This window comes from Castor canadensis, chromosome 8 (genome assembly GCF_047511655.1).
Source record: "Castor canadensis chromosome 8, mCasCan1.hap1v2, whole genome shotgun sequence".
In the NCBI taxonomy this organism is placed as follows: domain Eukaryota; kingdom Metazoa; phylum Chordata; class Mammalia; order Rodentia; family Castoridae; genus Castor; species Castor canadensis.
In genome coordinates this window covers 56,491,925-56,564,013 of record NC_133393.1, presented here as the reverse complement: position 1 = coordinate 56,564,013, position 72,089 = coordinate 56,491,925, and the positions used below count along the sequence as shown (strand labels likewise).

Sequence of the window (72,089 nt, the reverse complement as noted above, 5' to 3'; positions counted from 1 at the left end):
GCCAGAAAACACATGAAAAAATGCTCACCATCTCTAGCAATAAAGGAAATGCAAATTAAAACCACACTAAGATTCCACCTCACCCCTGTTAGAACAGCCATCATCAGCAACACCACCAACAACAGGTGTTGGCGAGGATGTGGGGAAAAAGGAACCCTCTTACACTGTTGGTGGGAATGTAGACTAGTACAACCACTCTGGAAAAAAATTTGGAGGCTACTTAAAAAGCTGGACATCGATCTACCATTTGATCCAGCAATACCACTCTTGGGGATATACCTAAAAGACTGTTACTCCAGAGGCACCTGCACATCCATGTTTATTGCGGCACTATTCACAATAGCCAAGTTATGGAAACAGCCAAGATGCCCCACCACTGACGAATGGATTAAGAAAATGTGGTATCTATACACAATGGAATTTTATGCAGCCATGAAGAAGAACGAAATGTTATCATTCGCTGGTAAATGGATGGAATTGGAGAACATCATTCTGAGTGAGGTTAGCCTGGCTCAAAAAACCAAAAATCGTATGTTCTCCCTCATATGTGGACATTAGATCAAGGGCAAACACAACAATGGGATTGGACTATGAGCACATGATAAAAGCGAGAGCACACAAGGGAGGGGTGAGGATAGGTAAGACACCTAAAAAACTAGCTAGCATTTGTTGCCCTTAACGCAGAGAAACTAAAGCAGATACCTTAAAGCAACTGAGGCCAATAGGAAAAGGGGACCAGGTACTAGAGAAAAGGTTAGATCAAAAAGAATTAACCTAGAAGGTAACACCCACGCACAGGAAATCAATGTGAGTCAATGCCCTGTATAGCTATCTTTATCTCAACCAGCAAAACCCCTTGTTCCTTCCTATTATTGCTTATACTCTCTCTACAACAAAATTAGAGATAAGGGCAAAATAGTTTCTGCTGGGTATTGAGGGGGGGAGCGGGAGGGGGTGGAGTGGGTGGTAAGGGAGGGGGTGGGGGCAGGGGGGAGAAATAAACCAAGCCTTGTATGCACATATGAATAATAAAAGAAAAATGAAAAAAAAAAAAAGAAAAAGATTTTTCAAGCTCTGCAGCCATAGTAGGATTCAAAGGCAGCATTTGTTCCCGTTTCTAAAACAGCATGCAGACTATTACTCGGGCATACTGACATATTTCCCCGAGTGGGATTTAAACCTGGACTGCGTCCAAGATGCTGCCAGAGCCTCGCTCAGCTGTTCTTAATTAATCACCATATCTGCTCTTCACATGTTGATTATACCTTTAAGAAATGATGATAGTAAATTTTCTTTTCTTGGTAAAAATTAAATAGTAAAAGTGTACCATAATAAGTCCTCTTTTCCAAAATGACTGAAAGTCTAAGTAAATGTGATACATTAAATGAAATAATTTGTTACAAAGTCTGAAGAAATCGAAAAATATATTCCATAAGAGCATGTATAGAAAGTGCATAAATTTGTATGTTCTTTTACTCCTTTTATTCATAAACACACATATATAAAGACTCATAGTAGAATATTTTAAAATCTGAATTTAAAATTTCTGGCTGGCAGCCACAATCCCATTACTCAAATATAGCACTAAATATTTTTGTGTGTTCTCTTCTAGAATTTTCTATATGTACTACCTATATGTATACAGATAATGCTTTCCCCAAGTCAGGATAATAATATTCATCTTTTACTTTAAAAAACTAATATTACAAAATAAGTACTGTCTTTATCATTCAAAAGTTTTGCAAGATAAAGCTCATACATTGGTTTAAGGATAGACTCATTTTTAGCTTTCTCCAGTGCTTTAATAAAAGTTTTGTACATAAAAAAAAAATTATTCTTGTGGGCTTCATTGGGTCCTTTGGCACAGTTTATCTTCATTTTGTTGGAGTCTGGATCTGAGTTTCTGTTCTCTTCATTCCCCTCTGGTTCCTGTACTAATTTTTTGCTGTGGGGAAACTGGTTTCCTTGTTTTTTCTGTCTTCCCGTCATTGTCCTTGGTGTTGTTACTGTCCCTGTACTGTGTGTAATTAAGTCAAATACTGGCTTTTAAAAAATGTTTATCTCTTTTAAATATTACCAATTTTTTTCTCTTTATTTTTGGTTCTCACTTTCCTGTCTCTTATTTATAAACTATTCTACTGGTGGTTTATTCTAGCTCTTTCTTATATTATTCTTAACCTTTCTATCCCTTGGTACAATCTAACAACAGCCCCCTTCTCAACAATAATCAAAATATATTCTTGCACACTAGTATTTTTTTTAACCTGCAGCTCTCACATTTCACTTCCCTTCTCCCCATATTCTTCCTTTCTTGCTTCTTCCCACAACTCTCTTTCTTTTACTTACTTAAGTTTTAATTCCTGTGCAAATAAATTTTATTTTTCAATCCCCCCAATATACTATGTAAGAATGCTAGTTCCCCTCATACATAGGTGATTAGTTTTGTAGATAATGCTGCCAATGGTATATTACTTCATATAACTATCTCATTTGGTATTGAACAGGGGAATTTGTTATTTTTGAGTTATACCTCCAGGCCACTCATGAGAAATGGCAAAGCAACCTGTCAGAACATACAGAATAATTCAACAAATTGACTACAGATGAGTAAATCTTAATGTGGAAGCACAAAAAAATATGAAAAAGTGAGGGAATATGACACCTGAGAAAGGCCAACAATAGCAGAACAAAGGATCTGAATGAGCAAAAAAGAATGATGCTAAGAATGATTGAGACAGAAGACATGTATAAACACCTAATGATATGAAAAAGAACATGAACAAACAGGTAAATGAATATAAAGAGAGTTAAAACATTAAGTACAGAGAACATCTATAGAATACTAAAAGCTGCAAGGGAGAAGTGCCAAGAAATCTATTTATAAGCAAACCCATCGAAATAACAGCAGATTTCTGAACAGAAATTTTAAAAGTAAGGAGGCAATGGAATGATGCATTTTAAGTGCCAAAAGACAATAACTGAACACAGATTACTCTATCTAGCAAAGCTATCATTGATAACTGAAGGAGAGAGGGAGGATTCCAAGATGGCAACTAGAGGGAGGAAGCAGAAAGCATGCTTCCTAAAAGTAAAATCTTGGAGGGAGCTGGAGATACACCTTGCAGGACAAACCACCAAGAAGATGCAAAACTCTGACACCTCCACAACCCCAGCCCGCACATAACATCCCTACTCCACATTAAATGGAGAAACCAGGGGGGCTCTGGCACCAGCAGATGCCAGTGCCTAACCTGCTTGGGAGAAGCAGACCACCAGGTGAGGTGAGCGGCACATGGTACTCCCACAAACAACCCTGGGCCAGATCAGCATAGCCCCCTGGACAGACTGACCCCCACCCAGGAAAAAAAAGAGAAAAAAACAAACTGAATAATAAACAAGCAGCTAAAAAAAGACATGTAGCAAAGAGGGTGGGGTGCCCTGAGCTCTGGAGAGTAGGGGAGGGGCACTCCCTCATGGAACTGTAAATAAATAAGCCAACCAGAGAAGGCAGGAGTGGTGCCACCTCCCCCAGTGTGCTTGGAGAGGAGAAGGCATCCAACAGTGGCTAAAGTGTGGCATGCTGCACTGGAGTGTGGGGAAGGGGCACCTCCCCATGTGAACTCTAAATAAAAAAAAAGACTGCAATTGCAAAAGGCAGGTAGGGCTGTATACTGGAGAAAACAAAAGGGACATGCATCCAGGAGAACACTAAATAAACAAAGCATGCAGCAGCAGATGGCTGACAGTAGGAGAGAGGTGAGCTGCAGCCTCAGATAGACATTCACAAAGCTGTCTCCAGACTCCCTTTTTTTCCCTCTTCCTTTGAATAGACAATGACAGAACTAGGACTGGATGCTGAAGGACTAACTGAAACTGTATTGCATTTGAATTTCAGATTTTTTTTTTGTGTTTTTTTGTTTTTTGTTTTTTCCCCTTTGATGAGAAAATGACAGAACTACTTCTCAGACATTGAAAAGTCTTCAGGACTGGAGAATGAAGGACAAACACTAAAATTATTAAGACTGAAACTTTATTGCATGTGAACTTGGGGATTTTTTGTTATTATTATTATCCTGTCTCTGTCTCTCTAATGCCTGTTTAGCTTACCATTGATTAGTACACTATCTCTCCCTGTTTATTTCTTTGGCTCTGTTTTTTGTTTGTTTGTTTGTTTGGGGTTTTTTGTTTGTTTTGTTTTTTCCCTTTTTCTTTACCTTCTTTTCTTTCCCTCTCCTCTCACCCTTCCATTCTAGATATCACCATTGTTATTATTACAAGCTAGAAAATACTGAATTACACACAGTACAGGGACAGTAACAATAGCAAGGGCAATCATGGGAAGAGGGAAACCATTTTCTTTCCAATAACAAATTAGTATAGGAACCAGAGGGAAATGAAGAAAACAGATACTCAGATCCAAACTCCAACAAAATGAAGATAAACTATGCCAAAGAACCCAATGAAGCCCACAGAACATGCTGAAAGAAGAAATCCTGCAGTAATCAATGAGAATTTTATAGAGATGATACTGGATATGGTCAACCAAAATGTACAGGAGACACTCAAGAAATTCCAAGACAACAAAAATAGAGAATTTGAGAAAGCACAAAAACAAATAAAAGAAACTATAGAAGCACTGCATAAACACCAAAGTGAAACAAAGAACATGATAAATAAAGAGATAAATTAATTCAGGATGAAAATAGAGAATATTAAAAAGGAAGAAACTCAGGATATGGAAAACCTCAGAAAAAAGAATGAAACAGAAATGCAAAACAAAATGGAAGGTCAATCCAGTAGACTAGAACAGCAGAAGACAGAATCTCAGAACTTGAGGATGAAATGATAATTAAAGGAAAAACTGAAGAACTATCAGTTAAACAACTCAAGACCTATGAAAAGAAAATGCAAGAATTCACTGACTCCATCAAAAAACCAAACCTGAGAATCATGGGCATTGAAGAAGGAGAAAAGGTACAAGAAAAAGGAATGCATAATATATTCAACAAAATAATTACAAAAAATTTCCCAATTCTAGAGAAAACTATGCCCATACCAGTACAAAAGGCCTCCAGAACTACAAACAGATCTGACCAAAATAGAACTACCCCATGACATATTATCTTTAAAACAACAAGCAGACTTCTCAACAGAAACGTTAAAAGCAAGAAGAGCTTGGGGTGAGGTCTTCCGGGCACTGAATGAAAATAACTAAGATACTCTACCCAGCAAAACTATCATTCAAAATAGATGGAGCAATAAAAGTCTTCCATGATAAGCAGAAACTAAAACAATATATGACCACAAAGCCATCACTACAAAAGATTCTTCAAGGGATCCTGCACACAGAAAGTGAAACCCAACATAACCATAAAAAGGCAGGCAGCACCAAACTAAAAGAAAAGAAAAAGCAAGAAAGTAGAGAGTAACATCTACTTAGATACACAAAATCAAACCCTCAAAAAACTAGGACAACTAAATGACAGGAATCACCACATACCTATCAATACTAACACTTAATGTTAATGGACTTATTTCTCCCATCAAAAGGCACTGTTTGACAAACTGGATTAAAAAGGAAGATCCAACAATTTGTTGCTTACAAGAGACCCATCTCATGGATAGAAATAAGCATAGGCTTAGGATGAAAGACTGGAAGATTTACCAAGCCAATGGCTCTCCAAAACAGACAGGAGTAGCAATACTTATCTCTGACAAAGTAGACCTCAAACCTACATTGATCAAATGAGATAAAGGACATTCCATACTAATAAAAGGGGAAATAGACCAAAAGAAAATAACAATTATCAACCTATACGCACCCAATGTCAACGCACCCAATTTCATCAAACATACCCTGAAGGACCTAAAAGCATATATTAATTCCAACACAGTGGTTGTGGGAGACTTTAACATCCCACGGTCATCAATAGATAAGTCATCCAAACAAACAATCAATAAAGAAATCCTAGATCTAAAACATACCGTAGATCAAATGGACTTATTTCCATTTCCAGAACATTTCATCCAACTTCTACACAATATACATTCTTCTCAGCAGCCCATGTAACCTTCTCCAAAATAGATCATATCCTAGGGCACAAAGCAAACCTCAGCAAATATAAGAAAATAGAAATTATACCATGCATTAATCTGATCACAATGCAATAAAACTAGAACTCAACAACAAAAATAAAGACAAAAAACATGCAAACAGCTGGAAACTGAATAACTCATTACTTAATGAACAATGGGTCATTGATGAAATAGAAGAGGAAATTAAAAGGTTTCTGGAAGTCAATAAAAATGAAAACACAACCTACCTATGGGACACAGCAAAGGCAGTCCTGAGAGGAAAGTTTATAGCCATGAGTGCATATATTAAAAAGATTGAAAGATCCCAAATCAATGACCTAATGATACATCTCAAACTCCTAGAAAAACAAGAACAAGCAAATCCCAAAACAAATAGGAGAGAAATAATAAAAATAAGAGCTGAAATCAATGAAATAGAAACCAAAAAAAAAATACACAGAATTAATGAAACAAAAAGCTGGTTCTTTGAAAAATAAACAAGATTGACAGATCCCGTGGCAAACCTGACTAAAATGAGAGAAAAAACCCAAATTAATAAAATCAGGAATGCAAAAGAGGAGATAACAGCAAACACCATGGAAGTCCAGAAAATCATCAGAGACTACTTTGAGAACCTATATTCAAATACATTTGAAAATCTTGAAGAAATGGACAGATTTCTAGATACTTATGATCATCCAAAACTGAACCAAGAGGACATTAATCACCTGAATAGATCTATGACACAAAATGAAATTGAAGCAGCAATCAAGAGTCTCCCCAAAAAGAAAAGTCCAGTACCTGATGGATTCTCTGCTGAATTCTATCAGACCTTTAAAGAACAACTGATACCAACCCTCCTTAAACTGTTCCATGAAATAGAAAGGGAAGGAAAACTGCTTAACTCATTTTATGAAGCCAGTATTACACTTATCCCAAAACCAGGCAAAGACACCTCCAAAAAGGAGAACTATAACACAATCTCCTTAATGAACATTGATGCAAAACTCCTCAATAAAATAATGGCAAAGTGAATTCAACAACACATCAAAAAGATCATTCACCATGACCAAGAAGGCTTCATCCCAGGAATGCAGGGGTGGTTCAACATGTGAAAATCAATAAACATAATAAACCACATTAACAGAAGCAAAGACAAAAACCACTTGATCATCTCAATAGATGCAGAAAAAGCCTTTGATAAGATCCATCACCATTCCATGATAAAAGCTCTAAGAAAACTAGGAATAGAAGGAAAGTACCTCAACATTGTAAAAGCTGTATATGACAAACCTACAGCCAGCATTATTCTTAATGGAGAAAAACTGAAAACTATTTCCTCTAAAATCAGGAACCAGACAAGGATGCCCACTATCTCCAGTCCTATTCAACATAGTACTGGAATTCCTAGCCCGAGCAATTAGGCAAGAAGAAGGAATAAAAGGAATACAAATAGGTAAAGAAACTGTCAAAATATCCCTATTTGCAGACGACATGATCCTATACCTTAAAGACTCAAAAAACTCTACTCAAAAGCTCCTAGACACGATCAACATCTATAGCAAGGTAGCAGGATATAAAACCAACATAGAAAAATCATTAACATTTCTGTACACTAATAATGAACAAACTGAGAAAGGGTATATGAAAACAATCCCATTTACAATAGCCTCAAAAAAATCAAATACCTAGGTGTAAACCTAAGAAAAGATGTGAATGACCTCTACAAGGAAAACTATAAATTTCTGAAGAAAGAGATTGAGGAAGACTATAGAAAGTGGAGAGATCACCCATGCTCATGGACTGGTAGAATCAACATGGTAAAAATGTCTATACTCCCCAAAGTAATCTACATGTTTAATGCAATTCGCATCAAAATCCCAATGACATTTATTCATCAAAGAGATTGAAAAATCTACCATTAAATTTATATGGAAACACATGAGGCCATGAATAGCCAAGGCAATATTCAGTAAAAAGAACAAGACTGGAGGTATCACAATACCTGACTTCAAACTATATTACAAAGCAATAGCAATAAAAACAGCATGGTACTGGCACAAAAACAGACATGAAGACCAGTGGAACAAAATAGAGGACCGGGATATGAAGCCACACAACTATGAGCAACTTATCTTTGACAAAGGTGCTAAAAATATATGATAGAGAAAAGACAGCCTCTTCAACAAAAACTGCTGGGAAAACTGGTTAGCAGTCTGCAAAAAACTGAAACTAGATTCATGTTTCTCACCCTAAACCAATACTAACTCAAAATGGATCAAGGATCTTAATATCAGACCCCAATCTCTAAAGTTGATACAGGAAAGAGTAGGAAATACTTTGGAATTAATAGGTATAGGCAAGGACTTTCTCAATGGAGCCCCAGCAGCTCAGCAACTAAGAGATAGCATAGATAAATGGGACTTCATAAAATTAAAAAGCTTCTGCTCAACAAAAGAAATGGTCTCTAAACTGAAGAGAACACCAACAGAGTGAGAGAAAATATTTGCCAGCTACACGTCAGACAAAGGACTGATAACCAAATATATCGGGAACTCAAAAAACTAAATTCTCCCAAAATTAATGAACCAATAAAGAAATGGGCAAGTGAACTAAACAGAACTTTCTCAAAAGAAGAAATTCAAATGGCTAAAAAACACATGAAAAAATGCTCACTATCTCTAGCAATAAAGGAAATGCAAATTAAAACCACACTAAGATTCCACCTCACCCCTGTTAGAATAGCCATCATTGGCAACACCATTAACAATAGGTGTTGGCGAGGATGTGGGGAAAATGGAATCCTTTTACACTGTTGGTGGGAATGTAAACTAGTACAACTACTCTGGAAAAAAATTTGGAGGCTTCTTAAAAATCTAAACATAGATCTACCATATGATCAAGCAATACCACTCTTGGGGATATACCCAAAAAAATGTGACACAGGTTACTCTAGAGGCACCTGCACACTCATGTTTATTGCTGCACTATTCACAATAGCCACGTTATGGAAACAGCCAAGATGCCCCACTACTGACGAATGGATTAAGAAAATGTGGTATTATGTCACTAACCTCCGAGTACATTGGTTTCCTAATGTGTAAAGGAGTCAAAATATAGTATCTATTAGAAAGGGTTGTGGACCAAAGTGAATAAAAGTGTACTTAGAAAAGTGCTCAAAAAAAAAAAAAAGAAAATGTGGTATTTATACACAGTGGAATTTTATGCAACCATGAAGAAAAATGAAATATTATCATTTGCAAGTAAATGGATGGAACTGGAGAACATCATTCTGAGTGAGGTTAGCCTGGCCCAAAAGACCAAAAATCATATGTTCTCTCTCATATGCGGACATTAGATCAAGGGCAAACACAACAAGGGGATTTGATCACATGATAAAGCGAGAGCACACAAGGGAGGTATGAGGATAGGTGAGATACCCAAAAGACTAGATAGCTTTTGTTGCCCTCAGTGAAGAGAAACTAATGCAGATACTTTAAAGTGACAGAGGCCAATAGGAGAAGGGGACCAGGAACTAGAGAAAAGGTTAGTTCAAGAAGAATTAATTTAGAAGGTAACACACCTGTGTAGGAAAACAATGCGAGTCAATTCCTTGTATAGCTATCCTTATCTCAATTAGCAAAAATCCTTGGTCCTTCCTATTATTGCTTATACTCTCTCTTCAGCAAAATTAGAGATAAGGGCAAAATAGTTTCTGCTTGGTAGCAAGGAAGTAAGGGGAAGGGAGGGGATGGGAGTGTAAGGGAGGGTGCGGGGAAAGGGGGGAGAAATGACTCAAATGTATGTACATATGAATAAAAGAAAAAAATAACTGAAGGAGAAATAACAACCTTCCATAATAAAAGAAACCTAAAGAAATTTATGAATATTAAATGAGAGCTGGAAAAGATATTCAAAGAATCCTACATACACAGAAAAGGAAAATAAATGTTGCCAAGAAAATATAGGAACAAAAAAAACTCATCAGATGAATAGATAAGCAAATAAAGAGTGTGAAAGAATCAAACAGCAAAATAGCAACAAAACAGCATAAATTACTAGATACCACTGAATATTAATACTGAGATTAATGGTCTCAATTCTCTAATCAAAAGACAAAAAAATGACAAGTTGGATTAAAAAGCAACACCCAACCATACGTTGCCTACATGAAATACAACTCACTGACAAACACAAATATTGGCTTAAGGATGAAGGGGTCGAAAAAGATTTTCCAAGTAAATAGACCCAGAAATAAATCAGAAGTATCTATACTTATATCTGATAAAGTAGACCACCAACGTTACACACAAGAGACAGCATTAATAAGGGGAACAATCCATTGAGAGAAAATCACAATTGTTTACATGTATGTGTCCAATGTTGATGCAACCAATGTCATTAAAGGTATACCACTAGAGTTAAAAGCAGAGATATACACCAACATAATAGTTCGAGACTTTAGTGTCCCACTGTCACTAATAAATAAGATATCCAGACAGAAATAAAAAAATAACACTACAGAACAGATGGAGAGCATACAAACAAAATCAAGGACAAAAAAAACATATAATCATCTCAATTGATACAGGAGAAGCTTTTGACAAAAGTCAAGATTCTTTTATGATAAAAAGCTTAAGAAACTAGGAATAGAAGAAAATCACCTCAATGTAATAAAGGCTAAATATTGCCATCCTGTGGCCAACATCATGTTAATGGGGAAAATCTGAAATCCTTTCTTCTAAACTGAGGAATGAGACAATGATATGCACTCTTCCTAATCTTATTCAATAGAGTACTTGAATTCCTAGCCAGAGCAGTAATGCAAGAGAAAGAAATGAGGGGTCCAAATATTGAAGGAAAATGTCAAATTATCCCTGTGTGCAGATGATATGATTCTAATACCTCTATGAAAACTCATAGAACTGATAAACATTTTCAACAAAATGGCAGGATATAAAATCAACATACAAAAATCAGTAGCTTTTCTATATACCAACAACAAAAAGGCTGAGAAAGAAATTTTTTTAAAAAGCAATTCTCAATAGCCTCAAAAAATGAGATACCTACATATAAACAATCCAGGTGAAGGAACTCCACAATGAAAACTACAAAATCTTGAAGAAAGAAATTGAAGACACCAGAAGATGGAAATACCTAGATGTTCATGGATTGGCAGATTAGTCTTAATGAGTGTGGGTATACAACCAAAGACAATCTGCATTTTCAATGAAATGACCATCAAAATTCCAATGCCATTCTTTGCAGAAACATAAAAGTCCTTCCTAAAAATTCATATGGAGCATAAAATACCCTAAATAGCAAAAATAATTCTGAGTAAAAAGAACAGATCTAGAAGTATCACAATATCAGACCTCTGTAGTATACAGAGCTATAGTAATCAAAATAGTATGTTACTAGCACAAAAACAGAAATGAAGACAAATGGAAGAGAATAGAAACCAAGAAATAAAACCACACAGCCTTAGCCACCAGCCAGCTGATCTTTGACAAAGGAGCCAAACATTTACTGAAGAAAAGGAAGCCTCTTCAACAAATAGTGCTGAAGAAACTGATTTTATACGTGTAGAAATCTGAAACTAGAACCCTATCTCTCACTATGTACAAAAGTCAAATCCAAGTGGATCATACATCTTAATGTAAGACCTGAAGTGTTGAAATGACTACAGGAAAAAACAGGGAAAACACTGGAAGATACAGGGATACTTATTTTTCTAAATAGGACTCCAATTTCCTCCAAATAAGAGCATGAATTGACTAACAGGATGGCATCAAATTATAAAGTTTATGCACATCCAAAAAAACAATTAACAGAATCAGGAGATAATACACAGAATGGTAAGGGAAAAAACCTTCACCAGTTATTCAACATAAGAAGGATTAATATTCTGAATATACAAAGATCTAGAAAAAGAACAAATAATCCTATTAATAAACGGGCAAAATGAAAAGACAGCTCTTATAAAAAGAAATACAAATGACTAATAAATATGTGAAGCAATGTTTTCCATTCTTAGCCATAAAGGACATGCAAACCAAAACTATACTGAGATTCCATCTCATGGTAGTCAGATTGGCAGTCATCAAACTAACAGCAACAAACACTGACAAGGACGAGGGGGGCTCTCATGCAATATTGGTGAGAGTGTAATCTGCATGCAATCGCTATAGAAATCAGTATAGACATTTCTCAAGAAAGGTTTACCAGACCTACCTTATGATTCAGCTAACAAGATTGGGCATATAGCCAAAGGAGTGTAAATCAATATACAAGAGAAATACCTGCACATTCATTTGTAGTCCATATCTCTTCACAATAGCCATACTGTGGAATCAGCCAAGGTATTTAACATCTGGTGAATGAGTAAAGAAAATATTATATATACATGCCTGTATGTATGCATGTATCTCTATATATCCATATATGCACACATACACATTTATGTTATGGCATATTACTCAGCCATAAAGAAAAATTAAATTATGCTATTTTCAGGAAAATAGGTTGAACTGGAGATCATGTTGTATAAGTTAGCTGAGCTCAAAAAACCAAATACCACATGTTCTTATTCACTTGTGGAAACTAGATCTAAAATGATGGATGACTATGATAATGATAAAAATAATGGGACATGAATGTGAAAGGGGAACACTCTTGGGGGGAATCAATAGGTGGGAGAGGAGGAAAGGAAAGGATACCAAAGGGTGAATAGCATTGACATATACAATACAGACAAGTATATATATATATATATATATATATATAAACATATATATATATATAAACATATATATATATGTGTGTGTGTGTATGTGTGTTTGTATGAATATATATATGCATATATGTATATATGAGTGAAAGAGAATTATATACATGCACAAAGAGATGATAGATAGATAGAGAGATGATAGATGATAGATTATGCATCTACAAAGGCAGCACAGTGAAACTCACCAGACACTGCTTGAAAAAGGTGGGAAGGAAGCCAGTTGCTGGTGGCTCACACTTATAACCCTGGCTACATGGGACCTGAGATGGAGAGAGTCACAGTCCCAGGCCAGCCCCATGAAAATGGCAGCAAGACTCCACCTCAACCAATAGCCAGACATGGTGGTGTGTGCCTGACATCACACATTATGGGGGAGGCTGAGATCAGAAGGTTCATGCTTCCAGGCCAGCCCAGGCAAAAAGTTTGTGGGATTTGATTTCAATGGAAAACAGCTCAGCCTGGTGGCACACGCCCATCCTTCCAGCTAAGTGGGAAGTGAAAAAGAACAGGCCCACTTCCCACTGGGTCCATGCCAGCCTGGTTCAAAAATGAGATCCTATTTCCACAGTCACCGGAACCATGGTAAGAATAAGGTTGAGATTAATTGATAGTGAGAAATTGGTGCTAATTTTGGTCCAGTAAAGAGAATCATTTTAGAAGTAAGTGAAATATTTCTGGTTCTCAGATGTAAACTGGGACTAGACCTAATTTAATAACTAGTACTAATGATGTCATGGATGATGTCAGTAGGTTTTGTTTATATGAAAGTGACCATTGTCCTGAATCAAGTGCATTAAGTATAATAATTATAGATAATATTACAGATGCAATTGCATATTGCATATTTTATAAGAAAATATTTAGTAACAGCTTCTGTGGATAGTGGGCTTCTTTTATTGAAAAGGTGAGTAATAATATCTGACACTCTCATTGCTGACCCTACTGACATGAGTGGTCAGCAAGAGCTAAGTATGCTATTTATGGTGCCTGATAAACTTGTTAAGATAATTTTAAAGGTAAGGGGGTTACTAAGTGTGGGAAGAGTAAAAACAAACATTTTTGGGATATGGGCCTGCTAGCTTATTTGGCTGACCTTACCATAGAATTTTGTGGATAAAGATAGCATGGAGATTTTTTATTCTTAAGATTAGGTTCAAGTCCTATAATTCTAGAAATAAGAAGATTGAAATCTCTATTCTATACTATTAATGTAACTATTTTATCATCATATTTCTGTTTATATGGAAATTTCTGATATGATAATAGGCAGAGACAGAATATACATAAAGACAAAGATAAGAAGTGCTTTTTGATACTACATGTGTAAGTTAATCATAGAAAAATACAACAGTTAGGCAAAGAGCTCTGATAGTGAGTTGGATGTGAATAATTCCGGTGCTCGAGAATTATGGAATTCCTATTCCTAGGAATATGTTAGTAGTTAGTGCTTTTATTATAATGTTTATGTACTCTGCTATAAAATTAGTGCAAATGCACTGGCAACAAATTCAGTGCTAAATTCTGATGATTTCAGATACAGCTTCCTTCCAGTGAAATGTGGCTTGGTTAGTTTTTGCTGGTGTTGAGGTAGATTACAAGAGAGCTGGAGGTTGTGATGATGTATTAAGTCGCAAGGACTCTTGAGCAAAGTTAAGTGTGGAGAGGGTGGGGATCCACTTAGTAATAGAATGACTAAAAGAACACTAGCTAGGATTCCTTCCTAAGAAATCCTTCATAAGTTTGTGCTACAGTTCAACATGCCTCAACTGAAGCATAGTATGAATTGGATGCCCACCCTGATCAAAGGATAGAGTAAATGCATAGGCTGGATGAATGCCTATATTTATATTGATAAGGGTTTGAAGTATGGGCAGGGGAACTCATATACTTAATGCTAGAGTTAGTTTGTGGGGAGCTGCAATAGCAAACAGAAAGAGGCTCTTCAATGAATAATTTTTATGCCAACAATAAGTTGAGGTAGTCTATAAGGATCAAGAATGTTTGGGACTCCTTGAAGCTGTATATATCCCAATAAATTTCAGTCAATTAGGATTAAGAATGCTATAGCAAGGAGAATTGAGATTATTAGTGTAAGATATTAACTGCAAATATAGTTGTTAAGAAGATGACTTGAATCTCTGAAAATAAAGTTTTAAGTCTTACGCAATTTCCGGGCACTACCACTTTAACAAGCCCTGTTCTTGGGAATCACATACTAGATTGATATTATATATTATATTATTTATTAGATTGTAGGCACTTTATGAAGTTGGCCTCATATGTCTTGTTCTTTCATGCTGAGAGAAATTATAAAGAGGCAGATACTGACCTTGGCTTCTGTAGTCTGACTCAGATCACATAGTACTTTAATAATAGAACTAAACATGAGTAGCAGTTATACGGTTAGGTTCTTCTGTTCCAACATCGAGATAGTTAACCACACTGTTAATGTGGACTCTAAAACAGGATTGTGCTCATATACCTAGGGTAATTTGGTCTGTGATTCAAGTCTTTGTGTCAATTAATGATCCTATTACTTCGATCAGATAATGAGAACCTTCTCCTTGTGTAAACATCATTAAATATTTATTATTGTGGATTAGGAATATTCTCACCATTTTTTGCATTCTTACCTCTTCACAGACTGAATGAAAGTAAGAGACAGATAAACCCTCTTTGAGTCATTCACCCAAATATCTATATTTTAAGGAACAAATGATCATGCAACTTTTGCCCAGTCAAAATAACATGTTCACTAAAGCAGATACCTTAAAGCAACTGAGGCCAATAGGAAAAGGGGAACAGGTACCAGAGAAAAGGTTAGATCAAAAAGAATTAACCTAGAAGGTAACACCCACGCACAGGAAATCAGTGTGAGTCAATGCCCTGTATAGCTATCCTTATCTCAACCAGCAAAAACTCTTGTTCCTTCCTATTATTGCTTATACTCTCTCTACAACAAAATTAGAAATAAGGGCAAAATAGTTTCTGCTGGGTATTGGGGGGGGAGAGGGAGGGGGCAGAGTGGGTGGTAAGGGAGGGGGTGGGGGCAGTGGGGAGAAATGAACCAATCCTTGTATGCACATATGAATAATAAAAGAAAAATGAAAAAAAAAATAACATGTTCATTGAACATGTCACTGGTAAGTCAATGCCTTTAGTGCTGGAAATGGTAGACGTGATGGTTTTGTTTGTTGAGTACCTTTTACTTTTTCAAATCTTTTTGGTTTGTATTCTTGAGTTTTATGTGTTTAATTTAAAATTTACTTGATTGAATGTTTGGTCTGATATGAACTTCAAGGAGAAAATATTTCTTGTTACTAATATTAACATTGTCACTTATATAGAATTACTAGATTCATCCAGTTTTATGGAACTCATATTGTTGAGTGTGATCACTTTCTTTGATCACTGTTCTTAAGCCAACCATGGGTATAAATGAACTTACTCTATTTAAGTTTGTATTCTAATCCAAGGAACTGTCCCTCTTTAAATAAACAAATTTCAATATGAGTTACATTTCTCAAGGAAAATTTAAGGTAGCTCTAAAGTTCCAGTTTGGATGACCAGTTATCCTGACATTAGGTTGGCTTAATGCCACCCCACTGCTTTGCTATGTAGATGGGTTCATTTTAAAAATTGTGTTCAGGTAGCTCGTCTTATTTTGGGATATTTAACAAAGTACTCTTTGTTAAGTTTATTTTAGTTAATTCTTTATGTAAAGGGTAAAAAGTTAAATCTTTGTTTTATTGTACTTTTCAGTTATTCTTTCATCTTTCCACTGCAGTACTACCTCTGTTGCAGGAAAATGAAGTGTGGTTGGCAACAGCTGCATCCATTACCAGGCTGGATGGCAGAGAGAATCAATGGAACTGTTTGAGAAAGGATGACCCATGAAGCAAACAGTAAATCAAGACCAATAACAATTCCTTATTTCTCAATTGTGATTTACAAGTGTTTAGAACATTTATGAACATTGTATGACTAAGGGAGTTTGTTTTGTATTTACCATGACTTTTCTCTATTTTTTCTTTAGTATAATAAGATCTTTACTGCTCTTTTAACTTCAAAGGTTTTGACATTTTCATTCTATTGATATTATTTTACAGGTTAATTCAAAATTTTTTAAAAAATTAATTTTTAACATGCATAGTTGATTAAAACTATAACAAGAACATTGACAGCCTTATTCTGAATAATTCAGGGATTTTGGAACTTTTAATTCTGATTTTTCTTTTCACGTATCCATGTTTCATTTTAATAGCACTGTAGTTCTAACAGCATTAAATCTTCTAGATAAACTGCTTCTGTCATTGTTAATATTATGTTCTCATCAAATTCCTATACAACTTTACCCCATAAATTTGTCATTTTCCCTACTTACCCTTGCTTTCAGCATCCCATTCCTGCCCTGAGTGCTCAGTTTTCTTTCTCCTGCAGTGTTTCCTCTAGTAGACGCTCCTGTTACACATGTGAGTCTTCACTTCCTCAGCCTTTGTTTGAAAGTGGCTATTACTCCCATCATCCTTGAATCATGGATTAGCCTAATACAGAATTCTGGGATGATGACTCCTCTTCATTTATTCTTTTAAGATATCAATCTACTGTGTTAGGGCTTCTCTTGTCACTAGTGAGAAATCAGTTTTACTGTATTTGTAGATAATCTATTTTCCTGAGGTCTCTTTTGTGGTGTTTCTTTTGACTTTAATGTTCTATAGTTTCATTATATATGACTAAGAGCAAAATTTTAAAATCACATCATTTCAGAACTCATTATTCTTGTCTTTTATTAATCCTGGAGAGTCTACTATCATTTGGAATATTATTTTCTTTACTTTCTTCAAACTATAGATATCATTATATGCATTTGTGCTGCTGGGAATTGAACTCAGGGCCTTGCCCTTGCTAGGCAAGTGGTCAGTCACCTCAATCTTGCCTCCAGACTATTTGACTTTTTTAATCTTTCTTTTGTTAACTTCATCTCCCTTCTCCAATTGACTAAACTTTCACTTGTATTTAATTTTTGTCTTGTGCAGTGAAATTTCAATTGTAATGACTAATCAAATTATTAAATTCATTGCTGCTTCTTTTTCATGGCTCTCTGTTCTTTCCTTACAATGTATTCTTCTTTTATCTCTTTAACCATTTTAAAGATAATTACGTCAAAGCCTTTTCTGACAGGTTCTCACTATGTAGCCCACACTGGCCTTGAACTCTCTATGTAGCCAAGATTAACTTCAAACTTCAAACCCTGCTTTCTCAGCCTACCTGGGATGAGAGGTAACACAAATAAAGCATCAGTAGACTAATTGGCTAAATTATAGAACATACTGTCTGTTTAAAATGTGAAAAAATCATAGTATTCTCTGAATAAAATGATAATAGAAATATTACTGATTAAATATTGTGTAATTGTGAATAGAAAGGAAAAGCATCATTTGCGAATCAGTTTAGGAAAGCTGTGCTGAGCCTGGAGTATGGCAGTATGCCCTGTATGAGATAGAAGTGTGAAATAGATGATTGGTGCTTGGGTTCCTCTGATCTGCCTTTCAGCAGCATTTTTATTTCAGCATTCTCTTTTCCAGAGACCCAAGTGCTTCTTCTGTAACTGCCAAACTATCAGGAATTACAGGACAATGATGAGACAGACACTACTGTAAGAAGAAATATGAGGGAAGCCTATAATACCCAGTAGGTTTTAATACCAGCCAAACTTGGGCGAACAATTACCTCTGTGAAACTGAATTTCCTCATATACAAAACGTGAAAAGGGTGTACCTTGAAAAAGATAATGGGTACAAAGCATCCAAAATATAACAGTTGTTTCAAGTATTAGTTGCAGAGACAAGGACAGTGTACATGAAATAGGGCAGAGTCAGGAAGACACTGTCATGATGTGCTGAGCTGTGGATTAGCCTCTTAATTCTACAGAATAAAGAAATGGAGGTTGGGCAGCCTGAACAAGGTGAGTTTTCAGTTCTGCCTAGCAATCAGGTGGCAGAAAGTATCAAGGGGCTGCTCATGGAAAGACTCTCATGAGAGAACGTGTGGAGTCTGAAATGGGTTCATGAGTGGACACAGGGAGATTGAAATGATTTGCATGAAAGATATGGTGACTAGTGCTGGGATCACATCCTGGAGGTCACAAAATTGAGGCACAGGAATGGAACATATGTGAGTCTACTCATCAAGCAGGCTTAATCTCCTGATGACCTTCAAAAATTGTATATTCCAAGTTATTTTTGTTTTGTGTGATGTACTGTTTATCTGAATCCACTTCAGTTTCCTTTTCTCTTTTTCCATGATTACACTGCCATCTTCACCTTTACTGCACACTGCTTACTTCAAATTGCAATGAGAGGATTGGGTCAAAAAGCAAATGGAACTCATCTTGCAAACTCTTCCTACAAATTGTGGTTTAACTGTAACTCAGATTTGGAACAACCTGTAAAGGAAAGGAAAATGAAGTGTGGGTGGGGACAGCTGCATCCATTACCAGGCTGGTTGGCGGAGAGAACCAATGGAACCATTTGAGAAAGGATGAACCATGAAACAAACAGTAAATCAAGACTTATTCCTTATTCCTCAGTCGTGATCTGCAAATGTTTAGAATACTCCCACGTAGCAACTTATGTAATTATCAGGAGCAGCCTATGAGGTTTTTCAGTAGAATGTTGTGCTTACTTTACATATGAGAGAGCAGAAATGAAAAGAAAAGAAGGGCCTACCCAGAGTTACACAACAAGAAAACGGGGGAGACAAATGGAAACGCAGGCCATTATTTCACCAGTCAAACATCTCTCTGTGTTGACTTTGCCAACTCCCCAGTCTCCTTGCCTTGCTCCAGTGATAGATTAGAGCAATCTGATTAGGAATTCAATACAGGAGAACTACTCTGGAGACTCTGGAGACCTCAGACGTAGAGGGACTCACAGCCCCATGTCTTCAATCTCTCCCATGACTATTATTGTTTCTCACACTTCCTTAGGGCCCCTTTTCTTTCAGCCATTCCTCAAGCAATGGCTTTTCCTGCTATTTGGCCATTGTCTCTGTTCTTGTCTTTCTCCTCATGGCTCACATAGGCCATACAATTCTCCTCTAAAACTTTTATCTTCAATTCTGAATTCACATCTCCACCCTCACCAGTCTCTCAATAGAAAGATTGCTTTCAGGTTCATCTCTTGACTCACTAGATCCCACTTCCCTTTGTCTCAGGGGAGAGATAAAGGACTGTCCTTAGGTCTCTACTGTCCTAAATTTAAATTTTGCATCTCAGTGAATCCTTTGCCTCAGTATTTAAAATGCTCAAATTTCTCCCATGAAAAAATTAAAACTGAAATGCTTCTCACCAAATTTTCTTTAAGTACTTGATCCTCTGCAACTATAGCCTGTTTTTCTTCCTTCCATCTCATGTAAGATTTTTGGAGTGTTTTGTGGACTTTGTTTCCATGTGCCACCTCCTATCCACTCTTATCTACCCATTCCAATCTGGCCTCTGTCTGCATCAACCTGCCATATTAGCTTAGCTCTTACTAGGTGCCTCAGTTCCTTGTTATCTCTAAATCCAGTGACATATTCTGCACTCAGCTTATGAGACTTTTTAATACTGCATAATGCCCTGTTTTGGGTCATCAAAGACCAGGCCATGGCAGGCGATCACCTGAATTCCCAAGGCACCTCTCTTCCCATTTACTAACATTCACCATTGAAAGTAAGTATTGAGCTGTCCTGAAGGTACAGGATGAATGGATAAGCAAAGGGACAGAGAAAGAAACCACTTCAACATAGGGGAAGAAATCTTTTGGAGCTCTCTGCCTAGTCCCTGGGCACATGCATACAGTACACATGCACACATGTTCTTAAATTTGTGCATATTTTCATATTTCAAGGGGCTAGTGATCTTAAAAGAGCAGGATGCTGCATTGACTTTGCTGGAAATGCTATGGTTCCTTCCCCATGTTGTACTAATTTTGAGTGGATGGCAAGAAACAAAGTGTGATGCTTGGGGAGTGAATGCAAGGTTGGTGTCCTTGTCCAATCAGCCTTCCACAATATTTCTTTCCTCCCCAAGTGGTGGAAAATGAAATCAGACCTGACCCCTGAAGAGATCTCTGCTTAGGGGGGGAGACTGGGCCATATAGCATCTAAGGTCCTTTCCAGATTACAGATTCTTTGGATTCACTACTAGTTCTCTTGGTACAACCTCTTCTCACTTGGTTCCCATTTCTAAGCACACATTTGTCTGACTGGATAAAGTCACATATCCACAGATGGAAGAACAGATGGAGAGATGAATGACAGGGCTGCAGTCGCTTCATGTGCCTCCTTTCATTTCAAGCCATGTTTGTTGAGTTGTCTCTCCAGTCTCTCCCAGACATGACAATCTGGGGGCTGAGGACAGCTGGAAATTTGTTTTTTCTGGGTTAGACTGGGCTTCAGCATGTTTCTTCCAGTGATGACTGCAAAAGGAATGAAGATTAATGGCTAAAGAGACAGCTGAGCTGTTGATGAAATAATCCGGTCCAGTAACAGAATAATCTGTAACGGCATCAGAGTCTGCAGAACGGCTGTCTTCCCTGGCCTCCTATGGATTCTCAAGGACAGTGGGAATGGAGCCCTGGAGATGGCTGGAGGTAGAATCTCCTATATGCATTCTGCATTTCCCATTGATCCTGATGAATGATGACACAGAGGGCAGAGAAGCCTTCTCTAGTCATCACTTGAGGCTCTGGCAATGGAATAGATCTATGAAAATGGACATGGTGCACTTGAATCAGGGGTCAATGGAAAACAACAAATCCTGCTTCCAGATGTACTTCTCTCCTTTTCTGCTGTTTAAGGGCCAGATTAGGAGGTGAGGAGGATCTCCATGGTAGAATGTAACTGCCATTCTTTCTCTTGCCTGGCTTTCCACAGGCAGAAGAGAAGTTGGGCAAGAAGGTCTAAATGGACACTTGGAAGGGCTCCAAGGAAGGGGACAGAGGCCTTGGATACCAACCCAACAGATAGGAGGCAGCCTGCAGGAGCACCTCCCAACCCCTTACATGTTCCAAGCTCCAGCCTCATGGAGGATATGAGGCCTTTTTTCTCACACTTGCAAACATAGACAACTGACAGCTCCTTTGGAGCTGGGAAGGGAGAGCCAGGTAATGTCTTCCCAGTGAAGATAATACTGATGCATGACTGTTTCCTTGAACCAAGTTTTGGATCTACATGAGGACTCTCCAAGTGGAAGATGAAGTAGCAGCATAGGATTGTCTTTTGTCTAGAGTTCCTCATCCATATTTCAGTCCTGATGCTGACACCTGGGGTCAGGGGCAGCTGGTCACAAAGCTTTGCTCTGACATCTGGTCAAGTCCCAGGCTGTGAGCCTGACCACTCCTGGACTGTGGGTCAGTGGCTTGAACCAATTGCACTGGCACAGGAACTGAAAGATCCAGGAAGGAAAGAGAGTCAGAAGAGGTAGAGATAGGGAAGAGAGAGACAGTGCCACTTAAGGGAAGCTGCTGATACTTGTCATGTGGTAACAATGACAATCTACACTGAGGCACAGCATGGTGAGCCCCTCCCTAGAGGAAAGCCCCAGAAGGATGGTTTTCAGATGTCTAAGCCCATGAGGGATATGAGTTTTTCTAGTTTGCAGGACAGTTTCTGTTCTACACACTGGTCATTATGGTCCAGGGATCCAAGGAGCTCCTCACTGTACTGCCCATGTAGGACGTCTCCAATAGCTTACTCACAGTGGTGAACTCATTCCTGCGCACCTGAGATTGCTCAGCCAGGCAGTCCTGGTAGCAGATTGCTAACATCTCTCCAATATCTGTGTAATATCAACCCAGTTCTTACAGGTGGGAATGTCCATGGCATAGAGAAGCTTAATAGAGGGTGAGTCTTTTCCCAGACACTGCTCTGACATGGAGCAGGAGTCCATAAAGGTCTGAACCCCCACAGGAAAGCAGGTATCCATAATGCTGTTCTTATGGATGTCAAACACAAAGTGTCATTTTTTGACTGTGTTCATCCAAAACTGTGGAGGCATTGTTGCTCTTCCAGGTGTGTTGACAATGCACAGCATGAATGCCATACTTATCAGCCTGCACATCCAGTAAGTCAAACACTTGATGTTAGCAGGTTAGAGCCTGAGAGAGCTGTGCTGAAGATACAAATGTTTGTAGTGTGCCCTTGCTGGCCAGTAATATTATCAGATAGAGCTCACACAGTATTTTTGCTCTCCTAGTTGGTCTGCTCCTGGTTCCTATAACAATCACGATAGGCATGCAGAAGTCTCCATGAATCAACATCTATCATTAACTCTGTAGAAATTGATGGAATGAACAAGGCTGTGTGATGTTCCATGAGTTCTGGTCTTGCTCAAAGTTGTAATTAACTCCATAGAATGGAAGAAATTCACATACAAGATAACTATTAGTATATCACTAATTTTGTGTGTGTGAGTGTGTGGGGGATATTTGTTCAGTTTGCCATCACTGATTTGTAGAAATTAGGTTTCTTCCCCAAGTCACTTGAGGAACAGCCTTGTGTGGCTCTGATGTTATGTCTTCAGTTCCATGAATGAAAGGTGTACTGTGATGTCCCTCACAGAACCTTTGCAGATTTGAAGGTCCTGCCTGAGAGCTTCATGCTTACTCTTTAGGTTGTGGTGTTCCTGAAACCTGCCATTCTCACGAAAGGTGGTAATAATTTCACTGACTAGAGAAACCTAAGCATTCCTTGGCTATAGCGTGTGTGTGCCTTTGTCAGATCAAAGTGAAGTAATTCCTGTGTTGAGAGGAAGCGAATTCATGTGGTCACCTTGAGGCTCTTGGCAGCCAGTGTGTGCGTTTGCATGTTCTGTTCACGTTAGGAATACAGAAGGCTGGAAAACAGCCCCTGGTTCTCACTGTGTGACATTTTGGGTCCACATGAGGGAATCTCCTCCCACATGATGGGAGATGTAGTTCTGAGATGGAAGTTGAATCATCCAATATTAAGGGAGATTTCCTGCCTGATTTACCTTCAAAGGGCTTGAGGTGTTTTTGTACTCACCACGTGACAGCCTTCCTGTCCTCCAAAGTGTGGGTTCCAGATTGGGAGTAGTTTGGAACATGACAGAAATGTCATACCAGTTGAACCTTCAATGATCAGAGGAGGGAACATGGAGGAGAAAAGCAATCCTCCCAGATCAAGAGATCATGCCAGGAAACTGCCACACAAATGGCTGGAGACTGGAGGGGGAGGGGCAGTAGAGGCAGTGCTTATGTGGTCTGACCAATCAGGAAAGACTTGGCTGTGATGTCACAGTGGGATCACAGCCCCTGGAACTATAGATTCAGGAGGCAGCTCCTGTCTGGCCTGTTGCTATGGCAGTGCAGCCTGCCATGCAGGAAGAAGTTGGAGGTAGGTGCCCCTGTCTTGTATGGAAGACTTGTGTTTTAATTGGGTCCTAGGGATACGGGGCATGCATGGCAGGAGCACACGGATGACTTGAGCACATGAGGATTGGGTGATTCCATTCTTCACGCCACACAGCTTTTAGTGTCCACGGGCCTAAAATGTGTCATTTGGACACAGCATTTAGTGTCCAAATGACACATCATTTGGGAAGGGAACTCACCAAGTAGAACAGGCTGCCTGGATCTTGCTGTGGTGCACAGGCAGGCTTGGTTTCTGCTTCTAATCCTGACCAGGTGATCTCAGTGTGTGGTTCTAGTGGACTGGCAAGGGAGGAAAAGTTTACATGGAGGCACAGCACAGGCACCTGTTGATCTGAGATAATTTCTTCTCTGGTCTGCAGGGTCCATTAAAGCACGGGCATTGAAGGTTTGAAGAAATTCACCTCATTCACCAGTGTTTTCAGGTATTCATAAGTATGGGTTCTGCTGAAAGGTACTTTTCTTTGATGCAGGCCCAGGAATTCACTTTCCCCAAAATAGTTAATATTCATGGATCACAGCCACTCTATGGGTGTGTTTATGTGTGGGGGCACATGTGTGGTTTAAAATATTTCCTGGATCAGTGTCGATTAGGTGCTCTGTTCCATTAATGCCAGTCAGGAATGCTTCCTGGAAGGCAGTAATTTGGGGTTTTTCTCTGCGTTACTATTCCCTAGGTCAACTGTAATCAATTCTCTGAGGAGGAAAGATTCAGCGATCCTTGAATATGGCCAGTGTATGTCAGGCTATCATCATGCATGTATGTACATGCATCATTACCCTGCTAGAATTGATTTCAATTCAAGTGATGGCTTGAGGCACTGACTCTGGATTAGTAGTATGTCTTCCTTCCAAGGACATTGGTGGAACGAATGTCACTTCACGTGTTTTTCTAAGTTTGATCCTTTCTAAAGTGCTTAAAGTGTCCCCTCAGTAGGTTAAAATGTATTTAGCAGAAATTCGTATGTGTATGATACCCTATACACACTCAATATAAATTTAGTTAAGAATAAAAATATGGCTCCTACAATTTTAAACTTAGAAACATGTATTAGTTTCAATCATGTACAAGCATTGCACTGAAGTTAAAATAGTTCAGTAGCAGTGTCATGTGACTTTATTGTTCTTTTATTAAGAGTTCTAATGAACTCTAGAGTATGAAGACTGAAAAGCTAAGAGCACAGAGGTAAATGTGTTAAGTAACACACTGTAAACTGCTATCTGATGACTTCTTACTGAATTCCAAGATTAACAAAAGGGGAAACAATTCAATGAAAATCATACTGCTCAATTTTTGAAAATTGTCATCTTGATGTATGTCAGGTCACTGGAAAGTCAACGACATGCATTTATTTGCTGAACTCCATTTTAAAATAACTTTACTAATTTGTAATCTAATATTTTGCTAATTGCATAATGAAATAAAATAATTGTTGTACTTAAAAATAATACATGAATACTTTTTAAAACCTTTTCCCCTTAAGGTTATTACATTCAATATTTATTTTGGAATTTGCTAGATTTGAAATACTTTTTTTCTTCCCACTTTTTTCTGAGTTTATATAAGATGCTAGATTTCTATATTGATAAGACTATTTTTCTTCACAAATTTATGACTTTTTTCAGATACCTGTTTTTTTCTGGATATACATACATACCTATAATAGGGAAAAGTACCCAGAAAGACAACTTACATATGCAAATGTTCTCAGTAAAAGATAGATAAGTCTCTTAATCATAAATGCATATACTAAAAAATATTAATCCTAAATGAAGAAAGAATTTTCATTTCACAGGAAGATTTCAGTAAGACCTAAAAATAGGCTTCCATTTCCCACATTTACATAATCTCTTTAGTTTTCAGGTTTCACGGAAAATTTCCCATGTATTTTAATTGATGTTTTTCATCTTTAACTGACAAATAAGGGTATGAGGTGATGTTTTATTTACATACAAATTATGGAAAGTTTAAATCAAGCTAATTAATGTAGTCATCACCTCACTTTTTTTTCTGTGAGAATGTTCAAATTCCCTTTCAGCAATTTTAAAACACACATTACTATTTACTAAGGTCACCATGAATGGACTGGATCCATAAAACATAGTCCTACATCTAACTGGAACTTTGTACACTTTGATCCACATTGTCCTCTCCCCTGTCTCCTTCCACAGTCTGGTAAGCAGCACTCTACACTCAGTTTCTGACATGAAATTGAGATGGAGATCAACCCATAGCTGCATTTTGTAAGGTTTTAGATCCCTAAGAATTGCATAAATATTACTGACAACTAATATGAAAAGTAGTGGCATATAATATTTATCTAAAATATTTAAAATTTCATATTTAAAATTTTATATGTATGAGAATGACGAATAAGAATTGATGTAAGTAGAGTATTGGCATTGTTATAGGAATAATGTTTGGTTATTTGTGCTCAAAATATATTGTTCAATATTTCATAAATTGAAAGGTTTATTACTTGATGTCTTCAAATGTGAAGTTAGAGAACATTAGATTCGTGTTTTACTTGGTGTTCTGTTTGTAGGACTTAAATTTTCTCTTGAGTATTTTATATCACAAGATAAGATCTTATGAATCAGCAAATGCATTTTGAGAATGGTGAGGTTATGGGAAGTCTTCAGAGAAACGTTCAGTGACAAACGTCATTCATCATGTACATGATAAAATTGACATTCTAAAATCATTTTTAGCAGCTCCACAGAGTTCAAAGCTGTCTGCATATTGATTGTTTATAGAGATCATATTAGCAATGCAACAGGCAAAATACCGTAATGGAAGTTATACATTTCACAGAGTTTAGAATGAGAATTTTTTAACTTTAAGGAGCTCAGCTATGAAAATTAATGTATCATATTTTCAAATTATTATGCAATTTCATGTTACTGAATTTTACATCAAAATCCATTAGACATTTTTGGTGTCTGAATGACAGCAGTATTGGAAAAAGTCATTTGCTCATTATAAGGAAGCATTTTGTGCATCCTGACAGAATTGTGAAGTTTCTAGATTTATAGAAATGCCTATTTCTCATTCTTCCAAGGTCTGGCCTTTAACCTTTTCCTTTGCATTCTATGAAGTACTTCAAATTCACTCAATAAATACCAGCTTTTCTTTAAAGTAATCATGTTTGTTTTTTACTGTTGGTAAAAAGAATAACCTTACTGATATAAAATATCTTCAGGAACACTTTTTAGACCTGCACTGTCAAACATAAAATAACTAAAATAGAATACATTTTACCATTTTTATTCCACAGGCTCTATAAATTTCCCATTCTAATAGTTTTTATCTATATGAGATGACAAAACATACGTGAATATTCTCATACAGAAATTTCTAATGTATCTAAATATATATAAATGTATATATGCTTCCTTGGAATGTCATTAACAAGTCAATCATTATTTTTAATCACATATGTAATATCACTTGAGATTAATTATTAACATGTATACAATTTTGTAGCCACACTTACATAAGGCAGAAGGACATTATTGAAGACAAAAATTAAAGAGAATTTTCTAAAAATGGGAAGGCATAGAATAAAGAAAGATTGCAGTAAATTTTGATATATCATATGTATGGAAGGCTCTATATCCATTTCCTTTGGAATAATTACTTTTAAAATGTATCTGGGTATGTGAGAAGGATTGCCTTTTTCATGTACACTTAATTTAGAAATTACTTTATCCCTCACCAGCTTACTTCAACTATATTTATATTCACCAGAAAGAAATCCTGGAACACAGCCCAACCACCAACACTGAAATATTGCCTCTAAAAGTCCAGTTCAAATAGGAGGACAAGTTTGATGAATGAGGGACAGTCACATACTTACATAAGTTGAAGTTGGGCAATTGCAAATAGGAAGTCTAAATGAAATACATGAAAGAATTCACAAAAGATCTGAAATTCAGAATGCTGCAGACAATTGTAACAGTTTCAATTAGCAGAATAGCTTGTTGTCAGTTGTTTAGGGAGACAATTGCTGAAACTGAACTGAGAAAATGTTTTCAATAGATACTAAAGGGTAACATCTAGATGTAGTAGTAAATGAACAAAGTGCATTTGAAAGAAATGGAAAGGACTGTTAGCCTGATCCTTATCTTACTTTTTCACCAAACATGTGTTGAAACAAGGAATTCTGTGTGAGTACAGTTTAGATCTAATATAAAGTAACTATGATTAAAATGAGAATCAATGTGGAAATAAGGTTACTCAATGTGATCTGTTTTTTTGCTGATGATCTCTGAAAGACACTGGAAAAGTCACAATTTTACTTTATCCAGTGTATAAAGATAAACAACACACAGAAATATATTTTCACATAAAACAAAAGAATTTTAGAAATTGTAGTTTACAAAAAAACCCATAAATTATATAAATTAATTGGTAGGAAATATTTTATATATACATATTTCCATTCTACAGCATTAACAATATGACTAAATAGAATAGAAAGGACAAACACTTAAAACATTTAAAAGATTATACTGTGAAATTTTATTTTAATGTTTTTATGACTAAAGTAATAAAGATAAAAACACAAAGTATCAAAACTTCTTGATTTTGATGATGTAATAATCATTGGTAAATTTACAGTTTTCTTAAAATGTAAAACTGACTAGTATATTAAAAAATCACAAAACAATGTACTAAGCTTCTAACTAATAATAAAAAGAAAGTAAATAGAAATGAGTAATCAACTGACTAAATTATTAAGGGATATTATTTGAAGAAAACAATCAAAGTTAAAAGTTGGTCTTGAAAATAAAAGTAAAATAGACAGTCTGGTAATTCAAAGCAAAAAAAAGACAGATATGCCTTACAAATAGAAAGCTTCAGAATTTTTTTTTTCAAAAATTATCTAATTATAGATAACAAAGGAAATCAATTTTAGTTAGCATATATATTCAATAACTAGAATTCTAGAATTTTCTAGAATGATAGAATAGAATTTCATATCTATGTAAAATTGGAAATTATTTGGGAAAATAAAGAAATATCAGAAATTTGATTAAAAATGATTGTTTTGTTGATAAATTATCTCTCCTCTAAAATAGCCAACCAATTTCAAAAACATCAGAGTGAATATGAAAAGTGTATGCTCAAGAACATGGTTGGTGAGAGGATTCCAAGATGGTGGCTAGAGGGAGGAAGCAGAAAGCGAGTCTCCTATAGTGAAATCTTGGAGAGACGCTAGAGACACACTTTGCAGGCATAATCACTGAGAAGAGGCATAACTTTGACCCCTCCACACCTCCAGCCAGCGCAGAGAATCTCCACTTCACATTAAATGGAGAAACCAGGAGGGCTGCCAGTTGCCGACACCCAGATGGCTTGGGAAGACATGGACCAGGTGAGCTTCGTGGTACATGGTACTCCCACAGACAAGCCTGGACCAGAGAAGCATAGCCCCCTGCACAGACCAACCTCCACCTGGGGGGAAAAAAGAGAAACTGAGTAATAAGCAATAAGAGCAATAAAGACATGCTGGAAAGAAGGTGGGGCACACTGAGCACTGAAGATTGGGGGAAGGGAACCCCTCCTGGGACTGTAAATAAACAAGCCAGCCTGGCTGGAGAGCCTCTGGTGGGAGCAGGGGTGCACACCCAGCAAACAGGAGCGGGAAAGCTTGTGAGAGTGGCGGAGGGAGGAAAACTCCACAGGAGAGGAGGGAAGACCCACTTCCCATGTGAACTGTAAACAAACATGGTGGCTGGCAGGAGCAGCAGCACCGCCCAGTAATCAGGAGCAGGAAAGCTTGTGAAAGTGGCGGTGGGAGGAAAACTGCACAGGAGAGGGGAGAAGACCCACCTCCCACATGAACTGTAAATAAACACGGAGGCCTGACAACGCGGGTGCAGTGTCACCTTTCCCAGTGTGCTTGGAAAGGGGAAAGCATGTAGCAGAGGCTCACACATAGGAGAAATCTGAATAAACAAAGCCTGCAGGGCCAGGTGAGTGCTAAGCTCACCCCTGAGATCTGCACAAATAACACCTCCAGCAACAGCAGGCTGACAGTAGCTGGCAGGCAAGCCACAGCTGCAGATACCATTCACAGAACTGTCTCCAGACACTTTTTTTTCTTTGTCTCCCTACCTTTGATGAGAGAACAACCGAATTACACCTGCAAGCTGAAAAACTTACTGAAACTGTATTGCATTTGAACTTGGGACACTTGGTGGGGTTTTTTGTGTGTGTGTGTGTGTAGTTTTGTTCTACTTTATGTGTCCCCTTTGATGAGACAACTACAGAACAACATCTGAGGCACCATCTCCAGGATTGGTGACTGAGGCGGACACCCAAATTATTAGGACTGAAACTTCATTGCATTTGAACTTGGAGGTTTTTTGGTTTTTTGGGCTTTTGGTTTTTTGGCTTTTTGGTGTTTTTAAATTTTCTATTTTTTCATTTTATTTTAATACATTTTTATATATAGATTTTTCTTTCATTTACTTATTTTTTATTTTTATTCTTATCTTTTTTTTATTTTTGATTTGCAATCCTCTCTCTGTCTCTCTAATGTCTGTTCAGCTTACTGTCGATTAGTACACTAAAGCTCCCTGTTTATACCTTTGAAACCTTCTTGTCTGATACCTTGTTCTGTTTTCTCCTTCCAGTCTGTGTATTTGTTTTTCCCATTTAACTTCTTTCTTTCCATCTCAGCTCACCCTTCCATTCTAAATATTACCATTGTTATTATTACAAGCTAGAAAATACTTAATTGCACACAGTACAGGGACAGTAACAACACAAAAGACAATGACAGGAAGACAGAAAAAACAGGGAAACCAGTTTCACCACAGCAAAAAATTAGTACAGGAACCAGAGGGGAATGAAGAAAACAAGTACTCAGATCCAGACTCCAACAAAATGAAGATAAACTATGCCAAAGGACCCAATGAAGCCCACAAGAATAATTTAAAGAAAGACATACTACAGGTACTCAATGAGAATTTTATAGAGATGATACTGGATAGGGTCAACCAAAATGTACAGGAGACACTCAAGAAATTCCAAGACAACAAAAATAGAGAATTTGAAAAAGCAAAAGAAGAAATAAAGGAAACCATAGAAGCACTGTATAAACACTAAACTGAAAGAGAAAACACAATGAATAAACAGATAAATGAACTCAGGACAAAAATAGACAACAATAAAGAAGAAAACAGCCAGGATATGGAAAACCTCAGAAAAAAGAACGAAAGAGAACTGCAAAACAAAACGGAAGGCCAATCCAGCAGAATAGAACAAACAGAAGACAGAATCTCAGAACTTGAAGATGAAATGGTAATTAAAGGAAAAACAGAAGAACTATTAATTAAACAACTCAAGACCTGTGAAAAGAAAATGCAAGAACTCACCGACTCCATCAAAAGACCAAACTTGAGAATCATGGGCATCAAAGAAGGAGAAGAGGTGCAAGCAAAGGGAATGCATAATATATTCAACAAAATAATTACAGAAAATTTCCAAATTCTAGAGAAAGATATTCCCATACAGATGCAAGAGGCCTCCAGGACACCAAACAGACCAGATCAAAATAGAACTAACCCATGACATATCATCATTAAAACAACAAGGTCAGAAACCAGGAAAAGAATATTGAAGGCTGTAAGAGAGAAAAAAACAAATAACATACAAAGGTAAACCCATCAAAATCACAGCAGACTTCTCAACAGAAACATTAAAAGCAAGAAGAGCGTGGGGTGAGATCTTCCAGGCACTGAATGAAAACAACTTCAACCCCAGGATACTCTACCCAGCAAAACTATCATTCAAAATAGATGGAGCAATAAAAGTCTTCCATGATAAGCAGAAACTAAAACAATATGTGACCACAAAGCCACCACTACAAAGATTTCTTCAAGGGATTCTGCATACAGAAAGTGAAACCCAACTTAACCATGAAAAGATAGGCAGCACCAAACCACAGGAAAAGAAAAAGCAAGACAGTAGAGAGTAACCTCAACTTAGGTACACACAATCAAACCTTCAAACAACTAAGACAAGTAAATGACAGGAATCACCACATACCTATCAGTACTAACGCTTAATGTTAACGGACTTAATTCACCCATCAAAAGACACTGTTTGACAAAATGGATTAATAAGGAAGATCCAACAATTTGTTGCTTACAGGAGACCCATCTCACTGACAGAAATAAGCATAGGCTAAGGATGAAAGGCTGGAAGAAGATTTACCAAGCCAATGGCCCCCGAAAACAGGCAGGAGTAGCAATACTTATCTCTGACATAGTAGACTTCAAACCAACATTGATCAATCGAGATAAAGAAGGACATTCCATACTAATAAAAGGGGAAATAGACCAAAAGGAAATAATAATTATCAACCTATATGCACCCAATGTCAACGCACCCAATTTCATCAAACATACCCTGAAAGACCTAAAAGCATATATAAACGCCAACACAGTGGTTGTGGGAGACTTTAACACTCCATTATCATCAATAGATAGTCATCCAAACAAAAAATCAATAAAGAAATCCAAGATCTAAAATATGCACTAGATCAAATGGACCTAGTTGATGTCTACAGAACATTTCATCCTACTTATACACAATGTACATTCTTCTCAGCAGCCCATGGAACCTTCTCCAAAATAGATCATATCCTAGGGCACAAGGCAAATCTCAGCAAATATAAGAAAATAGAAATTATACCGTGCATACTATCTGATGACAATGCAGTAAATGTAGAACTCAACAACAAAAGTAAAGACAAAAACCATGCAAACAGCTGGAAACTAAATAACTCATTATTTAATGAAGAATGGATCATCGAAGAAATAAAAGAGGAAATTAAAAAGTTCCTGGAAGTCAATGAAAATGAAAACACAGCCTACTGGAACCTATGGGACACAGCTAAGGCAGTCCTGAGAGGAAAGTTTATAGTCACAAGTGCATATATTAAAACGACTGAAAGATCCCAAATCAATGACCTAATGATACATCTCAAACTCCTAGAAAAACAAGAACAAGCTAATCCCAAAACAAATAGAAGGAGAGAAATAATAAAAATAAGAGCTGAAATCAATGAAATAGAAACCAAAAAAATCATACAAAGAATTAAGGAAACAAAAAGTTGGTTCTTTGAAAAAATAAACAAGATTGATAGACCCCCGGCAAACCTGGCTAAAATGATGAGAGAAAAAACCCAAATTAGTAGAATCAGGAATGCAAAAGGGGAGATAACAACAAACACCATGGAAGTCCAGGAAATCATCAGAGACTACTTTGAGAACCTATATTCAAATAAATTTGAAAATCTTAAAGAAATGGACAGATTTCTAGATACATAGGACCATCCAAAATTGAACCAAGAGGAAATTAATCACCTGAATAGATCTATAACACAAAATGAAATTGAAGCAGCAATCGAGTCTCCTCAAAAAGAAAAGTCCAGGACCTGATGGATTCTCTGCTGAATTCTATCAGAACTTCAAAGAAGAACTGATACCAACCCTCCTTAAACTGTTCCATGAAATAGAAAGGGAAGGAAAACTGCCAAACACATTTTATGAAGCCAGTATTACACTTATCTCAAAATCAGGCAAAGACACCTCCAAAAAGGAGAACTATAGGCCAATCTCCTTAATGAACATTGACGCAAATTCCTCAACAAAATAATGGCAAACCAAATTCAACAACACATCAAAAAGATTATTCACCACGACCAAGTAGGCTTCATCACAGGGATGCAGGGGTGGTTCATCATATGAAAATCAAGAAAAGTAATAAACCACATTAACAGAAGCAAAGACAAAAACCACTTGATCATCTCAATAGATGCAGAAAAAGCCTTTGATAAGATCCATCACCATTTCATGATAAAAGCTCTAGAAAACTAGGAATAGAAGGAAAGTACCTCAACATTATAAAAGCTATATATGACAAACCCACAGCCAGCATTACTCTTAATGGAGAAAAACTGAAACTATTCCCTCTAAAATCAGGAACCAGACAAGGATGCCCACTATCTCCACTCCTATTCAACATAGTACTGGAATTCCTAGCCCGAGCAATTAGGCAAGAAGAAGGAATAAAAGGAATACAAATAGGTAAAGAAACTGTCAAAATATCCCTATTTGCAGACGACATGATATTATCCCTTAAAGACCCAAAAAACTCTACTCAGAAGCTTCTAGACATCATCAATAGCTATAGCAAGGTAGCAGAATATAAAATCAACATAGAAAAATCATTAGCATTTCTATACACTAACAATGAGCAAACTGAAAAAGAATGCATGAAAACAATTCCATTTACAATAGCCTCAAAAAAATCAAATACCTAGGTGTAAACCTAACAAAAGATGTGAAAGACCTCTACAAGGAACACTATACACTTCTGAAGAAAGAGATTGAGGAAGACTATAGAAAGTGGAGAGATCTCCCATGCTCATGGATTGGTAGAATCAACATAGTAAAAATGTCGATACTCTCCAAAGTAATCTACATGTTTAATGCAATTCCCATCAAAATTCCAATGACATTCATTAAAGAGATTGAAAAATCTACCATTAAATTTATATGGAAACACAGGAAGCCACGAATAGCCAAGGCAATACTCAGTCAAAAGAACAATGCCGGAGGTATCACAATACCTGACTTCAAACTATATTACAAAGCAATAGCAATAAAAACAGCATGGTACTGGCACAAAAGCAGACATGAAGACCAGTGGAACAGAATAGAGGACCCAGATATGAAGCCACACAACTATAACCAATTTGCCTTCGACAAAGGCGCTAAAAATATACGATGGAGAAATAGCAGCCTCTTCAACAAAAACTGCTGGGAAAACTGGTTAGCAGTCTGCAAAAAACTGAAACTAGATCCATGTATATCACCCTATACCAAGATTAACTCAAAATGGATCAAGGATCTTAATATCAGACCCCAAACTCTTAAGTTGATACAAGAAAGAGTAGGAAATACTCTGGAGTTAGTAGGTATAGGTAAGAACTTTCTCAATGAAATCCCAGCAGCACAGCAACTAAGAGATAGCATAGATAAATGGGACCTCATAAAGCCAAAAAGCTTCTGCTCTACAAAAGAAATGGTCTCTAAACTGAAGAGAACACCCACAGAGTGGGAGAAAATATTTGCCAGCTATACATCAGACAAACGACTGATAACCAGAATATATAGGGAACTTAAAAAACTAAATTCTCCCAAAACTAATGAACCAATAAAGAAATGGGCAAGTGAACTAACAGAACTTTCTCAAAAGAAGAAATTCAAATGGCCAAAAGACACATGAAAAAATGCTCACCATCTCTAGCAGTAAAGGAAATGCAAATTAAAACCACGCTAAGATTCCACCTCACCCCTGTTAGAATAGCCATCATCAGCAACACCACCAACAACAAGTGTTGGCAAGGATGTGGGGAAAAAGGAACCCTCTTACACTGTTGGTGGGAATGTAAACTAGTACAACCACTCTGGAAAAAAATTTGGAGGCTACTTAAAAAGGTAGACATTGATCTACCATTTGATCCAGCAATACCACTCTTGGGGATATACCCAAAAGACTGTGACACAGGTTACTCCAGAGGCACCTGCACAACCATGTTTATTGTGGCACTATTCACAATAGCCAAGTTATTGAAACAGCCAAGATGCCCCACCACTGATGAATGGATTTAGAAAATGTGGTATCTATACACAATGGAATTTTATGCAGCCATGAAGAAGAACAAAATGTTATCATTCGCTGGTAAATGCATGGAATTGGAGAACATCATTCTGAGTGAGATTAGCCTGGCCCAAAAGACCAAAAATCATATGTTCTCCCTCACATGTGGACATTAGATCAAGGGCAAACACAACAATGGGATTGGACTTTGAGCACATGATAAAAGCGAGTGCACACATGGGAGGGGTGAAGATAGGTAAGACACCTAAAAAACTAGCTAGCATTTGTTGCCCTTAATGCAGAGAAACCAAAGCAGATACATTAAAAGCAACTGAGGCCAATAGGAAAAGGGGACCAGGAACTAGAGAAAAGGTGAGATCAAAAAGAATTAACCTAGAAGGTAACACACATGTATAGGAAATCAATGTGAGTCAATGCCCTGTATGGCTATCCTTATCTCAACCAGCAAAAACCCTTGTTCCTTCCTATTATAGCTTATACTCTCTCTACAACAAAATTAGAAATAAGGGCAAAATAGCTTATGCTGGCTATTGAGGGGGTGGGGGGGAGAGGGAGGGGGCGGAGTGGGTGGTAAGGGAGAGGTTGGGGGCAGGGGGGAGAAATGTCCCAACCCTTGTATGCACATATGAATAATAAAAAAAAGAAAATAAATAAAAATAAAAAAATAAAAACATGGAAAAAAAAAGATCATGGTTGGCCATAATACATGCAGTTTCATGTTTTTCAGCAGGAAAACAGAATTATGCAGTGATGTTAGGGACCGTTTTTGTGAATCATACCTAAATATTTATACCTAAATATTTGTAAAATTCAAAACAAAAAACTTTGCCTTGGACTGCTGTTCAAAAAGACACAGTTAGGTAAAGCTATAGATGTATAATGACAGATGCATCAAGGAGGCTTCATGGCAAGGTGTAAAGGAGAATTGACTCTGTTCTTTCCTGAAAGCCTTTAGGAAAACATAGTTTTGTCAAGGAGGTCCCTAGTAATCACCATACTCAGTACAGCAACTTGCATCCCCATGCAGGTTAGACCAACCCCATCCCAAGATACTGTCCCCTTCTGACCTAGTAAACACTTTTTTTATTTATTTATAGTCTGATGTCTCTACCCTTTTTTAATATAATTTTTACAGCATGAGTTGTTTTCTTTTCTGTTTACCTATAACAGGTATGCATCAATTCCTTCCTTGTGAATAAAGTGAAAAAAAATCCTGCAACATTTGTATTTCAGATTATTTTCTAATTCTGCTTGATGTTTCTATTTTTGCTGACATGCATTTTATAACACATGCTTATGTAAAGCTAAGACTTGTATTGATTTTTTTCCCTCTGCCCTAATTTTTATATAAGTGAAGCTACATATTGAAAGGAAAACAAATAAAAATTAAAATTTGAAGTAAAGTTCTATTGGATCATTCCAGCAATACAATATGTGTATTAAAAATGGATACTCAGATGATAAATGAAATGAACAACTATTTTCCTGCCAGAATGGATAAACTGAGTAACTTATTTACTTCTGTTACATCTTCCATCATCATCCAAATTATTGACATTTTAAGAAATTATATAATTAGAAATTGAATTTTAGAAGATAAAAGCTCTGAGTAAAATTAATATAATCTTCTTCAAAGTTACAAGATGAGCACAAGAGGCAAGGCAAATTCATAACCACTTGTGAAACTGGAAGAGGTTCAGCTAAAAAATTATACACTGAACACCTGCAAGAGAGATGGGATCAGGTAGATGAAAACTGGGATTTTTACTGTGGCATTTATCAATATATATTTATGCATCTTTTTCCAATTTTGAAAAAGTCTGTATTTGAATAATTATATCTGCATCAGCCTACCTCTAATACTTAAGTAAAAGTCTGAATAGTTAAACCAACAGAAACTATTATCCTCACCTTGTCTTCTGTTCAAGTTTCAACCTACAATGATGTTCCAAATCCAAAGAGAATGTTTTCAATGAATGAAAATGTTTCTCAAAGAGTTTCAATGCTTCTCATTTTATAGAGTTCTCATTTTATGGTGTTTAATATGCATTTAAAGCCATATGCCTCTTCAGATTTGAAAGTCAGGTGGAATGAGTCAAATAAAAAAGCTTTGGCATTGAGATGGTTATCTACATATAAATTAATGTGTTAATTACACTTTCCTGAGTCACATACAGAGACATTTGCTTAGAAGAGTCAGTGCTAATTTTGGATGGTGGACACATTATTATCGGCTATTAGAATCTTCTGCAAACTTGTGGTAACTGTGGTTATGCAAATGAAAATCATTCAAATTTTCATATTAAAGAAAACAGACTTATGGACAAGAGTAAATCACTCAGCAACAAATCCCACCATACTTGGAGAATTTGCCTTACAAGTCTATTAAATTCTTAAAGTGAAATTTGAAAATATTATACTTTAATCAAGTAGGTCCTCAACTTTGAACTGTAGTCTCAGGTTCAACTCCTTCCATCTTGTTATTGGCACCATAGTAAGTTCTAATATGTAATTGATATAACATATCTTCAGGTTATGTTTACTGCTCTTAATTTAGTTCATTTTATTTACTAAGAGAGTTGCCTTTCCCAGAGCAAAAGATTCTTTTTTAGATTTTATCTGTATTTGAATGGGAAGGCCTTTATCAGTGTCTGACCCTCCACCCTGGCAGGTACAGAAATTCTGGTTTAGACTTTTATTCTATAATGTAGACAATGGTCAATTTATTAGTGTAAGTGTGTAGGGGAGAAAGGATATCTTTGCCTTTTGGTTTTCTAGGTACTTGACTGGGACACTACAGCAAAATCCAGATTAACAAAAGCACAGGAGAGAACAGGCAGTCCGAGATTCAAGATGGCTCCATTCACAATTCTCCTGACTCTTCTGCCATGATGCAAAAGCTACACACATTCAGTAGAAACCCTACCAACTTCAAATTTGCAATTGTGTTCTCTCCTGGACCAGTGATACACAGGGTAATTGTCTCTGGAGATGCTGGATGCTACCCTGAGACCAGAGGTCCACAAAAGTAAAAATGAGTACTCTGCAGTACCTAGCAATGCTGAGCTCTGTTTGGTGGGTTAGGTCTATTAATTCATTTCAGCTGGATGATACTTTCAATGCAGGGAGTTTATAAAGATGTAAACCTTCCATAAGTGAACAGCATCTATGTTTATTTGTTTATTTGCTTACTTAATTTATTTATTTACTGTGGTACTGGGGTTAGAACTCAGGGTCTTGCACTTGCTAGGCAAGCACTCCACCACTTCATCCTTGCCCCCAGCCCATCTGTATTTAGTTTAAAGAGACCAACTCTTCAAATTAATGCCCATACTAATATTGGGCTTCATACTAATATTGACTTAATTTTGATAGACTCTTAATGCCTTTAATACAAAGACCAGTGACATCTACAAAGTGTGGTAAAAGAGGTAGCCCTTGTGATCTTGAACCTCCAAAAGACCAAAGGATGCAGACAGGACACTTGAGACTGGGCAAAAACAGGAAAAGCATAGGCTGAAAATGGGGTGCTAGCCATCTGCAAATCCTCTTCCAGGTGTAGCCCTGGCACCTGTTCCTCTGGCAGGTAGAAAGTAAACAAGCTTAAAAGACCCACTCTCAGGACAAATATGAAAACAGGTGATCCTGAACCAGAAGGGATTAAGCACTGTGTATCCAAAACCAAATTCATGTCATCACTCAAACAATTAATTCTTTCAACTCTTTTCCTCCCATAGAAATTAGGAAAGAAAAAAAAAAGATAAGGAGGCTTTTTCTATCCCTATTCAGTTGGATGCTGTTGACTGAAACCAGCATGATGACCTTGGTAAGAATCTTTACCTTGACTGCCTTAGTCAGAGACCTCAGATGTGAACTTCTGCCTCCAAACAAACAAGGTATCCCTTTGGATTGTATTTTATATTTGTTGTCAGAAACTATAGGGAAAGAAAAATTATTTTCCCTCTACTCTTTTAGGTTCTTGGTTGGAAGTGACAAAAGGATTAGCAAGAGACAAGCCTGTACATTAATATTGTGGAAGTTTTCCATGACACGGGAGAATCCATAAGAAAACAGAGACCTGGAAAGTCATAAGCATAATTGTCTTTATGCTAGATTTGAGGAAGAGGAGAAAGATGTACAAAAATGTGGCAGGTACAAAGGGTTGCTACTGGGTAAGAACTCAGGCTCATGAACACTGTTAGCTATGGCTCCTCTGTATCCCTCATCTCCCAGGTAATGGTTCCACTTTCCTCTGGTTATAGCAAGGTCAGAAAGTCCTTCTTGTGCCTGCCTTTCTCAGTTCAATACAAGGAACCAGATTTGAGGGTAGCATGCTCTGAACCCCATCATATTGAAAGGATGAATTTTTAGTGAGAGAGGATGGTTGCTTCTCGTGCTAAATCACAAATAAGAATAGTCCATGGGGTAAAAGTACTGTATTTATCATGATCATGTATTACCTTATATAAATGCTTGTCATTATCATAATTGAAAGAATTATGACTTGGTGAACTAGAATATGGCCAAAAAATTCTATCCCCTTCAAATTCAGTGATAGGTGGAAAGTTCCCCAAATACTGCACTTTTATTTTCTTACTTTTAAGCAATGTATTAAAACTGCTCTTGATTTTATTAACACAGCCCTCCTCTTCATGAATATTGCATAATTTGTCCCAGTAAGAACTTACTGAGTTTTTTGTTGGTCCTATTAAAAATGTAACTACATACCTTCCATCTTATGCTCAAGCACTGACTAATATTTCTGATTCTAAAGCACTTCTAATTGTAAGCTTTCATATCTTTCATTAGTAGGCTAAATTTGACAATTCATAACACTGTTGTATAGAGTTAGTGAGCATTTTCCAGAAGAATGTTTTCATATTTCATTTATTCATAAATTTCTGTTTTATTTTTATCTTTAAAGAATTTTAAATATTTTCACAACAACATTTTATCATATATACATGTATCAAAACATTACAAGGGATGGGTGCCAGTGTAATCCTAGCTACTCGAGAGGCAGAGATCAAGAGGTTCATGATTGAGGCAAATAGTTCACAACACCCTGTCTCAAAAATACCCAGCACAAAAAAGGGCTTGAGTGGTAGAATGCCAGCCTAGCAAGCATGTGGTTCTGAATTCAGCTTTTCACTTTAATGGGACACTTAATCTTGGCTTTCTGAACACAGGTAGACAATTTGAGGTCCTTCAGAGTTGTGCTGTTCTCAGTATCTCCTTTTCTACCTGTGCCCATTTATTCTGTTCAGACACAGCAGAATGAAGAGCAGTGGTATAGTAACCTTCGATGCCATTTACTTGAACAGGGACCTCACAAGCTTAGAAAAGGCCTGACCACTGATGTGTTCAAGCATCACACCAGCCACAACAGCAGGGACACTGCAGGGGTGGCCACCTTTTCCCTGGATACATTTTAAATAAGGTCTCTCAATTTTGCTAGGCCAGCCTAGACTATAGTCATCCTATTTATAATTCCCAGGTAGCTTGGATTACAGACATGAACTACCAAACCAAACTTATTGATAGAGATGAAATCTCATTAATATGTTGCCTAGGCTGGCTTTGAACCATGATGCTCATAATCTTTGCCTCCTGATTAGCTTGTAATATAGACATGAGCCACCACACCTGGCCTTATGCTTAATATATATGTTTTATGTAACCTTTAAAATATAAATTAAAAAAAATTAAAATCCACATTCTTTAAACATGAGGATACATCCTGAATGTAGATGCAAGTTGAGATCTTTGAGTATTACTTCCAAATCATCTTTTTAGATCCGATTATAGGCTTTCTCTTGAAATATACATTCACAAATTCATTTTACTCATGTATTACTAAACATTGCTTTAAGTGCATAGAGTTTTCACTGGCTCACTTTTCCACTTCTTTTCTTTTTAAGATCTTATCTCACCTCATATTTTATAAATGAGAGCTTATCTGATATATTTCCTGACGACCTTCAGCAACACTCAGTCATATTTAAAGCTTGTTAACATATATGCTTCAACAGTTCCCAGCTTAAATATCATACATTATAATTTTTAAACTTGTATATTTAGGAGCTCTCTCTTTTTATTACTTTTTTCTTTTTCTAGATTTTTCCATGTTCTTAAAATTGCCTAAACGTAATGTGAAGATTTCAGTTTTCACATCTGAGCCGTAATCTAAGTTAAAGTACATTATGAGTATGGGAACATGAAGATGGGAGCACACAGTGGTGTCGTAACACAGCAGACTGGAGTCAGCCAGAATTGACTTTGAATCTTGCACACTCACAGCTTTGTGATGGCACTCACAAACACTCACAGTGTATGTGACAGTATTCAAGTTACACATATCGTTAATAATTAAATAATTTTATCAGCTGCACGATACAACAATGGGAATGAATATCTGTTGGAAAGATTGCTGTGAAATTTAATATTAATGGAATTCTAACAATAACATTATCTTTATTGTAAGAAATATAAATATCTTATACAACTTTTTCCTTATAACAACTGGATGAGGTAAACAGCAATGATTTCTAGTTTATACATGACAAAAGTGAAGCAAAGAGAGGTAAATAACTGCCCAGGATGACACACTCAGTGAGTGACAAGGAAAATTCTAAACCAGAGACCCTGGATTATCACATTGTCTTGGATTAAAGAGGAACACATATTTCAGGCCATGACTTCTCACTGATTTACACTTTTCATTCTTTGGTAGCTTAAGTTATTTAAATTATTCATGAATAACAGCAATCATTAAATTAAATTCAAATCATGAAAATGTAAATTCTATAATAAGAATTTAGTATTTACTGTCTAAAATGACTTTAACACTAAACTTCTAATACAATTGGATTAGCTTTTCTGCCCTTATATATATATATATATATATATATATATATATATATATACACACATATATATATATATGATAGCCATAATATATCTATCCATTTTGTGTGTGTATGTATATATATATATATATATATATAATTCCCCATAATATATATAGCCTATATATGTAGGGACTACTATATATCATATAGTAGTATATATATATCATATATATATATCATATATATATATATGATATATGTTTCCAATAAAATGACAGAATGATACATTTTAACTTAAAATTCTAATTTAAAATGGCAGAATTTTAAGTGTAAAGCTATATTTTTAGAGGCAAAAATGCAGAAATTAAAAGAGAGAAACCTAGCAAGTGTAAAAAGGGTCAATTTTAAGCAGAAACTCAGGCACAGAATTCCATCACTGTGTCCTTCCACATTTCCCACTCATTTCTACTAAACATTAATTGGCATTTAACTATTGATAAACTGAAAGAATTGGAAAAAATGCATCTATGCAACACCACCACCAAAGAAAGTCAAAGAATCTCATTGTTCCTGTTTGGATGTATATCTGTGTTTTCATATGCTTATGACATCACATAGCTATCTCTCAAAACCACATCCACTTTCCACTTCTTTGATTTATTGAAATACAAAAATTTTAATAAAAATCAAAGACCATTGGTTTGCATATGAACCATTTAAGGTAGTAAATACTTAAACTTCTTCATCCTCAAGAATAACCTGCAGGAGCTTCTGTTCCAGTTACAGGATTGCATGCAAAGCCCACTGTCCACAATTTCATAATTTAAAAACCTTAGAGTACTGGTTTCAAAATGTATTCTTTTCATAATTTTTTATGATTTTAATATCAACAGTAATGAGTCTATCAATAAATGAACTTCTTAGCTTTTGTGGACTCTACAGAAATGGTCATTTTATTTGTTCTGATTTATCTATCCAGAAATTCCATGGTGGTACCTGAAGTCTTATTATTACTCACAATTGCTCTTTCTTCATAATGTAATCCTAGTGTCCTCCTTTTCAGCAAGAGCCATTTATCATACTAAAACGTTTCTCTATGTTACTTTTTGAAAATTACTTGACCTCAAATACTCAACTCTGGTCTCAAAATTAACCCTTGCCTTCATTCTTTTTTACATAAATCTTTATGCATTCTTAGTAATTGTCATCATTCTCTTAAAAATGTTCAAGAAAAATAAAATCATCTTAATGCCAAAATAAATAAATAAATAAGACCAGACTTACTGACTCAATCACCCTTTAACTACTTCTTTTGTCATCCTCTCTTTCTTATTCATCTACCTTTTATTTATCTATTTTCAGCAATCTATGGCTACAATTTCTGCTGTGGAAATGATTTTGACTTTTTCTCTTTTTCTATATATTTTATTTACTGAAAGAAGGAAAAGCCAGTTCTGATAAGATAACTCTCCTCTTACTCCCCTTCTTCATTGATAAAAAAAATTTATCTAGAGAACAATGTGTGTCAACTGAAGACAGAGCAGCAATCTGGTACTGCTCTGCAACCTTGCTGTTTAGTTACAACATTCACTTTCCCCCAGATTTCCCCACATTATAATCCTCTCTTCTCAAACACCTCGTGTCATCAAAAAGCAATGGAGAGAAACTTAACATGTTTGCATTTTATGTTACCACTTTTGTGTATAAAATTTCATTAGATTTATGCCTCCCATCTCAAATCATATTTTTTGTTCTACTCATTTATTTCCATCAACATTTATGCATATAATGATAATTTCTATTTTAAAATATGAATAATTTTAAAACACAGAAAGAAAAATGTTTTTTTTCTACATTATTGTGACTGACACATTCTTTTTTCTGGAATTTACCTGAAAATCAGCCTTTCACATACTCACATTCACTAAATGGCACTATTAAAGGTCACCCATAATTATAATGTTATTGTGAGAAAAGGACAATCATGAAAATTCTCATTGAACCAAACAAAATTATCACAGTTGATAACTTCCAGGTATCTCTACAGATAGACTTATCAATCATGATGTGTAAAAAGAAAACTGATTCCATTTAAAACATCATGTAGTCTTCCCATTCAGAATTGACAATTCTATTTGTCTACTTAGTAAGATCAAAATGGAGTTATCTTTAACACTTACTTTCTTTTACAAAATATAATAGCACTTTCTTTAAACCTGTGCATATTTTTTCATTCTGTTTCTGTGGTGTCATCATTGTATGTGTGTACCTGTACATGTGAGTTAGAATACTGACAACCGACCACCATTTCCACTTACATTTTCTATTTTCAACAAAGTAATCAGTTATCTGAACAGATATCATCTTAATTAATTCTCTGTTGGAAACTATTGAGTTGCTTCTTTTCTTTTTTTTAAATATATCTAGGTTGATTTTTATATAAAAATAACAGTTTCTCCTCCAACTCTTGTTCTAGGAAAACATGCTGTGCTCACCATGTGGCTCTGAGTACCCTCCCTCTACCCCTGGTCCTGTTGGGCACAGAGCTACAGCCATAGTGCTGCTGACCGGGGAAGATGGCAGGACCAGGTGGGCAGGCAGGGTATATCATGGTGGGGTGAGGGTGGGGCTATTCATCTTGCCTGGGGTGGCTCGGTGATTGCTGGGGCCCTGAGCCCTTATCCCTTCTCCGCCCAGGTGGATGCTGCCTTCACTGGTGGAGGTAGGCATCCAGCCAGATATTGCCAGACTTTTTCAAGGACCTGATTATGTCCACCAGGGCAGTGAGAAAAGGCTTCACCTCACAATACATGCCATGCTTAGCACACAGTGCTTTGACCAGAGGGGCCATCTTGTGGTAGCTGTGCCTCGGCATTGTGGGGAAGAGATGGTCCTCAATCTGAAAGTTGAGGTGCCTGCTGAACCAGTCAATGAAGAGTGAGGGCTCCACGTTGCAAGTGGCTGCCAGCTGAAAGTTGGCCCAGTCCGGGTGCTTCTCATGGCCAATTTCTTTGGGTATGTGGTTCATCTGTGTGATCCACATGAACCAGTGGCTCTCCAGGACCCTGACAGCAACAAAGAGGAGCAGTGCCCCAGGGACACTGTAGAAGGTGATGTAGGACAAGAATAAGTAGGAGTAGAAGCTGGCGGCCCAGAAAAAGTCTGTCCACTGCATGCACACCAGTATGTATGCCAGATTTTCCACTTCAAAGTTCACCAGGGTGAGCAGTGGTGGGCCAATCAGGACAAAGTACAGGTACTGGTGGCTGTAGGGTAAGTATCTGCATTTCTTCTTGCCTTACTCCACAGATGACTCCCTTAAGAGGAAGACAGGTGCCACTGTCACATCCGGATCCTTGTGGAAGATGTTAGGTTTGGCATGGTGCTAGAAGTGGCAGAAGTTCAACCAGTGGGCGGAGAAGCCCTTCAGCAGCCCCATCGCAAACTGCTGGGCTTCCTGGTTCCACTGGGACTTCCTGAAGATGGAGGCATGGCCCTGGTCCTGCTGCATACACCAGCTCTGAGCCTGACAGATGGCCAGGATGAGTGCGGCAAGAGTACTGGACACCCAGCCAGGGACAGGAGGTAGACGATGAGCCAGCCCAGCACTTCCATGAACAGGATGTGGCCCAGAAGGAGAGCAAAGAAGATGGGATCAGCCTCAGCTTCATGTCTTTGGCTGTCTGACACAGTGCTCACAAGTCCTTGATCAGCTGGGTATTCTGAGCTCCATCTTGGCTGGGCTCCTTTGGGGCCAGTTCTCCTATCAGCAGGGGCCACAGGAACTTGTGCACAAAATGGAGATCTTGGTGGAAGGTGTGGAAAGCATCCTTGGCGACCTCTGCACTGTGGTGGCCGATGAGGCGGCTGCCCCTTGGGTGCCTCTGCACCCAGCGGCTGATGTCACGCTCAATGACCAGCCAGCCACTTGTTGCCCGGCATGTCATGCCGACAGACATGCTCCCAGCAGAAGATGGGCAGAGGCTCCCCTGTCTCCCACCCACTGCTGCACGCAAAAGTCCTTGGGGTCCCGGGATGATGGTGAGGTCCAAGCGAGACACCGAGAGAGGCCTGCTTCTCTTTTCAGTGAAAATTAAACACATATTCCTTATTTAGTCTTACTTCTGCTCCTGCTACTTGACTGAACTCATGTTCAACTACATCTTTCTCCTTTTGCTTGCTCCAGAAAAACTGACATCCTTGTTATGTCACAATATGTGAAACACATTTTTGAGTTATGCCATTTTACACTTGCTTCATCTCTCTGGAATGCTCTTTCCGTAGATATGTGCATAACCTACTCTCTTATTTTCTTCAGGGTCTTCACTTCATCAGAACAAATTTTCATGATTCCTTTCTACATGTCTGTCAGTTATTGCTTTAAGCTTCAAACCATTATTAGTTGTGTAATCTGTGAAAAGGGACAGTTTGTTAATAGAGATAACTGGAGAGATGTAGCAAGAGGAAAGAGTTTTGCTTCCTGGTTCTGGGACGCTTTTCTATCCACTGTCTTGTGCTAGTGAATTTTGTGTTTGTTTTGGACCATGCAGAAGCATATCTTTCTACTGTGCACACTTCATCTCTACAACACCAGCAAGGTCACCTGCCATACCCAGAAAACAGTAACTTTCCCCAGAACTCTGCTCAAGTGATTCTTCAGTTCAGTGCCTCTTGTTAGATGTCTCTGAATGAAAAATTTGCTCAAGACCTTGAGGACAGATTTCAAGCAAATTCCACTGGTGTGGCTCCATAGTGACTTCTTTGCCATGAGACAAACCACACACATGCCCTTTCCAGCAAGGACTGTATCTCATTCAGTCTTGGAAGTTAGCTGGACTCTTCACTGTATGCTCCATTGCAGCCCTAGGCTGCTCTTGGCCTCTCCAAGAGCATTCTATTTTCCTTATAAAATTAGTGTTAATTCTATCTTTTAATCAGAACATTTTGACCACATAATATAAAATATGAACCTCAGCCCATCTGACTACTTTTATCCAGTTTTCCCTATTGTGTTTTTCTCCAAAACAATTAGCATAAAATTACTAGACTCTATTTACCCATTATTGTCTACCTCCCCTCCTTCATAATATAAAGCCAATGATGCATAGGGACTTTATTGTTTTAGTTGCTACATCTATTCTGCCTAGAACAGTGCCTGGTATTTAAGAGGTCTTCAAGACATTTTTTGAAAATGGATGAATGAATATTGTGCAATAAAAATACTTGGAAAATTAAGTCACTCAGGCACATCATAATCCCATTTTGATAGATATAAATGTTTTGGGCAATTGCAAAAGTATTGTATAATATTCAAAAAATATATTGTAACTAAATATATTTTATGGACTAAGACTTAGTTTATGGCAAGGTGATTATTGTGAAATGAGAATAATTTTCTATCAGAGTGAGTGAGTATCATTTATTAGTAGAGGTCAATAATAAAAGAACAAAATGAATAACTTCATGGAAACAAATTTACTCTTTAGAATATTTTGAGATGTCAACTTTTATTTTTTCAAGATAAAAATTAGACCATAAATTTGTAAAATTCTGATTTTTTTAAAGTATTGGTGCTGGTTTTCATTACAATTAAGATCTAACTGAGAAAAAAACTTCTTAATGGTCACCATAACTTCAAATCAGGTTTCTATATTAATAAAAACCTTAGACAATTTAGTCATAGTGAGGTTTTTCAAGTAAGAAGGCAGACAGATTTAATTGGGAATTTCAAGTTGTTAGTGATTGGAACTGGGCAGAAAGATAACATAATTAGATTTCCTCAAAGAGGAGGGCGAGCAGGAGGAGAAGAGCTGGGACAACTCCTCTGCAGGGAGGGACTTAGCTGATGTAAAGTTGTCTCCAGGCAATGAATCAGAAACAAATCAGAATAGCTCCTCTGATTCCGAGGCAGAAATACGGCCTCTACTTCGCTCCAAAAGTTTCCGGGATAAATCCCGGGAAAGTTTGTAGGAAACCACCAAAAGGCAAGATGGAGGGCTCTTTAAGGGGCCACTTTATCCTGGCTATCCCTTCATCATGATCCCCGACCTCAGGAGCCCCTACTTCCCCAATGGATCTCTCTCGCCCACCGCCTGAACCTGTCTTTAGATGAAATGGCCGCTACTTGGTGTCCAGGCAGGGAGCCTCCAGAGCAGACAAGCCCTCAAGGATGACCACTCACCATCGCCAGCGCACATTGTCAAGAACAAAGTGCCGGTGGTGCAGTACCCCCACCCTGTTCACCCACTCACGCCTCTCTTCTCCTACAGCAATGAACACTTCACCCCAGGGAACCCACCTCCCCACTTACCAGCTGACTTGGACCCCAAAACAGGAATCCCACGGCCTTTGCACCCTCCAGACATATCTCCATATTAACCGCTATCACCCAGAACCATAGGACAAATCCCCCATCCGGTAGGATGGTTAGTACCACAGCAAGGTCAACCAGAGTACCCAATCACGACAGGAGGATTCAGACACCCCTATCCCATCAATGCTTCCGTGTCCAGCTTTCTGTCTTCTAGGTTCCCTCCCCACATGGTTCCACCACATCGTACTCTACACACGACAGACATACCCCACGGTACCATAGTCACAGCAACAGTCAAACAGGAATCCTCCCAGCTTGACGTCGGCTTATTCCATAACTCAAAGCATCAGGACTCCAAAAAGGAAGAAGAAAAGAAGCCCCACATAAAGAAGCCCCTTAATGCGTTCATGTTGTATATGAAAGAAATGGGAGCCAAGGTCGTGGCTGAGTGCCTTGATCAACAGACAGACTGGTGAGGCCCCTGCAGATGCAAATACTCCAAAGAAGTGTCGGGCTCTGTTCCTGCTTGACTCACAGGATTTATGGTGCAAACCCTGCCTCAGCCCACCCTCTTCAGATGGACGCTTATTAGACTTGCCACCCTGGTCCCTGCACCTACTAGGCTCCCCACGCCAGACGCCAGGTCACAGACTGAACAGACTCAGCCTCTGTCCCTGTCCCTGAAGCCTGACCCCCTGGCCCACCTGTCCCTGATGCCTCCACCACCTGCGCTCCTGCTGACCGAGGCCGCCTATGGTAAGTCCTCTGCCCTCTGTCCCAACGCGGGCCCTGGACCTGCCACCTGCTGCCTTGCAGCCGCCCATCGTCCCCTCCTCATCTCTCGCACAGCCATCAACATCTTCCTTATATTTCCACAGCTCACTGGCTGGGATCCAGCCCCAACCTCTGTGCCTCACAACCAAGTCGTTAGAATAGCTTTAGAGTCAGCCCTAAGTGTTTTTTTCCAGGTTCTTGGTTTGCCCCTCACCCCACTCTGAAAACTTTTGTTTTGTACTCTTAATTTTGTGCCACATGGCTACATGAGTTGAAGTTTATCGAGTTCATTGGTCAATATATGACCCATTCTTATTTCAATATCTCCTTTTAAATATGTAGATAAGAGAACAATCTCATGATTCTGCCGAAATTTTTATCAACATCTGTTTAAAGTCTTTGTAGTGTTAAAATACATATATATAACATAAATGTATACATACATATTACATATATATATGTATATACATATATATATATATATGTAACATATATATGTAACATAACTGTTACATAGTTTGGATAGCTAAGTTTTAAGAGTGATTAAAAAACAAAAAGAAAAAAAAGAGAGAAGCAATTTTGTAGCAGCCCTCCAGAAGAAGTTGATTCTGTATTATTTGTGTTAAATATGAGCTTGCAAACCAATCATTTTAGACCTGTTCTTTAAACCACAAGGACACAATGAGTGCAGTGCCACTGCCTTTTCTTTTTCTTCGTGAAACAATTATTGTGATGTTACTTGTTATCATTTAAATGTACAGAAACAAAGGGTTAAAATGTGTTAATATACCTTGTTCTGTGGTGTTGTTCTTTTTGGGGGAAAGGGGTGATATTCAGCATTTAATGGAATCACAGAGCTGTTGGACCACTAACATTTATTGCTTTAGAGGTTGCTTGTTGTACCTGTATGTTGTCCCTTTTTAAATATTTTTCTTGAAACTGTATAAAGTTTTTTTCCCTTAGCATAAGCATCTTATATATAACAACTCATTTGTACAAGGTTTTTAAGTTTATATATAAAATGTGTATATATTTTTTGTTTCCCTTTTTGACTTTTTTTTTCCTGTATGAAACCCAGATGCTACCAAATGGACATTAATTGCTGCATTAAGAATCAGTAGCATTGAAATGAACCAAGCCTTGTATGCACATATGAATAATAAAAGAAAAATGAAAAGAAAAAAAAAGCCATGAAGGACAACAAGACTTGAACGTTAGTGAGGGAATTTTAGATGCTGTCTGAGCAGCAGTGGAAACTGCCTGTTTCTCCCATGAACTCCTAGCCAAATGCCCTGTGCCCTTAGGACAGGGACAGACAGTGTGCAAAACTTTATGTGCCAAAATTCTCTGTGACTTTAGCTTTCTCCCTATTTTGATGCTGAACTTTCTGTTCATCATGTGTTGCTGTGAGGTCATATAGGTAGATTTGTATGTAGTTTTAATGTCACCTATAACAAAATGTGTTTGGTAGCAGATTATCCAGAAAGCATTTTAAATAAAGAGGCATAAACCCTTAAGGGCCAAATTCTGCATATTAGATTACTCTTAAATGAAAAACCAGTGGCTGCTTTTATGTACGCATATGACATAAAGTAGGTAGTGAACTTTAATAATAATAATAAAATAAAAACCTAGGCATGTTGATGTTGCAAAATGCTATATAGAGCTGAAACCTGTTCATTCAGTGCCATGGTAGTTGGCATGAAGCGATTGTAAAACTGTCTGGTTTATTAAAATGCTAACTATAAAATTTTTTGTGAATACTTTGAATGTTTCCTAACAGTTGTGATGTTATTGTTCTATTTCATGCTCTTATTTCAAGTTCATTTTTAATGGTTTGGAAGCCATTTTTGCAATGAATAAATGTTCCTGCTGTACAGTATCTATAGCATGCCATTCTGGATTAATAAAAACAATTTAGTATGTGTAGAGAAAAAAGATAACATAATTATATAAAAGAGATAGCATAAATAAACAGTTGAGTGTACATAAGTTAAAATTTGGTTAATTCTTTAATTTTTAATTGCATCCAATTTTTTTAAAAAGACATTTTTCATTTTGTTATTTTGCTTATATCATGTCAAAGCAACTGAGGTTTTGAAAGCCCTAGATTTTACATTTTAGGATCTATTTTCCATTTGACACTCTGTAGTTGCAAATTGAGAATTGAGTTGTTTTGTGGACTTATACATCTAAGTATAGCACTGATGAGCTGAATCATCGCACAAGAATACATAAATGTGTGTTTATTTCTGACACTTCTGCTTCATAGAGTTTAAGTCTGAAGTTCAAAATCAAATTAACTTCTAAAGCATCCAAGGCAGATCGACATTCATTTCACTCTGTTGAAGCTACATCAGTAGTAACTGAAGAAGAAAATGGCAACACAGATGTCAAGGCCCCCTGAACCATAAGGATTCAGCAGACTAGTTAGTGGAAAAAGACTATCAGGTCATAACTTTAATAACTCACACTCATCTGGTTTTAATTAGTCTTTGGCAGTTTGAATGACCTCTATGAAGCACTCAAAAATATTTCCATCAAGTCAGGTCATTGAATAGACACACCACTTACTCCAGACAACGAAACTTACTCCAGAATGTACACATTAAAGTTCGATTCATCTCTGGCCTAGGTGTTTGTAGGTTTTAGCCAAAATTCACAAGTTCTGCTTTCTCTAAATAAATCATCTAGATATTCATTAATGAAATTTATATTTCAGTTTCTTTCTTGTCTTTCTCTTTTCTATTCTTTTTTTTTTATTTTATTATCATATGTGCATACAAGGCTTGGGTCATTTCTCCCCCCCTGCCCCCACCCCCACCCTTACCACCCACTCCGCCCCCTCCTTCTCCCCCCACCCCCTCAATACCCAGCAGAAACTATTTTGCCCTTATTTCTAATTTTGTTGTAGAGAGAGTATAAGCAATAATAGGAAGGAACAAGGGTTTTTGCTGGTTGAGATAAGGATAGCTATACAGGGCATTGACTCACATTGATTTCCTGTGCGTGGGTGTTACCTTCTAGGTTAATTCTTTTTGATCTCACCTTTTCTCTAGTTCCTGGTCCCCTTTTCCTATTGGCCTCAGTTGCTTTTAAGGTATCTGCTTTAGTTTCTCTGCATTGAGGGCAACAAATGCTAACTAATTTTTTAGGTGTCTTACCTATCCTCACCCCTCCTTTGTGTGCTCTTGCTTTTATCATGTGCTCAAAGTCCAATCCCCTTGTTGTGTTTGCCCTTGATCTAATGTCCACATATGAGGGAGAACATATGATTTTTGGTCTTTTGGACCAGGCTAATCTCACTCAGAATGATGTTCTCCAATTCCATCCATTTACCAGCAAATGATAACATTTCATTCTTCATGGCTGCATAAAATTCCATTGTGTATAGATACCACATTTTCTTAATCCATTCATCAGTGGTGGGACATCTTGGCTGTTTCCATAACTTGGCTGTTGTGAATAGTGTCAGGCACTTTTTAAAGCCCATACATTTATAATTACAGTCCTTCCCAAGCCTGTGTTCAATTTAATGGTAAAATCCTTCCCAAGAACTGCACTTTGTGTAAAGCATAAAATAATCAAAGCAAAGAAAAATTACAAAAATAAGAGAGAATCTAAGAAGAATAACTTGCCAAGAATATTACTCTAACTAAACTTCCTTTTAGGTACTTTTTAATATTTCCTTCAAACAAACCTGTAAGGAAATTTTCTGAAGTTATTCTAAGCTGTACAGAAAAAATAAAAATACCCTCTCTAAATCCTTTAAAATAAGTATGTGCTTCTAGAATAGTGCTGTATTCTCTAAATAGATGCTTTAATTATGTAACTGTATGATTTTTCAGTTTTACCACCACATGCTGCTTGGGTCTTCAAGAGAACTGCCTGCTGATTTTTTTTCACAATACATCTTGCTTTATTTAATTCATTTCCACAGACATGAAGTGCAAAAGAAAGAACATTTTATAAGGATATAGTTATTTCTATGAATATCTAAGAAACAGCAATGGAAGAAAGAACACGTCTTTGGCAAAATATTAAGGTCGAGTACTTTACTGCTTATAGTGAGTGTTCACATGATTTTATTTAGTCTATGATGTATGTCACTCTCTTTTCTATGTTAAAACATTACTACATATATCTCTGCCTGTCTCTTATAATAATGCCTGTATCACTGTATTGAAAAATTGTCACTATAATTTTAATTAAAAAATCACCACATATCAAATTTTGTTTCATTTCACATGCATGAGTATATTTTGTAGAGACAGTTCTTCTCACAATACATGTCAAGTGACCATTTGGCAATATAATTATATATATATGTATATATAATTTTATATATTATACATATATATATATATATATAAAACTGCCTTTCTATTTATATATGTGTATTAGGAAATTTTTTATGAAAACTTTTTCATCTAAGTTTGAGAGAGATTTTGTTTTATTTTGATCCATTCTTAATTACACAGAAAAATATGTAAATGATAAATAAATAAATCCATAGAATATCTGAGAAATAAGGAAGTCAGAGTCACACAAATTTGTGATGCCTAGAAAATACATTTACAATATTTGTAGTTGACACTCTAAAGTGTGTAGGGAATATAAATCAATTGAGTTAGAAATATTTCTACTTAAATATTTCATAAAGTATGCTTTAAATGCATATAGGTAACTTTTCTCTATCAGCTTATGTTAGGATGATTAGAATTACATACTAACAACTGAACAGTGATTATAAAGTCCAGAAAGGTATTATATGTGTCGGAAATATACAAATTCTGTATCCTAAGGCTACTTGGGACTTGGTTCTACAATTTATACAACTATAAAATAAAACAGTAAAAATAGAAAATGATTTTTAATAAAGACATGAATACTTTTTATAACCAATTTAAATAATAGCAGTTTGGTGGCAAGGGACATTTCTGTTTAACTAAATTGTCAAAGTGATTTTTGTAAAGGAAGAAAAATAAGGATTAGAACTTGGAAAAGATCAACAAGAAAAGACAACCCAGAAGAGTTGAACGAGGATGTAGTCAACCAGTCATCACAGGCTATACATCTGTGAGAAACATCATTGCATCCAATTATAAAAATATTCCCAACACTGGAGAGGGTAAATATTCATTTAGGAAACTATACTATTAATTTAAGAGAAAAGCTCATTTCCATGCCTCGAAATACAAGGAGTGAAGGAACGTATTTCGGGAATCTTCTTAACCCCTGGAAATTTGATATACTGTGTCTTTTCTTGTTTAAAACTTAGAATGAATTATAACACTGTGGTTCTGGTACTTATTCAATGCAAAGTGAATAAGTGAGATCTTTGACTCTTTTGAGGGGGTCATAATTACAATATGTTAGTGCTAATAATGGTAATCACCCTCAAATAATAACAATGACAAGAAGAAGGAAGGCAGGAGAATGAAAAAGATGTTAAACAACAAGTCCTTTGAAGGAAAAGCTAAAAAAAGGAGAAATGTCACAAAACTACATATGGTACACCCTGCTATAAATATACTTGGAAAATTATTTGAAATCTTTAAAAACCTTATAAAAATTCAACAAGTGTTTTATATTTTCAATTAAAAAATAAAGAAAGCTTTTAAAAGTAATTTGGATGAGTTAAAATTACTGAAACAGCGTATGACTCCACAGGTCCTACCCCTCCAATCACCTGCCCATTTTTTCATAGAATATAATATATTCAGACAGAAAAAGAACCTTAAGTAGTTTTCCCTGCTCACCTAAATTTAAAGCAAATGGAATCAGTAGAAATAAAAGAACAAACCAATTAATACTGTCTTTTATGCAACACAAATATGAAATTTTATAACAAATTTGAACAAAACAAAGATCTAAATTATGAAAATGTATTATGGTTATGGTAAATACTGGGTTTTGGTGGAAAAAAATTCAAGCAATAGATATGCCACAAATACTAGTTCTTAGATTTAGCAACAAAGTAAAATTTCTCTTGTTAGAAAGAACAATTAATTTTGGGAGGACTGATGAAAGCACTTATTCCCAAATATTGAGATTCCCACAAATTAAAATATGGAAAAATGTGTCTACATATAATAGGAAAATAGCAAAAAAGCATTAACAGGATAAAGCTTTATTATTTACTTGGAGGAAAGTAACATTTAACACAGACAGCATACTTAATCCAAATTTCAATGAGTAATAATGAGCTTTTGAGATTCTCATTATAATAGTTTTCTCTCTTCCTGGTTCATTGATGTATTAATAACCTATTAAGGAATACTTCTTCTTTTTATAATGTTCTGGCTTATGTTTGTAAATATGTGAGAGAATACAAGAGAGAAATTGAATGATTGGCTCAACAAAAGTGAATAGCATTACCAAATATTTGTCTTTCATTTTGAAGTAAAGCATAAATATAATGTAATTATTAAAAACTAGGAGTAGTAGGTAGTACATACCCCTAAATAAAATTGCTAAATCTCTCTTACTGCTAATCATTTTGATGTCAAACAAATTATAGCCCACAGATTTACACTATTTGAGAGAAAGAATTATGGTTACAAATATTACAAATATATGAGGTATACAAATTTGTAACTCACAACATTCTAATATAATGATAAAATCCTTGGACTAAAAGTGTTTTGAATTATGCAATTAGGATATGATCATTAAGTTTATTTAAGTTTATCACTAAATCCCAAAATTTTAATTCTGGTAGGCTAAGAATGTGGTCATTTAATTTTTATATACTCACTGCCACTTACAGCAGCTAATTTTCACCACTCTTCAAAATTTCTGAAATAAACACTAATGTCTGGCATGAATAAGAATATGAAGAATCAGCAATTCAATTTCAATTGCATAAAATTCCTTTTATAGTGATTTAGGAAAACATCCTTCCCTTTTATGGAAGTTAAAAATGTAAACTCTATTATGACTGTGCTTTTATTACAGAAAATCTTGTATATACTAAGATAGATTAAAATACATCCACTTATTCTATTTTTCTTCAAGCACAGATCACTACTTGATGTTCTATGACATATTTCCTTTCTAATGTCTACATCAATAAGTATTTATATAAAATTAAATTTGATATGTAATTTCTTTCTTATAATCATGATTACAAATCAAACCATAGCAAGAGTTATTTTCTAATTTTTTATAAAATTTGGATTCTGCTTAGGATTAATTTCTAAAGGTATAAATTATGTATCAGTGCATTGAAAGAAATATTTTACATTTATTTATATTATATAAAATTTGTTTTAATGTCTTCAATGTGATATAGAAAATATGGTTATTTTTCTTGGCAAATTAAATATTAAATTTCAGACTACTCTTTATAATGGGAATATTGAGTAAAATGCAGTGACTTTTACATGTGGTGTCTTTTCTTCTTATAAGATATTTACAATACATATGAAAATAAATGAACAATAAACTCTCTCATTTCTATTCTTATTGAGTATAACAGCAATGACGATGCATCTAGGAAGTATGTTACTGTCTTTTCCTTATAGCCTTTCCAATGCCTATTTTCATCATGATGAATAACTAGCAATTACAAATACTTAAAATAGTAGTTATAGACTCTGACACAAATAAAAGGAAGCAGAGACAGGAGACAGTACAGAAAAAAACAGAGAAGAGGCAAAATAGCTTTGAATCATTGAGCTTCAAATGGCATTAATGAATCTAGCAAGTCACAGTGGTAGGATGCCAACAATCAAGACACATCATGGAGGCACACAGGAGCTAGATTCACATTCATAACTCATTCAGTCCAGAATGAACCTGACCTCAGATGCTTGCTTTTTTCTGCCCCCTGAAATGACATAAAATATCATTTTAAACTTAGTGTATTTAGCTGAAGAAGAGGGATTATTGGAACATTTAACTAGACAATATAAAAATATTCTCTAATCATCTCAGATTGCAGGTTCCATTCTTCTTCTTTTGGTTGTTGGCTAAATAATGAAAGTATTGTTTTGGTCAAATAGAGGGCAAGCTTTCCTCAAACCTCAGAATATAATTCCTTCTATCACTGTGAGTGATTCAGTAAGATCAAGAGCCTAATCCTAGAATGACAAATTGTCAGAAATTCCATGAACTTGTTGGTTTGGTCCAATGAGCCAGCTAGGCAATGTGCCTCACACACCAGTCTCTCTGGACTACACCTTCATTCCTCCTTATTCCTTATTATTTTACAAAGATTCTTGTTGTAAAAATCAATACCCAAGAAAGCCTTCTTTTAAATATTTCTCCATGATAATACTACCATTTCACAGGACCCCATGGGCTTACTTTGTATAGGTTAATGATTTAAAATGTTGTAATTATGTGTTTAATATTTTCTGTTACTGTATTATAAGCCCCAGAACAGCAGCCATTTTGGGTCTTTTGCTGAGCACTATATCCCCAGCTTTTTAGATTTAATACATACTGTTTAGAAAATACTTGTTGAATGAATGAGCAAGTGAATAAGAGTGAAATAAATGTATTTAATGACTGGTTTTACATGCAGCATGCAGCTTAATATTATATGAGCTGCCCACTGTCATGATAGCAGTACTCAACCAATCAATTCAAACTCAGCTGCTCAAAACCACAATTATTTTTATTAGGGATCTGAGGTTCAGTTGGTCTGCTTCAAACTATGGCAACATCTGTGATGATTGTACTTTTTATGTACACTGATTGATTCTTCTGCAGAATACGAAACCCAGACTGCAGGGATGGAAGCTACTTAGGACACTTTTTGCAACATGTCCTAAATGCATGAGACCAACCTCCATTTGAATAAACATATATAAAACTACTGTCTACTGCACGACAATTAGCATCCATTTTCCACAGCAAGACATATAGCCAAGTCAAATCCAAAGGGGGAGAAACATATTTCATTGTTTATACAAGAAACTGGAAAGTCACATGGTGAAAAATGTGTGGCTGTGGGGAGAGTTCAAGAATTTGAGCAAAATTTTGATCTATTACCATGTCTCTCTCTATATATATACATATATATATTCAATATTATCTTTATATTATTCAGAGTCTTGGTTACCACTGTAGCTCACCAAGTAATATTCATCATATATAATTTAAACAGAAAGAGATTTACACAAATTATTGAGAAACTTCAAGATTGCTGGAAAATCCAGAGACTCAAGCATAGATACTATACAGTTTAGAGTCACATGACCTGGAAAAAGACTCAGGTTTTCCTACCACAAAGCTCACTGACAATGCTACTTACCACTGAACACCTATGATGTAAAGTGATCTAACAAAAAAATCTCTATTTTAGCTGTCACAAAAGAACTGTCCAGCATTACACAGCTGTTCACCTGAGTCAAGATCACCACCTGTCCCTGTTCACTCTGCAGTAGCTGGTGATCCTTCCTAGCACAATACAGATCACAGGCAAGTGGTCTGAGAAATGCAATTTTCAACCTCCTGTCCTCTAGGAAGTAGCTGTGGATATCAATAAGCAAATCTGTGTTTTATGCCATAGAGTCAGTTAAATTCTCCCTTTCTAGTATCCACTTGAGACTAACCCTTGTAAGTTTCACTTGTGTAGTCTATTAAGGAATCAAAAACATTTTTTAATGTTGTTAATGGCTTTGCATAGGGCTTTCATGAACTTACAGTGCAATTGAGATGTTTCCTTATTGACAGTGAAAGGTTTTTATAAAACCAACAAATATTTTCAAAAACTTTCTAAGAAAGATGTAGGCACTGAAGAGGATGGAGACTGGAGTCAATCAGAATTGGAAAGGGAAGGAGAAAGAGCTGCAAAAGTAATGACAGCATCACTTTTTAGTTCAGAACCTCAGACCAGAGGAGTGACCATAGAAAGACAATGACTCTGGGGTGTTGTTTGAATGCTTCAAAGCCACGTTGGAAGCAGAGTCCTCTAATGCTGGAAACTGTGTGTGAAGAATTTCACGACAGCATCCACACCCTATACCTGACACAAATATGGTTGTGATGAAGCTGAGGGTTGTACTTCACTCAGTAGGTGTCACCCACAACAGCTTACTACCATTCATTAGGGGAACTCCAACCAGGATCCTCTTGGCACTGTCCAACATGTCTCAGCTTTCAAAATATTTGTAATGTACATATAATAAAAATGCTTTATGAGGTATATTTGAGGGTATAGAAAAGCAGTTTCACGAATTGTATGGGAGATGGGTAGGAGAGTGAAAGTAGCAGAAATTTAGTAAAAATATCCTTGAGCACATTGGTAGTATAGTAGTGAGCATTGCTGCCTTCCAAAAAAATCCTTATTTGTAATACAAGAGATCTAGGAAATCAAAGTCTAATTTTTATGTTTTCTGGATGTGAGATTGAATTTAAATTTATTTTATATTTAACAACCTGCTTACAAAAATTAAATAGAAGATTTCTCACTTTCAATTTTTTTATCTCTAGCTATAATTGACAAAATTTATATATATTTAAAATGTACATCATGATGTTTTGATAAGCCTATACATTTTGAAATGATTACCACAAGCAAGCCGATAATATTTCCATCATATCACTATGACTGGTGCACTTTCATATAACTTCTTATTTGGTTTTCTCCATTGTCTCAGTCTTTTCTGCATCCTTTCCAATTATGTCAGTACTAGGGTTTGAACTCAGAGCTTCATGCTTGCTGGCCAGACGCTCTACCACTTAAGTCATTCCACCAGCCTGTCACTCTGTTTTACAGTTTCTTCTTTCTTCTATTGGCTCCTAGTTGTTGGTTTTCCTTGATAGGTGTTCCTGTATTGTCTGTACTCTCTCCCTAGATAATTTTGTCCACATAGAAGAATATTACTGTCATTTGCATTCTAAATTTAAACTTATCTATATCAAAATATATTTTTCTTTACTGGGCATACAGCTTAGTGGTAAAGAGTAGAGTACTTTCCAAGAAGATGAAAGACCCTTGGTTTGATCCCCAGTAACACATGCACACACACACACACACACACACACACACACACACACACACATGCACTTGCAATACGTGCATATAAATACTTCTCTTTCATAATGTTCTAGTATGTACCATAGAACAATATGTGCCTCATAGTGTTCAAAAGGTGTACATATTGTGTATGTTCATACAAATCATTCTGTATATTTTCAGTAGCAAACTCTACTAGCACAATGAATGCAATGCAGCTTTCTTGTAAATAATTCCCATTTAGTGAGTAGTTCCACTTTCTATTTGTTTACCTTGTTCAGGAACCTGTGACTTACTGAACTCTTTTCTCTTATTTACTAGACCTTGTCACCCTTCCTCATTACTGATGCATCATCGTAGGTTGATGTTTCTCTATCTAGACTATGTTGACATTATTTAATGTCAACATTAAACATTAATGACATTATTTAAGCAAGTTTTTACCCTTCAGTCTACATGATTGTTTACAATATCATCTTATGTAAAACTTTTTATGATGCAATCCACCCTTCACACTGCTATCAAGGTTATCTTTTTGAAATATAAATCTGAGTATGTCATTATTGCAGTCCCAATTTTTCAATAGCTCCCTAGATCTCTCTAGGATGTTTTCTAGACTCAGTAGAAGCTTTTATTCCATCTTTCTTCCACACATATGCCAATTATCACACACATGTACAGTTTTCTCCAGAAGCACTGAATTCCTTCAGTTACTCCACATATTTGCAGATGCTTCCATCTGCTTGGTTAACCTGGTCATTAAATGTGAAGAACTCCATCTGTGAAAATCTCTCTTGATTCTTCCATGTAGAATTAGACACACATTTACCTATGCAATCATATTTTCCTGTGCCTACATCCATTATTGACTTTTAAAGTCTAGTAATCTTGTTATTTTTCTATCCTATGAAGACAATATTTCAGTTTGAATACAAGAACCATATCCTTTTTTTCTTTCTCTTTGTTTTCTAGAACATAGCAAAATATCTGGAAGACACAAAGCCTTCAAAAAGTTTAAAAAGTAATGAAATGTATCAAAGATGATATGAATTACTACAGTTCACATTTAATCTTAACATGTTTATAAATATTGTAGCAACTTTGTAAGAAATAGTAACTTTATGAGGAGAGCTTAATTTTTTGAGTGGATAAATCTTATGCACCATGGCCCAAAATGCATATATGATTCCAAGCTTATGCACTCCTGTAGAGCTGTCTAGCAAGGACAATTACTTTATTTCTGCTTAGATAAGGGTTTTCAATCCACTGGAAGAATAGAAGTAGTAGTTTATTTTTAATAATTTACTTAGTGTAAAATCTGACACACTATAAATTCACAAGACAACCACATGAATGTTATAAATTTCTTTTACATGACTTTCATTGTAATCTGGTGTATTTATGGTGCCATTAACTAATAACCTGAGTTATTAGGATTATCCTTGGTTGAGATGTTTTTGAAACTAATGGATAAGAACAGCATAGTACTTTTAAATTTCTTTTATTAAAATGTGCATACAATGTTTGGGTCGTTTCTCCCACCTTCCCCCTGCCCCCCTTTCCCCCTGACCCTCTGCCTCTCCTCCCATACCCTCTCGCTACCAGCAAGAAACTATTTTGCCCTTATCTCTAATTTTGTTGAAGAGAGAGTATTAGCAATAATAGGAGAGGTTTTTGCTAGTTGAGATAAGGATATCTATACAGGGAGTTTACTCACATTGCTTTCCTGTACATATGTGTTACATTCTAAATTAATATTTCTCGAACTAACCTTTTCTCTAGTTCCTGGTCCCCTTCTCCTATTGGCCTCTGTCACTTTAAAGTTTCTGCATTATTTCCTTTGCACTGAGGACATCAAATGCTATTTTGTTTTTGGGGGGTTTCTTGCCTATCCTCATACCTCCCTTGTGTGCTCTTACCTCATCATGTGATCAAAGTCCAATCCCCTTGTTGTGTTTGCCCTTGATTGAAAGTCTGAATATGAGGGAGAACATATGATTTTTGGTCTTCTGGGCCTAGATAACATCGCTCAGAATGATGTTCTCCAGTTCCATCCATTTACATGCAAATGATAAGATTTCATTCTTCTTCATGATTGAGTAGTATTCCATTGTGTATAAATACCATATTTTCTTAATCCATTCATTGATAGTGTGGCATCTTGGATATTTCCATAACTTGGCTATTGTGAATAGTGCTGCAATAAACATGGGTGTGTAAGTGCGTTTGTAGTAACCTGTGTTGCATTCCTTTGGGTATATCCCCAAGAGTGGTATTGCTGGATCATATGGCAGATATATGTTTATATTTCTAAGAAACCTCCAAATTTTTTTCCAGAGAGGTTGTACTAGTTTTCAGTCCCACCAGCAGTGCATAAGGATTCCTTTTTTCCCACATCCTTGCCAACACATGTTGTTGGTGAAACAGCATAGCATTTGAGGATTTTGAGCAACCTGCTCACTGGGAAAAATAAATATATTTCAAGATCAAATTTGATATTGAAGAGTTTGTTATTTAAACATGACTAAGAAATTTAATTTGTTTTATAAATAAATGATTAATACCGTAATAGGGAGACAAATGAAGAAATTTAGATATATATGTTTATATATTGATGCACTGAAGCAAAGCTACAAGCCAACTGATAAGTTCAGGTAAAGTAATGCATCAAACAAACTCAATATAATGTTATAAATAATCCCTATTTTAATGAATAGATCTATATGACAAGCACTAAAATCATTTGTTTTGCTAGTATGAATCCTATAAAGGTATTCAGGAATTTCTCAGTGACAATACTCAACTTTAATTGCACTTATTTTTAATATTCAAGATTTATAGCAAGCCATTTCCTTGTTAAAGATGACCAATCAAATATGCTTGGATTTAAGTGAAAATTAATATTTTCTAATAATTTCACTCACTCTACTACATTTCTCTAAAATAATACATTTATATTAAATTGGAATAAGTCACATAATAGCAAATTTATATCATACCAGTTTTGCATTGGGAATTATCTAATCTTCTTCTCCTCCTTGTGAAGGAGTACCTTGTGGGAATTCTTAGAGTAGTCAATAGCTAAGCAAGTAGGGACTTATTTCTTCTTTAGCAAGACATTGAAATAGCTCTTTCATTTTTTTGAGTAGTGCTGAGATTTGAACTCAGGGCCTCATACTTGCTGGGCAGGTGCACTTACTACTTAAGTCTTCCACCAGCCCAAGTCTTTCATTTTTATTAAAATCTGTTTTAGATATTGTCCTCCTATGTACACATATGATATTGTATAAATAAGAAAATAAGGATAAGAAAAAAATGAAAACACAAGCTAGTAATTCAATAGGCTTTATAGTATTATGAGGATATCAAGCCAAAAATATCGGATAGTTTGTTCAAAATGAGGTAGAAAATCAAAGCCTAGATTAAAACAATGAAGTTCCTACAAAGTTCATTGCTTTTCAGGAATTTTTTTTCTAAAAAATATGCTATGAGCTTTAAACTTCTGCCCTTCTTTGAGTAAAGACATCCCTATAGTTTTTGACTTTCGATTCAAGTATAATGATGTCAATAGCAATGAAAGGTCCAAGGTCTTGCCCTAGCTGCAAGTTAACAGGTTGCCCTGCCAGAGTTCTATAGGTGCTGTCTTAGGAGACCAGAGTCTGGGGCCAGAGCAATGGAGAATTTGTTACTCACAGCTAGTGTGGTAACATACCAGAGTTCTTGTTGGTCCTACAAGCCGAAATTATCAGTGTGATATTGGAAAGATAAACAAGTTTAAGGAATGGGATGAATTACAAGACAGGACCTCTGAGTTTACTGACCTGAATCTTTTATGGTGGGTTCACCTGACCTTTGTTCTAATCTTTGCTATGTTATTTAAGCAGCACATTTGCCCTTTGCTCTGGAGGGAGAATTGATCTCCACAAAAGATGTTTGTGATACAGGCATTTTTTTCAAAAGTATTCTGTAAAAATAGCACTCATTGCCTCAGCTCTAAAGACAAGAAATTATTCTAGACACCCAGGATGACTTGCCTCATTACAAATGGTTTCAGTTTTATAGACAATAATGACATTCACTTCTCTTTTATTACCATATTTTAGATGGGTTTGCTGCTATGCTTTCATATTCCCTAATCTTTGTTTTTACAATGTTTAATCTTTCTTTAACCATATCCAGTATTTTTTCATCTTAGACATTGCAGTTTTCATCTGTAGAGGCTACAGCATTTGATTTGCACCACATCATATCTTATTTCCACTTACCTCTGAACACACGTGATACAGGTGACATTTTTAAAATACCTGTGTGTACAACTTTCAACAGAATATTTGTTATCTGACATGGTTGATTTTACATAGTTGAATGTTTGGTGTATTTATTTTTGTAAATACTCTTATGCTTTATTTTGTGATTTATTTAAATGTCTTGGAAATCTTTGAATCCTTTTGGTTTTTGTTCTGGGCTTTATAATTTGGGAAGTCTGCAGTATTCGGTTTAAGACTATTTACTCCCTACTACTGAAATAATTCCCTCTGAACACAACACCTAACATTTTCTAAATTTTGAGATTCTCCATTCTGGATAGTGAGAACATGTACTATTCCTGGCCCTGAGCAAATGGGGTGCCTTGTCACACCAGGTCCTTACACCCATGCACTAACCAGCTCTTACTGAATGGTGGAGAAGAGTCTTCCTGCAGATCCCTGAAGTCCTCTCCCTGTACCTCAGTCCTATCTCATTCTCTGACCTATAAAGTCTAATCTTGGTCCTCCTGAGCTCTCAGGCATATCTTGTCATCTCATGCCTCAGTCCGCTGAGTTCAAATAGTATCCAACAGCCTCAGGAATGCATTCTCTTATGCTAAATTTTGTTCAAAACACTTACAATAAATATGGTGACATTCTTACTTGATGACTATAACAAGTTTCTTACATCAGTAAAAAGGACACAGAGTGAATATTTTTCTGAAAGCATAATTTTCACCTAACAGCCAAGGCATTTCAAGCCATTTGAGTTCTTCCAATCATGTTAAGTACCACCTATACTTCTTTACATATGACATATTTTCTTTTATATATTACTTTATATGTGATTTCTTTATATCTGACATATAAACATTTTACATGCAAATATACATCAAGCTAATGTCTTCATCTTTTTCCTTAGATATATTTTATATATTAAAAAGTTTAAATATATAATTAGTTAATAACCCTGAATAATATTCCGCTTCGCAATAAGTTAAAACACTAATCTCAGAAAATTTAGCTTCTTTTCCAGTAGCACTGTTCCCCTCACCTCACCAAACATGTAAGTTAGGTAAGTTTTTAGGTAAGTCACTTTCTGGCATCTAGCTAGAAACTGTTCAATAACTTTTATATAAATTCTCTCTCACTCTCCTAGATGATTCTATACTGAAATATCCTTTACAATCTCACAGTCAATTAGCACATTGGAAAACTCTTATAAGACATAATTTCATAGTTTGAATTAGGAATATTTAAAGTATGTGTGTATGCATTAAAGGAAACAAACTAAAAACATAGCCATTGACCAAAACATAAGAAACTTCCAAATCTCCATTAACAGGAGTGATGAAAAGATAGCACACTTTCTGAGAGGCTATCGTGCTGCAGTCACACCACCTTGTTTACACATTATAACAGTCTTAAGATGCACATACAATCTTCTCTGTTTGTAGATGAAAAATATTGAAAATTAAAAAAAAATAAGTAGCCTACTTTTGGTAAGCAAGATAACATAAGCTATTGCTAAGATTTTACTCCAGCTGTATTCTGAATTTTGCAACAGTGTCTGATTGCTTAAAATTGTTTTATGTTCACTGGAATTTTGCCCAAAATAAGTCCTTAGCAAAAGGAACAGTGTTATTACCATTACAATTTTATTTCAGCTTCATTTTATATTTAAAATAACTCTTACTAGGAAACTCAATGACAAGCACATGAAAGATTTGGCTTCCATTTTGTTCTTTCTCACAACTTAAGATTTTATATATTTTATTGTTCAAACTCATGTGGTAGAGTTTAATAAACATTCTAGGGTATTTATGGGTTTTCTATATTCTGCACATATTCAATTAAATTTATAATGTGGTATTCTTATGACTGGTTCTTGTCTGTCTTCAGACATAAGCCATGATTCTTAAAGTAATAACAGTCAAAAACTTGTCCTGATTTTCAATAACTGCAAAATTCTATGCCCTTGATGCTTAGGAAAAGTTAAAAAGCTTTAAGGATAAATTTGGATGCTGTAAACAAAAGGATGTCATTTCAATAAAAAATGTACTCCCATGTGCTTAATTTAGTAGTAAGCTGGCCCTGATTTCCTCTTTAAATACAATGTTTCTAACTATGAGGAATTGAAGCTAATTTTGGTACACAACTCTAATTAAACAGGATGAATGCTGCATGAAATATGCCATGACCTTTTCATTATTGCTTTGTCAGGACATTTCTCTAAAGATATTTATTCAGTTCCAACTATTTCTATGTGTTTCAAAGAGCTCAACAAGGCATAGCTTGTTCTCCTCTGACTCTAAACATGAGCCTTAAAGAGGACAATGTATAATTTAAAATCGTGTGTTGCAACTTACATAATAGGATGCAATTGTATTGTAGAAAACAAAGTGTACACGTGTGAGAAGAATGTGTTAAAGCCACGGAGAACTGTGCTTATGTGTACTAATAGTTGGGGATCCTATTCTGTTAAATATTCTTAGAATTGTTTATGCGACACAGAACTGAAGAGATGAAATATCTCTACTAGAATATTTACACTGAATGGTACTAAATAATTTTTGTATCATTAATAACTTAAAAGTGTGTTTGAAATTAATTAACTCCATGACTAAACATAATTGCTCAACTCATTAAATTCATGATTTTATCCTCAGGCCCTCAGAAATAGCTAGTGCCCTAGGCCTTTGTACCTACCTCCTTTATATAGGGCGTTGTGACCCACTTGTTCATGGTAATTTAACAAAGGACAAACTAAGTGAAAAAATAAGTAATTATTTGAAACAGAAATTTTTAAATTTCTTATAGGATTACACAAATGAATACATATATTTTTACCCATGAATAGTTATCAATTTAAGTGAATCTTTCTTTTTTATCATTTTTTAAAGCACTACTCAGGTTTGAACTTGAGGTCTCACATTTCCTAGGCAGGTGCTCTGCCACTTGAAACATAACCCAGTCCTTTTTGCTTTATTTCTCATAGAGATTTTTCACTTTTTTAAACTGGGTCTATGATCCTTCTACCTATGCCTCCTGTATAGCTGGATTCTGGGAATGAACCACCATGGCCAGCTTCTTGTTTGAGATCTGGTCTCACTCTCTTCCTTGAACCACAGTCCTCCAATTCTCCACCTTCCAAATAGCTGGGATTAGAAGCATGAACCACCACGGCCAGACTCAAGTGAGTTTTCACTTATGGAAATTATAGAAACATAATCTTTCTAGGAGAAGTGTGCTAGAATGAAAGCAGAGTAAACTGTTTGCAGATGCTGTTCTCTTGACTTTTGACACAACAGAAAAAGAAATATAATGATTTTCATTAACAATAATGAGATTAAAACTCAGTACCTCTAGTCTCATAAAAAAGGCATTCATATCAATGTACCAAGAATAATGGATAAGTGGAAGACATCTGAAAAAGACATACAGGGCTCACCTTTTGTGGTTGTCTCTTGAGAGCCTGGGTGGCCTTGCCTGTCATGTATCAAACAAACCCAGGCTCCAGGGCCCAGCCCTGAGACCTTTACCTCCAGCATTCTTTCCCATTGGCTCTGCATGCTGCATTTTAAATTAGATAAGACACTATATATAAAATTAACTGCACCACCATCAAAAAAAGCCACAATAATTGTATGTACTGCATTAGGACATTTATTAACATGAAAACCATATGGATGTTAATTACTTATGGAAATGCATAGGAAAAAGGACAAAATGAATACCTATCATCCAGGCCATGACACTGAGAGGGAAGTGAAATCATATGTGGTGAAGTGAAATTTTAATATTTGTCTTAAATATTTGTTTTCTAAATTAAAATTTCAGGTTTTAATTAAGGGAACTATACACAAAATTCTATGCAAAACTACATGTCCTGATCATGAATAATGTTAAATTTTAATGACAACTTTTGATTTTGACTCCAAAAGATTGACAATAGCTTATTTCTACTTTTATGCTGACTTTTTGTTTTTACTCATTTATTCACATGTGCATACATGGTTTGGGTCATTTCTCTCCCTCTTGCCCCCCTCCCTCCCCCTCTCCTCTCTTCCCCTCAGTTCCAGGGAGGTCCTGTTCTGCCTTTATCGCTAATTTTGTTGGAGAAAAGACACAAGCCTAATATGGAAGACAAAGCATTTTTGCTAGTTGAGTTGAGGATAGCTATACAGAAATATTTCTAGCATTGCTTTCATGTACACTTGTTATGACCCATGTTGATTCATTTCTAACTGATCTTTACCCTGGTTACTGATCCCCTTCTCATGATAACCTTCGTTGCTTTAAGTTTTCTGTATTAGTTCCTCTGGAGTGGGGACATCAAACGCTTTCATGCTCTGGGTTTTCTACCTATTTCTACATCACCCAAATGTGCTCTCCCCTCATCATGTGATACAAGTCCAACCACGTTGCCACATTTGCCCTAGATCTAAAGTCCGCATATGAGGGAGAACATATGATTTTTCGACTTCTGAGCTTGGCTGACCTCACTCAGAATGATGTTCTCTAGTTCCATCCATTTACCTGCAAATGATAAGATTTCATTCTTCTTCATGGCTGAGTAAAATTCCATTGTGTACAAATACCACATTTTCTTGATCCATTCACCAATAGTGGGGCATCTTGGTTGTTTCCATAACTTGGCTTTTGTGAATAGTGCTGCAATAAACATGGGTGTGCAGGTGCCTCTGGAGTAATCTGTGTTGTATTTCTTTGGGTATATCCCCAGGAGTGGGATTACTGGATTGACTGTTGCCTCAATTATGCTCTCTAAGATAAAATTTAAAGGATTGCCTTATAATGTTCTGAATTTCTTACCTTTAAGGTTTAGGTATAGATAATAAACAAACTGAGTTCAGTGCTAATGAAATACATTTGTTTCAGATCTCATGGGTTCTTTAACCTTTAATCTTTTACACCAAAACCAATATGAGACATTTAAAATATTAATCAGAATGTGCATATACTAAGGATGTAATAAGAAAATATTAAAAATTAAAATAGTGTCCTGAAGCTTTGTTGTATAACAATCCATTTTATCATTCTGTGGCCATAGAAAATATTTTGTATCTTACCACTCTGAGCATTAAAATTTCCAAACATGTAGAGGGTAGTACTAGGGAGATTTAAATTTTCATTAGAAAAGTACTTTTTACCTTTTTCTTGGTCTTTAGTTAGTAAACAATACAGTGATTATTTCAAGGAGCTTTGCTTTATACATGAGTCTGCTGTTGACTTCTGTATTATTGGATAGGTTCCTGAGTGTCACTTGGTTTTCTGAGTAAAGACATTATGCAAAAATTCTCTTACTAATGCTATGCTACTTCTATAAGCAGATTATATTATCAAAAACCATCAAGTTGTATTTTGAAGTTGAATATAAAGTCCTTGTCCTAAGTTTAAAAATCTGCTTTAAAATACATAAGTATAAATAGACAGACCTATGTATCTTAAGGTTTATGGAAATTTAGCTGAGTATTTCATAATTTCAATATCTGAATTTGTGTTTATTTCCTTATGTGTCTCAAGAAGGATAAGATCACTGAATACAGGCATAGGATGTTAACTTTCTGAATTTCAGGAGGTTCCTAAAGTCCTCATATCTCCCCAAACATCTGCTCTTACCTATTGGCCAAGACAGAATTTTCCTATTGGCCAACATGCATTTAATTAAAGTTCTCTTCATATATATATGTAGCTATAGTGTACCTGTATATATGTATTATATATGTTTATATATGTAAAAACATAGATATGTTTTACATTTTTGGTTTATTTTAACTGAGACATAAAAACATAAAATCTCTACATATCATTGAGGTACCATTTGATATTTCCATACATGTGCATACTGTATAAATTTCCTATCAGAGTGAACAAATCTATCTTGGCACTAGCGTAAATCATTTATTTATGGAGATAACATTCAGCATCCTCTCCTCTAGCTTTTTGAAATATAAAGCAGCCACCCTACCATGCAATAGTGTACAAAAACAGCTTGCTCCTATCAAAGTGTAACTCAGTACCGATTGATCAACTTTTCCCTTCTCTTCCCTCCTACCTAATTTCTTCCCACTCTTTGGCAACACCACTGTACTCTCTACTTCTATGGAATTGACTTGTCTGTAAATCACATATGAGTGAGATGATGTGCTATATGTTTTTTCCTGCCTGGTCTATTTCACTGAACATAATGATCTCCAGTTTCACTCATGTTGCCACAAATGCAGGATTTCATTCCTTGTATATCTAAATAGTATACATGCCACATGTTCTTTACCCTTTCATCAGCTGACAGACAGTAGCTTGTCTACACTGGTTTTGTGAACAGCATTGCAATGAACATGGTAATGCAGATGTCTCTTCTATCTACTGATTCTATTTTCTTTGGCTGTATACCCAGAGTGGGATTGCAGGATCATATGATAATTGGATTTTGAATACTGTTTTCCTTAATGACTGTACTAATTTACATTCCCACATACAGTGTGCACATTCTCTCCAAAACTTGTTAATTGTAGTCCTTTGTAATAATAATCATTCTTACTGAAGTGATACAACAAGTCATCACGGCATTTTTTATTTTTATTTTTGTGCTGAGTGGGGTTACATTGTGGCATATACAAAGGTTCTTACACTGTATTAAAAGTATCATACTTGGATTCACCCTCTCCACTGTTCTCCTTTATCCCCCCAACTCTTGATTTCTGGAGTAGTTTCAACAGGTATCATTTTTGCATTTTCATACATGTGCACACATTTTTTGCAACATTTTCAACTTCCTACCCACTTTCCCTGCCATCACTCCCAACTGGTACACCCTCCCACCCCCACAGTCCAGTTCTGCCTTCCTGTTCTCCGATTTTGTAGAATAAAAAAGAAAAAATGGAACAAAATGACATATTTGCTTATT

The 72,089-nt window shown here is 36.2% G+C and overlaps 3 pseudogenes; 1 reads left to right on the top strand and 2 right to left on the bottom strand.

Moving 5' to 3' along the window:
- Positions 1-22,462: 22,462 nt before the first annotated feature.
- LOC109702777 (plexin-A4 pseudogene) lies at positions 22,463-45,466 on the bottom strand (annotated as a pseudogene).
- A 99-nt stretch (positions 45,467-45,565) lies between these two features.
- LOC109702776 (fatty acid desaturase 3-like) lies at positions 45,566-47,916 on the bottom strand (annotated as a pseudogene).
- A 960-nt stretch (positions 47,917-48,876) lies between these two features.
- On the top strand, positions 48,877-50,104 carry LOC109678057 (transcription factor 7-like 2 pseudogene; annotated as a pseudogene).
- Positions 50,105-72,089: the final 21,985 nt, after the last annotated feature.